Source organism: Amblyraja radiata, chromosome 24 (assembly GCF_010909765.2).
Source record: "Amblyraja radiata isolate CabotCenter1 chromosome 24, sAmbRad1.1.pri, whole genome shotgun sequence".
Classification (NCBI taxonomy): domain Eukaryota; kingdom Metazoa; phylum Chordata; class Chondrichthyes; order Rajiformes; family Rajidae; genus Amblyraja; species Amblyraja radiata.
The window spans coordinates 8,555,673-8,618,923 of NC_045979.1; the positions used below are offsets into that span (position 1 = coordinate 8,555,673).

Genomic DNA, 63,251 nt, shown 5'->3' on the forward strand with positions numbered 1-63,251 from the left:
TCATATGATTAGATTAGATTAGATTAGATTATTTAATGACCACACAGTCAAGCTGGTGGAATTCAGGTTCAGTACAGGATGTTACAAGGTAGGCTGATTCCCGACAAACATAACATAAAACACAACATCTTACAATATACAGTTCATGCATGGGGAGGATATGTGCTGTTATCATAGTGTGTTCAGAATTCGGATTGCGTGTGGGTAAAAACTGTTTTTAAATCGAGATGTCTTGGCGGACAGTGAGCTGTAGCGCCTTCCTGATGGCAGCAGGTGGAAGATGTGGTGTGCTGGGTGGGAGGGATCAGAGATGATTTTCTTCACCCTTGACACAGACCGTTTGTGATGGAGTGATTCTATTGATGGAAGGGGAGTGCTGATGATTTTGGATGCTTTGTTAACTATGCGTTGTAATTTATTACGGGAGTGAGTGTCTAAACTGCTGAACTAGACTGTAATTGATGAAGTGAGCATGCTTTGGATGATGGCTGTGTAGAATTTGATTAGGAGGTGTTTCCTTACTCTAAACTTCTTGAGCTGGTGGAGGAAGAAGAGTCTCTGGTTGGCTTTTTTGTAGATGTGATTTGAATTGATTTTCCATTTGAGGTTATTGCTTATGTGGGTGCCTAGAAATTTGTATGAGTCAGTGGTGGATATGGGTTCGCCTTAGATGAGTAGGGGGGTCTTGGGTTGTGCCTTACGTCTGAAATCAATGATGAGTTCGTGTGTTTTTGATGTGTTAAGTGAGAGGTTATTATCTGTGCACCAAGTGACTGTCCTGACATCCCAGGAATCAGTCTGGTGAACCTTCTCTGGACTCCATCTATGGCAAGAATGTCTTTCCTCAGATTAGGAGACCAAAGTTGTACACAATACTCAGGTGTGGTCTCACCAAGACCCTGTACAACTGCAGTAGAACCTCCCTGCTCCGAAACTCAAATCCTTTTGCTATGAATGTTAACATACCATTCGCTTTCTTCACTGCCTGCTGTACCTGCATGACTGGTGTACCATGACTGGTGTCTGGTGTACCATGACACCCAGGTCTCTTTGGATCTTCCCTTTTCCTAATCGGCCACCATTCAGATAATAGTCTACTTTCCTGTTTGTGGCACCAAAGTGGATAACCTCACATTTATCCACATTATACTGCATCTGCCATGCATTTGCCCACTCACCCAGTCTATCCAAGTAACCTTGCAGCCTCCTAGCATCCTCCTCACAGCTAACACTGCCCCCCATCTTCGTGTCATTCGCAAATTTGGAGATGTTGGATTCAATTCCCTCGTCCAAATCATTAATATATATTGTAAATAGCTGGGGTCCCGGCACTGAGCCTTGCGGTACCCCACTAGTCACTGTCTGCCATTCTGAAAAGGACCCGTTTACTCCTACTCTTTGCTTCCTGTCTGCCAGCCAGTTCTCTATCCACATCAATACTAAACCCCCAATACCGTGTGCTTTAAGTTTGTATACTAATCTCTTATGTGGGACCTAATCGAAATCCTTCTGAAAGTTCAGATATAACACATCCACTGGTTCTCCCTTATCCACTCTACTAGTTACATCCTCGAAAAATTCTATAAGATTCGTCAGACATGATTTACCTTTCATAAATCCATGCTGACTTTGTCCAATGATTTCACCACTTTCCAAATGTGCTGCTATCCCATCTTTAATAACTGACTCTAGCAGTTTCCTCACTACCGATGTTAGACTAACTGGTCTGTAATTCCCCATTTTCCCTCTCCCTCCCTTTTTAAAAAGTGGGGTTACATTAGCTACCCTCCAATCCTCAGGAACTACTCCAGAATCTAAAGAGTTTTGAAAAATTATCACTAATGCATCCACTATTTCTGGGGCTACTTCCTTAAGTACTCTGGGATGCAGCCTATCTGGCCCTGGGGATTTATCCGCCTTTAATCCATTCAATTTACCTAACACCACTTCCCGACTAACCTGGATTTCACTCAGTTCCTCCATCTCATTTGACCCCCGGTCCCCTTCTATTTCCGGCAGATTATTTATGTCTTCCTTAGTGAAGACAGAACCAAAGTAGTTATTCAATTGGTCTGCCATGTCCTTGTTTCCCATGATCAATTCACCTGTTTCTGACTGCAAGGGACCTACATTTGTTTTAACTAATCTTTTTCTCTTCACATATCTATAAAAAGCTTTTGCAGTCAGTTTTTATGTTCCCTGCCAGTCTTCTTTCATAATCTATTTTCCCTTTCCTAATTAAGCGCTTTGTCCTCCTCTGCTGGACTCTGAATTTCTCCCAGTCCTCTGGTAGGCTGCTTTTTCTGGCTAATTTGTATGCTTCATCTTTTGTTTTGATACTATCCCTGATTTCCCTTGTTATCTACGGATGCACTACCTTCCCTGATTCATTCTTTTGCCAAACTGGGATGAACAATTGTTGTAGTTCATCCATGCAGTCTTTAAATGCCTTCCATTGCATATCCACCGTCAACCCTTTAAGAATCAATTGCCAGTCTATCTTGGCCAATTCACGTCTCATACCCTCAAAGTTACCTTTCTTTAAATTCAGAATCATCTGTGTAATGCCATGATTCCAAGAACAATCAGCCAACAGCAGAAAACTAGAAATCTGAATCCATCCCATCCTTGTGAGGAAAACATTTTGTAGTTGTTAACCTAGAATTCTATGTTACTGATCTTCACTAAGAGTCCAAAGTCTTCTGAGACTTATCTCATCATCTACCATCGTAAAATCCTCTGGGGATAATGATTTGTTTTGTAGAAATTCCCCAAACCAGTACTTTAGACATCTATGCATCACTTGGTCAAAAGGAAAGTTAATTCTATAACCTCATTTTGCCAATACTACTGGAGGAACAAAACTTAAATGGTTCAAGGAAACAACACAAATTGGGGGAGGCTTTACTTTTTTTTTGGAAGCAAGACATAGAGATGTCAGCAAAATAGAATAGCAGACATTATTACCAACCAAAGTTGCCACTCAGTGAATAAACTAGTGAAAAGGACATTTTGGTATGCTGTCCTTCCTATTCAATCCGCAAGCGAAGCCGCAGAGAAAGCCACTCGGTGACTTTGGATTAAGAGGGCTGATCTGTGGGCGGTTGCTGCTGGGGCGCAGGTTGGGGCTTGATCAACCCCGGCTGGGTCGCCTGGGCGAGGGTGTCTGATGTTGTGAGACCCGAAACACCCGATGACCCCAGGTCACATCACTGAGGATGCATCCCAGCGCATCTAGAAGGTGTATCTTTCACACCTAGGCCAAGGCATTGAGTATAAGAGTTGGGACATAATATTGCAACTATACAAAACAGGAGATAGAATATACTTTGAGTATTGTGTCACCACGCTACAGTAAGGATGAGGTAGCAATAGAAACAGTGCAGAAGAGATTCACCACTGATTATCTACAATGAAGTGCAAAAGTAGGGATTGAATGCAGTTATTCTCACACTGGAGTGTACTGTACAAGGCCAGGGTGTGACCTTAAGTCAAGAGTGTTTAATTGTCCTATGTTATGAACAGAACAATAAAATTCTTACCTGCAACAGCACAACGGGGTTGTGAACACATTACTCAACAGATAACATAATAAATAAACAAAATAAAGTACAATTAAAAAAAAAATTTAAATGAAGTGCAAAACAAATAGCCTATAGTCCAAAGCGCAACCATGACAGTTTGTAGTTCCGCATTTAGAGTTCATAGTGTTCAATAGTTTAGTTTAGTTTAGAGATACGGAAGCAGGCCCTTCGGCCCACTGAGTCCCCGCCGACCAGCGATCCCAGCACACTACCACTATCCGACACACACTAGGGAAATTTACACATACACCAAGCCAATTAACCTTTAAACCTAAACGTCTTTGGAGTGTGGTAGAAAACCCATGCGGTCACGGGTAGAACATACAAACTCCGTAGACAGCATCCATAGACGGGATCGAACCCAGGTCTCTGGCACTGCAAACGCTATGGCACCAACTCTGCTGCTGCACCACCATGCCGTCCTTATATTGTTGGGGAGTAGCTGTTCCTGAACCTGGGTGGAGTTTTCAGACTCCTGTTCCTTTGACCCAATGGCAGGAGTTAAATGAGTATGGCCAGGCTGGTGTTAATGCTTGATGATGCTGGCTGCCGTTTTGAGGCAGCCAGCGCCTCCTATAGGTCACTCTGATGGTGGGGAGGTCAGTACCCGTGATGAACCGGGCAGGGTTCACCACTTTTTGTAATCGCCTTCATTCCTGGGCGTTGTAGTTGGGAAGGGAAGGAAAGAGATAGTCGGGAAGTGAAGGAAAGAGAAAGATCAATTGGGGCTCAGGGGAGGGCGAATAAAGGGGGTTTATGGGGAGAAAGGGGAGGGGGGGAGGGGTGTTTTGTAATTTATTAAAAGTTGGAGAATTCAACGTTAGTGCGTTGGGTTGTAAGCTATCCCTTTCTTTCCCCCTCCCTCCTCTGAGCCCTGGATGATCTAACACCTATCTTTCTCTTCCTCCCCCTCAGCATTCTTCCCTCCAGCTACACAATTCGCAACTCTCATCCTTTTGTCTCACACTTTGTGTGTGTTCATTTCTGGCCTTTGTCCAACCATCTGCCTATCAAGAACCCCCCTCACCTGTGTTCTCCTCTGATCAGCTATGAATTATCCTGCCATTCCACTTCTAGTTTTCTTTCCCCCCACCCCTTCAATCAGTCTAAAGAAGGGGCCCAACCCAAAACATCACCTATCCATCTCAGGGTTGCTGCCTGACCCGCTGAGTTACTCCAGCATCTTCCATTTCTGTGCTGCATGTTTCGAGGATTTTACATTTGTTCACTTTTGTGGTTTTGCCAGGTTTTTCCTATTGCTAGGAAGAACATTCCTCTTTAATAAGGCAAGTAACAAACAGAACATTTCACCAAATATCATTTTATTAAAACTAACAATGGAGATACAATACATTGAATGTTTTAGCACATGGTACACAAAAATCTCATAGCATGCACAATCAATATGCACCGCAACATTGCTTTGGAATAACATTCACAAATGTTTTCCCCCACTAAGTCCACACATAGTTTAGCATTAAAACTAAAAAAAAAAATCGCAGACGGTTCAGATTCAAATCTTTGTTATAACTGCAACGATTCAAGATGAGTCCCAAGATGATCCTACAGGAAAATCTACACGCTTTACGTACAGAATATTCGACTCTATATACAGGTACCTATGTGAGACAATGTCTTCAAGGGGAGATACAGCAGATACACGTGGAATGCAAACTGGTAGTTAATCATTGTTTTCACTTTAATTCCAATATTTATTTAGAAAAAAAGAAGCAAGGTGTTGATCATGTTACCTCTAGAGGGCATCAACTGACATGTCGAACAAAAGACTCTAAACCAATGTTTAGAACAACTTAATGTTTATTAACACTTGAGTTTACTTAAGCATGTGTGCAATCCATTGACTTCTAATAGCTGCTCATTTGCTTTACTATTCCAACTTAACATTTCTTAACTAAACCCATGACGTGGATTTGTATATTACCCATCTGAATGAATTGGCTAGATTCACTCTGTTGGTAGGGGGGAGTCTTCTCTAAGTTTCAAACTCATGTCCCTCCTACTTGCGATGGTTCTTCCGGTTGTCGTTCCCGAAGTCTCGGACGACTCTTCTTTAATACTAATTTTTCCTTCAATCACCTAAAGGAAGCCTTTGTTCTAACCCAAGGCTGTCACAAGTCCGAAGTCAATCATTTCAAGTTGTCACTCATCCAAGTATTGCACAAACAAAACACATCTTCGTTCCGTTCTTATTTATGTTGCCTGTTCATACTTTCATTCTCATCATAAAGTTCCTTTGCAAAATGGCGTTCCCAGTTACCTTATCTTCTCAAGGCCACACTACATGACCACATATCAAACACGAGACCATTTTCACAGTGCTTCTTTGTTCTCCTGGTCCCAGAGTTTCTCTCTATCTCTCTCCCTGGCTAGTAACAAAGCTTGTCAGGATACTTGACATCCAGTCACTGGCTATAGTAGATATTTTTTTATTATTCTGAATAAAGCTTATTTTTGGGGAGAAAAATGTACTCCAGGGATACTGCTTGACTCACTGAGTTACTCCAGCACTTTGTTTCCTTTTAAGGCAAATGGCTTGTTTGTGAAAGGTTTTGTATTAGAAGAAAGAACAAATAATTTAATTGCCACACAACCAAGGTCAGTGGTATTTGGGTTGCCAGCAGCAGTACAATAATAAAGAACACAACCACATTAAAATTTTACACAAACATCCACCACAGCATTCATCACTGTGGTGGAAGGCACAGAGCTTGGCCAGTCCTCCTCCATTTTCCCCCGTGGTCGGGACCTCCACCCTCCACAGCCGTTGCTGCGGGCGTCCAGATGGTAAGGGACAAAGTCAAAGTCAAGGTGAGTCCAGGATCGGCTCTTCCCAACCAGAGACCGCGGCTTCAGGCTGGTGTAGGCCGCAGGCCGGCGGTCAAAGTTTTAAAGTACCTGCCGTGCCACAGCCGGAAGCACCGCAGTCTGCAGGGCCGGCGGTCGAAGCTCCCCTCCTGGGGCGATGTTAAGTCCATACCACGCCCGCGGTAGAAGATGGCCGCGGGCCGGCGGTGGAAGCTTCTTCCACCCGGGTCCCCAACGTGAGATCCCGGGCTGTAGACGCCGAACCAGCTGGAGTTCTGCAGACCGCGGCTTCAGGCTGCCGGCTGCCGGCTGCCGCGGGCCAGCGTAACGGAGCGCTCCCCTCCAGCGAGGTCTCACCTGCTCCGCGCCGAGAGTCCACGCTGTGCCCGCCGCTGAAGCTCCGGGCGCGTCTCCGGGAAAGTCGGCGCCGATCCATGCTGTTAGGCCACGGGGGAGGCGGCCTGAAAAAGTCGCCTCTCTATGGAAGAGGCGGCCGAAACGGTTTCCCCCTTACCCCCCCACACCACCCCCCACACATAACACACAAAGAAACATTAAAAACACACTTTTAAACATACTAAAAAAATAAAAAAAGTTGAAAAAAGACGGACACGCTGCCGACAGGCGCTGCCAGTGCAGCGCCCCCTACCGAATTGGTGCAAGCAAAGGTAATACCAGACTGATTTGTGCATCTGTATGTGTGCCTATTTTAAAAGGAATGGAAAGATATAAAACTGTCAACTCACTGAAGTGTGTAGCAAGAAGTGATTTTGTTTGAGAAGTTGTTTTTTAAATTACTCAAGTATTTAGAAACATAGAAATTAGGTGCAGGAGTAGGCCATTCGGCCCTTCGAGCCTGCACCGCCATTCAATATGATCATGGCTGATCATCCAACTCAGTATCCCGTACCTGCCTTCTCTCCATACCCTCTGATCCCCTTAGCCACAAGGGCCACATCTAACTCCCTCTTAAATATAGCCAATGAACTGGCCTCGACTACCCTCTGTGGCAGGGAGTTCCAGAGATTCACCACTCTCTGTGTGAAAAAAGTTCTTCTCATCTCGGTTTTAAAGGATTTCCCCCTTATCCTTAAGCTGTGACCCCTTGTCCTGGACTTCCCCAACATCGGGAGCAATCTTCCTGCATCTAGCCTGTCCAACCCCTTAAGAATTTTGTAAGTTTCTATAAGATCCCCTCTCAATCTCCTAAATTCTAGAGAGTATAAACCAAGTCTATCCAGTCTTTCTTCATAAGACAGTCCTGACATCCCAGGAATCAGTCTGGTGAACCTTCTCTGCACTCCCTCTATGGCAATAATGTCCTTCCTCAGATTTGGAGACCAAAACTGTACGCAATACTCCAGGTGTGGTCTCACCAAGACCCTGTACAACTGCAGTAGAACCTCCCTGCTCCTATACTCAAATCCTTTTGCTATGAAAGCTAACATACCATTCGCTTTCTTCACTGCCTGCTGCACCTGCATGCCCACTTTCAATGACTGGTGTACCATGACACCCAGGTCTCGCTGCATGTCCCCTTTTCCTAGTCGGCCACCATTTAGATAATAGTCTGCTTTCATGTTTCTTAGCTATGGCCTTCTAAACTGAAGTGCCCTTTGTTCTAATTCAAAGAAAAGTGACAGATCAACTGACAGATTTGTGAACATCTATCTAATGACTGCAGCATTCTATTTTCACTTTTAAATTTGGTATTTTTAAATGAAAAAGAAACAGGAAATGATGATAAAAGAAAACTCAAGGGGTCATGGTGGGGAATCAGCGAGTTGAACATGAACTGTTTCTCCTTCCACATATACTACCTGACCTCCTGGATCTTTCTAGCATCTTTGGTTTTTATCGCAAATTTCCAGTTTTTAAAAATGTCACTCAAGGTGTTTATAGTAGCCATTTGGCCCATCAAGTCTACTCCACAATTTAATCATGGCTGATCTATCTCTCCCTCCTAACCCCTTTCTCCTGCCTTCTCCACATAACCTCTGACACCTGTACTAATCAAGAATCTATCTATCTCTCCCTTAAAAAGATCCAGACTTGGCCTCCACAGCCTTCTGTGGCAAAGAATTCCAGATTCACCATTGTGAGAAAAGGGTTAATAGGGATGGTTGATTTATACTAGAACTCTGAAAAATATAACTTAGAAAGAAATGAGCTGTCAGCAGAAGTCAGACTGCTGGTAGAATAAAGTAACAATATACAGGACAGAGGGTAATTCTAGATAAAGAAAGTAACTCCAGCAGAAGCCTTTGACGTCAGGAGATGTTCCGAGACGTTCCTGGACATTCTCGTGGGAATGTGGGCTTTATGTTATGATTGGACGAAGCTCGATGGGGAGACATGAGGTAGTGACCATAGTGAAGAAAGGTATGAAAGATAGATACAATCTCCATTTTTTTGTGTCTCTAGAGGATGATAGAGGAGAGACACTCTTTTCTGCGCAGAAATGTAATAAAGGAAAACTTGTTTCTTGACCTTGTCTCTGAAGAGTTTGTGATTGATTTTGTATCTCACAACCATCCTCTGACTAAAGAAATGTCTCACGTCCTTCCTAAAAGAATGTCCTTTAATTTCGAGGCTACGACCTCTAGTCCTAGACTTTCCCACTAGTGCAAACATACTCTCCACATCCACTCTATCCAAGCCTTTCACTATTCTGTATGTTTCAATGAGGTCCCACCCTTCTTAAATGCGGCCTTACAAGCGCCTTTTCGAGCCTCAGTATTACATCCCTGTTTTTGTATACGTCCTCTTGAAACATACATAGAAACATAGAAAATAGGTGCAGGAGTAGGCCATTCGGCCCTTCAAGCCAGCACCTCCATCAGCATCAGTATGATTATGGCCGATCATCCAAAATCAGTACCCCGTTCCTGCTTTTTGCCCATATCTCTCGATTCTGTTAGCTGTAAGAGCTAGTTCTAACTCTCTCTTGAAAACGTCCGGTGAATTGGCCTCCACTGCCTTCTGTGACAGAATTCCAGATTCACTACTTTCTGGGTGTAAAAGTTTTTGCTCATCTCAGTCCTAAATGTGACTTAAGCCCGTCCCACTTTCCCAAGTTACTCACGAATTCTCCCGAATTGTCCCCTTGATTCAAACTCAGAGATGCCAGCCGTAGGTACTCAGGGCTATTTTTTTTACTCGTGGACATTTTTCAACATGCTGAAAACACATCCTGACTTACCTGATGCCCCGAGTACCTGCGGCTGGCATTACAAACCGTTACGGAATATCTAGGACTCCTACGGCCTCACCACAGACATTCTCTGAGTTTGAATCAAGGGGAAAACTCGGGAGAATTCGTTAGTGAGTTTTAGTGTTTTGTTTTTGGAGCTCTAGTCTTTTTTATGTGGGGGGTGGGAGGGGGAAACTACTTTTCAGGGTCCCTACCTGGTTGGAGAGGCAGCTTTTCTCCGGGCTGCACTTTCGATCTGTCCTCGCGGCCTACCAGCGGGCCTGGAGCGGCGTTTCCTGAGGGGATCGCCCAGTACCTCGACTTCGGCGGCGACGGCACAGCGTTGGAGCGCTATTGCGGAGCGGGCGATGCCTTGCCCGGGTCGCTGCGCTGGAGCTCCAGTGAGCTGAAGACCGCCGATGAAACATCGCGGAGCTGCGGGACTATGGAGCGGACAGCTGTGGGCGGCGGCGCCGAACTTTTCATCGGGAGCCTGGGATCTCTCGCCGAGATCGCCAGTGGTGGAGGTCCATCCGGCGCGGCCTTGTTGGCTTCGGAAGCCGCAGTCTCCGGTAAGGGAAGCGGCCGTTCCTGGGTTCCCATGCCGCTGAGAGGATTCTCCCGACGCCGGAGCACCATCACCCGGCGAGAACGGCCTGGAACATCGGGCCTCCGTAAAGGCAACTGTGGAGGCCTCAATAGGCCCGACTATGGGTGGACATGGAATGGGGACTGGACATTGTGCCTTCCCTCATAATGGGAACCATTGTGGGGGGATGTTTCTATGTTTAAATCTCTTTATCTCCTCAGTAAGCTTGCTGGCTCAAAGTGGGGGGCAGCAGCCCCCACACTGCGCATTTCAGCACTAGCCCTTGCATTTTCTTCAGCCGAATATTGTGCTCCTGTTTGGTCCAGGTCATCTCACACACACCATGTGGACACCCAATTGAACTCAACAATGAGGATCATCACAGGAACAATCCGCTCAACACCACTCCCCTGGCTCCCTGTCCTATCCAACATAGCCCCTCCACGCATCCGGCGAGTAGTCCTCACTCAAAGGATGCTCCAAAAGACCAAAAACTCCCCTCACCTGCCAATTCACATGGACATCTTCAACCCACCCACTGCTCGACTTCCATCTAGACGACCAATTTGGAAGAACCCACCACCAGCTGATTTCACCATCCAATCAGCTTGGAAAAAGGAATGGGAGTCCAAGGACGTCCCAAATAAACATCTGGTGTCAGACCCCACCCTACCGGTCCCTGGCACCAATCTCCCAAGGAAGCAGTGGACGACGCTGAATAGATTCAGGACTGGACATGGCCCCTGCTTGGCCAGCCTTCACAAATGGGGCAGCAGCCCAACCCCACGGTGTGCTTGTGGAGAGCAGCAAACAATGCAACACATCATTGAAGCATGCCCTCAACAAAGACTCAAAGGAGGACTTGTCATCCTTCATACAGCAGATCAAGAGGCAACTGCTTGGCTAAAGGACTTTGCATTCGCTAAATAAATAAAATTACTGTTATGTCTGTATTCTTTCTTTATGTATTCTTTTCTTATTGGCAAGAAGCATTTCACTACACCTATGTGACCAATAAAATAACCTTTGAACCTTTAACTCGAGAAAGTGGGACAGGGGCTTTAAACTGTGACCTCTGGTTCTGGACTCACCCAACATCGGGAACATTTTTCCTGCATCTAGACTGTCCAATCCCTTAAGAATATTATATGTTTCTGTAAGATCACCTCTCATCCTTCTAAACCCCTGTGAATACAACCCCAGTCGACCCATTCTTTCATCATATGTCAGTCCCGCAACCCCGGGAATTAACCGTTTGCTTTTTCGCCGAGTTACTCCGGCATTTTGTGTCTATATTCAGTGTAAATCAGCATCTGCCGTCCCTTATGTTTAGTTTGATTAAAGAGCACGGGCGGCTGAGGGGCGGCCCACGGCTGACGGACTGCAGGAAGGGCTGGCTTAACTTAACCAAGGTTTACGCGCCTGAACCAACGGCCGACGGGCTGCCTGGCACCGCAGAGCAGAGCAGAGCAGAGCAATGGCGTCAGGTAAGAAGCACCGACTCTGACCAAGGCTCTCCACCCATTCCTTCTCTCCACAGATGCTGCCTGTCCCGCTGAGTTACTCCAGCATGTTTTGCGTCTTATCTTCGGTCGGGAATAATCGACGCGTTTAAAAAACAAACAAAAAAAACCTAAGTGAACGAAATTAAAAAAAATACAACAAAGTTAGCTCACACACGATATCTGTGGGCAGGATGGATGGATGGAGCCCGTTCCCTGGCTCCACGAAGTAGTGACACCGTCGCCGCGGATCAAGAAGATGAAGACACAAAATGGTGGAGTAACTCAGTGGGACAGCAGCATCTCTGGACAGAAGGTATGGGTGATGTTTCGGGTCGCATCCCTTCTTCAGACTGAGTGTCAGGGGAGAGGGAAACGAGAGATATGTCTGAAGAAGGGTCTCGACCTGAAACATCACCCGTTCCTTCTCTCCGGAGATGCTGCCAGTCCCGCTGCGTTACTCCACCATTTTGTGTCTATCCTCGGTGAAAACCAGAATCTGCAGTTCCTTCCTACACTTGTCATAGAGTAGATGTGGCAGAAGATGGACCAAGCCGACCGGGGCGGGTTGTCCGCCATCCATCCCACCCTTGTGAACAGCGCGATGGCGTTGTTTATCAGCCGACATTAAACCCAACCGCGTCCTCACAATCAATGTTTCTGCTCAGCAGTCGGCTCGTCAGCTCCGGAAAACCGCTCTGCTCTTGCAGGAAGAAATAAGGTTGATAGTTTTGATTGCAGGTTGAGAGTTTGTGCGTACTATTTAAATAAAGGCACTTTTTTTTTTAAAGAAAGGAAAATGAAGCGTGCCTTGTTCATTTGGTGGGCACGCTTCATTTTCCTTTCTTTAAAAAAAAAGTGCCTTTATTTAAATAGTACGCACAAACTCTCAACCTGCAATCAAAACTATCAACCTTATTTCTTCCTGCAAGAGCAGACACGATTCTATACACAACTTGGGGGGGGGGGGCAATTCTAACCGAAACCAAAGATCCTATAACAAGTCAGGATTGAACCCATGTCTCTTGAGTTGTTGGGCAGCAATTCTTCTGCTGCGCCACAGTTCCGCCCTTGATCTAACTCAATAAATCAGTATTGATGTTCCATGAACCAGTTCTGTAATCTGACCTACCAATGTATAATTACTGGGTTAGGGAAAGTCCACTGGAATGCAGGGCCGGTGCTAGGAATTGCGGGGCCCAATTAGAAAACTGATGGCGGGGCCCCTACTCTAGAAAAGTAAAAATTTATGTATGTTTATATTTCGTGTAGTTTCGGGAATTTTAAGGCAAGCTGGTTGGTGATTGGATGCAACCCCCTTAGAGACAGCGTTTGATTGGCCGCCAAATAAATTTGTCAAATCTGTAACAAAAATCGCTGGTCGGTGCGAACTCAGTGGACTATCTGGTTGTATCTCCAAACTAATTCAATTCAATTCAATCCAATTTATTGTCATTTGGACCCCTTGAGGTCCAAACGAAATGCCGTTTCTGCAGCCATACATTACAAACAAATAGACCCAAGACACAACATATTTTACATAAACATCCATCACATTGCTGTGATGGAAGGCCAAAAAAACTTCTCTCTCCACTGCACTCCCCCCCCCCCCCCCCCCATGTCAGAGTCAAAGTCAAAGCCCCCGGCGGGCGATGGCGAATTGTCCCGTGGCCATTTAAGCCACGTCGGGTGATGCAAGGTCGCACACCGGGTCTTGGTGTTAGAGCCCCGGCGTGCGCTCGCAGAGCCCCGCCGCCATTCCAAGCCGCGCGGGGCGGTGCTGTAAGGCCCCGCTCCAGGTGCTCTTCAACCCCGCAACTCGGGCGGGAGAAGTCGCCGTTGCGGGAGCCCTGAAAAGCGGTCTCCCTCCAGGTACCCGCGGGCTCCCGGTGCTGTCCGCCAAACCCGCAGTTGCAGCCACCGAATCTCCGGGGGTCGGGTCGCAGCAGCGTCCACCACAGCTCCACCCGCTCTGGACTCGGCCAGCTCCGCGACGGTGAGGTGAGTAGTCAGCACCAGAGCCCCCGGTTTTCCTGTTGGAGGCCGCTCCTCGTTGCAGCCCCAACGACAACGGAGACCCGACAAAGAAAAGGTCGGGTCTCCCGTGCAGGGAGAGATTTAAAAGTTACCCCCAACCCCCCCACACCACCCCCACCCCCCCACACACATACCCCAACAAAAATAACAAAAACTACATAAAAACATAGACATAAAATAATAAAAACGCAGACGGACTGCAGAGGCCGCTGCAGACGAGAGTCGCGCCGCCTACCTAATCTGGTTGTATCTCCAAACTAATCTGGTTGTATCTCCAAACTAATCTGGTTGTATCTCCAAACAAATCTGGTGGTATCTCCAAACTAAACAGTATAACATGCAGGTACATTCATTTAAAATTAAATTCAGTGATTATTTCACATGATTTCTCACTGTAAAGCTCAATATCTGACCAATTTCTGTTTAACACGTTTGGTCTGCCGTGAGCATTTTTCGTTGCATCTCCCCTTTTCCTAATCGGCCACAATTCAGATAATAGTCTACTTTCCTGTTTTTGCCACCAAAGTGGATAACCTCACATTTATCCACATTATACTGCATCTCCCATGCATTTGCCCACTCACCCAGCCTATCCAAGTCACCTTGCAGCCTCCTAGTTTAGAGGGGTTTAAACGGTTTAGAGGGCTTCAGATGGGTTCAGGTGTTTTTTCAATTGTTTAGAGGGAAATAGGGGGGCTAGAGGGGGTTTAGAGGTGTTCAGAGGGTCCCAGAGGGGTTTAGAGACGTTATAAGCCCCCCGTGAGAAATTGTAATTCTCTGAAATTGAAGATAGACATAAAGCTGGAGTAACTCAGCAGGACAGGCAGCGCAGCGACTCTGGAGAGAAGACCCTTCTTCAGACCGAACTGAACTCGCGTCGATGAGAATACTTGTGATTGTCTGAAGAAGGGTCTCGACCAGAAACACAACCCTCTCCCCAGAGCCGCTGCCCGTCCCGCTGAGCCAACTTCAACTTCAGAGCCAAACAAAAAACACAGAGTGCTGGAGGAACTCAGCGGGCCAGGCGGCTGCCTCACCCGCTGGGTTTCTCCAGCATTTTTGTCTACTGCAAAACGTCAATGATTCCGGGAATGCTGAGGGGACAGGGTGATAGAGAGGGAGTGGGAGAGCTAGAGAGAGACAATATGGGGAGCGGGAGAGAGAGCGCGAGAGAAAGACGGAGGGAGTGAGCAAAAGACAGAGAGACACAACCAAAGATCCGCTATAAGATCTTTGGACACAACGTGGGTCGGTAGGTGAATGACAAACCTGCACACCAGGAAGAAGCCCCTTCTCGCGGTCCGGGGCCCTCACTTATGATGGTGAGTTAAATGAAATTCTCAACGTGTCATCGATCTACATTCCTCAGTAAATGTAATTGTGTTTTAAACAAGTATTAATGACGCCGCGTGAATTTTATTCAAACACGGCGTCATTAATACTTGTTCAAAACACTATAACATTTACTGAGGAATGCGGATAGATGCAGATTCATGACATTGCATAACAAGGTGTTAAGTACTTACCGTTAAGAAGTGCTAACAGCACTAGTTAACAAATCGTTTGTGTATGATGGCCGTGCAGCGGTTGTTATACATGTTCGTTTAAAAAAAATCCGGATGGCGAATTTAAAAAAATCTTTATTTAACAAAGAGAATCCGTATTTCCGTACGAAATACTGAACATTAGTGCGGGGCCCCGCTTAGGCGCGGGGCCCAATTGGGAGCAATCGGTCAAATCGGCTTAACGCCGGCCCTGCTGGAATGACGTCACCTGTATGTGCACTACAGGTGGAAACTGGGGTGATGCCGTTGAGACTGCGCCGCAGACAACTAATGGCTAATTACTGGCTATGCCTTAAGGGTCATGGAGAGAACCACCCAACAAAACAGGTAGTACAGGAGTGCTGGGAGAGAGCGGTGGCTCAGTCTGGAAGCTTCGGCTGGGTTGGAGGAGGTGTGGCAAGGGACATGGAAGTAGAGGACAAAGAGTTCTGCCCTGCAGTATTGTGGCCATCTGTCCCAATATGGTTACTAAACATCCCAAAAGTTGATCTGGAAATATGGGAGGCAAAAAGGAGGGAAGAAAATTCGGACCTAAAAACAGAATACCATAACCATATATATAATAGATACAGGGAACACCTCTTAATTTTCACAGATGGATCAAAGGACCCAGTAGCTGAAACAACAGGGGCAGCTGTGGTAGTGCAAGGGATGAATGTTGAGATTTGCAAAAGAACAAATAACTATTTGGTAGTATATACAGTGGAACTGTACGCTATTTTGATGGCAGTTCGGTGGATAGAACAGGTGCAACCATGCAAAGTATTAATATGTAGCGACTCATTGTCTGCAATCCAGAGTATTGGGTCTGGTGCATCCCATAGGCGGCCTGACCTAGTGTATGAAATTCCACTACTATTAAGCCAAGGAACAAGGAAGGGCAGTGACGTGACTTTGTTGTGGGTCCCAGCACACATTGGTGTGCTAGGAAATGAAAAAGTGGATAAATTAGCAAAAGAGGCCGTTAAAAAAGAGAACATAGAGGTAAACCTACAATTATCCAAATCTGAAGGAAGACACATTGTGTGGAAGAAAATAAATCAGGAATGGCAACAATACTGGGAACAGGAGACAAAGGGGAGACACCTCTATTCGCTACAAAACAGAGTGGGCATTACAGCAAGAAGAGGGGAGAACAGGAGAGAACAGGTAGTATTAGCAAGATTGAGGATAGGACACACTCACCTGAACAGCACATTAAAAATGTTGGGAAAACACCCTACTGGGATGTGTGAGGAATGCCATCAGCCGGAAACAGTTCAGCATGCTCTAGTTGCATGTAGAAGATATGAAACAGAAAGAAGAGTTTTGATCAGTGAAATGAAGAAAATTGGAATGACAGATATATCAGAAAAGAACATTCTAGAGTATGGAGGGGAAGGAAAAGGAGTAAAGGTGTTGTTTAATTTCTTGAGGGCCTCTGGCCTTATAAAAAGGATATAATGTAAAGACATGAGGACTGTGGAGTGAAGCCAGAAGGTGGCAGCAATGCAACATTGTGGGTGCCGGCTGCCGTAAAACTCCAAAGAAGAAGAAGAAGAAGTCCACTGGAATTGTGTAGGAATAAACTGGGAGATTTAGCGTGGGATTTAATAAAATGTTGCATAATTGAAATTCTGTTTAAAATTAAACGTTAATTTTAATTGCCATACTTAAGGAAGATATTTGGATTTTCTTAATTTCCCCTGACAGCAATTCCGTTTGCCAAGTTTAACATTACTTTGTTTCACTGTCAAGAGTGTTTTATTGTCATATGTCCCAGATAGAACAATGAAATTCTTATTTGCAACACATGTAAACATAGTACACTATAAATAATGTAATAAACAAGAAAAAAAAAGTTTGGTGTGTGTTTGGTCTCTTTTTGCTCTTTCTATCATTTAATAGTATCAGCTGGTATTATTTTCCTTATCCTAGCCAAAATACTATAATGTGGTTTAGACTTCTCATTGTTCTTTCATTTTCTCTTTAGCCTCACATGACACAAACAAAACAACTAAGATTGCTATCCTACTGAATGTTGTCCACTAATTAAAATAATAAAAAGATAATCTAGCTCATTTATCTATTTGAGATCTCACTGGACTAAAATTGACTTAACAATTACCTGATCAAAATGCTTATTAAAAATATACTGTGTCAATAGATTGATTTGTGATCAGTTTTGTATAGAATTGTTTGCACAGGAGTGAGCATTGTAAATGTTTTGAAGGGGGCGCTCCTTTTTTCTTAAAACATTTTTCCTTTAACAGATAAGGATAATTGGAAGGCATCTTCAGTACATTGCATTTAACATGGTAAAATGTGCCAAATAATTTTGCAGGATTATATAGCATGTAAAATTTGACACGATTGCAGAATAAAAATTTCAATGACGTTATTAGAACCTTGATCATAGATGGAGCATTTTCTTAATATTCTGAACTGGGGAGGAAAGAGAATTTGTAGGAAGAGAAGTTCTGAATTGAGAGCAGTAAGGTCAGGCTGTCTTTGATGGAGAACAGCACTTTTCAGCCTTTCTAACACTAGCAGTATATTAGTATTAGCTAGAAATGGGGAAAGAAGCAATTTGGTAATTACAACTACATTCTTGTTATCTTCAGTAGGTTGGATGCACAAAACGATGAAATGTATGGAGAAACCACTAGGGGGCAATGTGAGTATAATGAATATTGTGTGCTGTCTATTTGGATCATAAGAGTAAGATACCTACAGAAGTTTGTTTTTCTTTACTGGAAACAAACAGTATTGATCTATGGGTGTGTCAGATCAATAAAGTTTGGATGATATGATGAGCAACAACATTTGTTTCACCATTCTATTCATCCCTTCAGCAGTTGCTCAGGCTTTAAACATTTCTTGAAATCTCCCTCTTAAGAGGAGCCCTAAAACCCATTGTTGATCAAGCTATTGGCACCTGTCTTCATGTGCTCATTTGTCAGAGAGACAGCATGGAAATTAGTCTTTTGCTCACTAAGTCTGCCAACTATCAAACCCCCAATCCCATCAATTTCTCCCAGATTTTACCACTCACTACATGTACGCCAGGACAATTTACCATGGCCAATTTATTCATCTATCAACTAACACGTATTTGAGGATGTGGGAAGAAATTGGAGTACCTGGAGAAAATCACCACAATCATAGAACATGCACAAAACGACACATTTGAACCTGGGTTGCTGGAACTGTGAGGCACAGTTCTATTAGTCTGTACCATGATATTGCCGGGTCAGTGCAAAATGTGTTAATGCTTCTATAAAGTATCTTAACACGTGTTAAACAACTTTTTAGATTTAGAGAGATTCTTCGTTTGATGATTGGAAATGCCTTTTCATTGTTTACATTCAATTGGGATTTGGCCTTTTTAACCAATGTGCAAATTGGGTCAAGATTTGAATTAGGTCTTGGTATTTCTTCCATAAACACTCCAATGTCCACGATGGGGCAGGAGTAAAATGCATAGAACCCTAGCTTATGGAAGGACTTTTCTGATAACAAAGGGGAAGAAGCTGTTCCTGCTGGTGGCACTCACTTTCAAGTACCTGTGCCAGACGGGGCAGAGGGAAGGAATGACAGTGTGGGACAAGTCTCTGATTATATTGGCTGCTTTTCCTTTCCTCCTTCCTCCCACATCACATCAATGTGGTTGGTCCACGACAGATCATTGATAATATTAACACCAAAGAATTTGAAGCTCTCAACCATTTCAACTTCTGGACAATTGATGCTGATTGGGGCATGTTCTCTACCATGCTTCCTGAAGTAAGCAGGTGAAAATAATGAGAACTGAGTGATTTCTAGACAAGGAGGAAGAAGATTGAGGATGGAAAGATTGCTATCAATACATAACTGTTTCTTTGCCACTGTAGGGCTTTAAAATCTCTTACATGACTGGTGATCTGTTTGAATGTCCAGCACAAGAATCGCTGGCGCACTGCATCAGTGCAGACTGCCGCATGGGGAAGGGGATAGCTGTTTTATTCAAGAAACGGTTTGGATCTGTTCCGGCGCTGCTAGACCAAAGTAAGAAACTAAAGCATAATTACTTTTCACCGCTGGAATGTGCATGTTGTTTTGGCATTAAAAAGTCAAACCAAATTCTTGGGTAGACAAAAATGCTGGAGAAACTCAGCGGGTGAGGCAGCATCTATAGTACGAAGGAATAGATGACGTTTCGGGTCGAGGCCCTTCTTCAGTCTGAAGAAGGGTCTCGACCCAAAACATCACCTATTCCTTCGCTCCTCATCCGCTGAGTTTCTCCAGCATTTTTGTCTGCCCTCGATTTTTCCAGCTTCTGCAGTTCTTAAACCAAATTCTTGTATCTGAAGGAAAATTTGGTAAAGTTATTTCAGTGTGGGCCATGGCTGCATGTTTGTGGGTGTTGTCATCCCAAGAAAAATAAGCAAAGACATTAAGTTAAAATAAGTTGTGTTAATATTACTCTTCCAGAAAAGAGACACAAGCTCCAGAGGAACATTTTGTTATTAAAATCTGTAAAATATACAATAGAAGGGACCCAGGAATGAAATATCAGAATAGCAGGGGGAGATAGTGTTTCGCAACCGGAAAATTCCTACACACCTGACAATCCAACAGTATGAATATTGATTTCTCTATAACTTTGTAACCCTTGCTTTCCCCCTCTCTCTGTCCCTCTCCCACCCTAGTTCTCCAACCAGATTCACTGTCCTCCTGATTAATTTTACTGTTTGCCTCGTTGTCAGCTTCTCCTCAGCCAATGTTGAACCTTTGTATATTTCCTTGATCATTCTTGTTCTGTCCTGTTCACACCTTACCTGCTCTTTGTACCCTTCCATATCTCTAGTTTCCCTCTCGCCTGCCTCTCAGTCTGACTCAAAATCAATTCCTTCTCTCCAGAGATGCTGCCTGTCCCACTGAGTTACTCCAGCATTTTATGTCTATCTTCGGTGTAAACCAGCATCTGCAGTTCCTTCCTCTCATTATCATGTGACCCCTGTTGATTCAGAAAAACGGATAATCCAGGAAGGCTTTGGAACCGAGGGTGCCGGAAAATCGGTGTTCAGACTGTACTCAAATCAATTATGGATCTATTCTGACTTGCCCATCTTTATTTCCAAAGTTGGATGAGTTGAATAAAATGACCAAGCCTAGACTTGAGTTTAGAACAATGAGGTAAATCGTGATATTCCTCAGCATCTGAGGAACCTCACACTAAGGGATCAGCCATTCAAATGAGGAAGTTCTTCACTCGGAGGATAGCTAATCGTTTGGCATTCACTATTCAAGAGGACCATGAAGGCTCAGTTACTGAGCGTCTTAAAGACTATTCAAGAATTGTAGATGTTTTAGTATAGTGCAGGAAAGCAGTGCTGAAGTAAAGGATCTTGAATGCAGAGCAAGCACAATGGGCCAAATAGCCTAATCCTGCTTCTGTTTCTTGTGTTCGTAAGCAGACCAAGAAAAAAAATACAATAATTGTTTTTGTTGCTTCACAGAAAAGAAAACTGGGGAAGTAGCAGTACTGAAAAGACCCCAACGATACATTTACTATCTGGTAACTTTTAGTTTGAGTACTATTGTTCATTATTTGAATGCTTTTTAAAATTCACAAGATAAAGGTTAAACTTTGGTTTTTCAAAATACAGTACACTACTAGAGAATTCATGTTGCATGGTATCCTTTTGGTTTAACACAATCCCATGGACAATGTAACCCCATCATAAACCGATGCATGGCTAAACTCAAATGATGAAGCTCAATGGTTGACAGCAATGTTTGATTCAACAGTTTTTTGTGTGATCTGATTTAGATTTTTATGTAAATCAAATCTTTATTTTAAAGCTAGAGTACTCTTGTATATCTTGTCTCCAATAAAAAAAACTGCTATTTTATAAGTAGACAAAAACACGCAGATTGCATTTGGAAAGATTGTTTCCCTTTCTCTTTATATATCCTTACACCATGAGCCATTTGGCCCATTTAGTCTATGCCGGCTCACAGAGCAGACTCATCTTCGTCCACTAATATTTTGTGCGATTGATTTCCCGTCAATTTCTGAATTCTGCCACTCATTTGTACATTGGGCATCATTTAGTGGCCAATTAACCTGTCATCCAGCATGTCTTTGTGATGTAGAAGAAAATGACACATCTGTGGAAAACCCAAGTGGTTACTGGGAGAAGCTGCAGCTCCACACACATGGCACCAGAGGTCAGGATTGTGTGACAGCAACTCCACACACTGTGTTGCAACCACATTCTTTTGGAAAAGTTTGCAATGTGGATTCATTTTAATGGAGGCTAAATTGCATTGAATACCAAAGATCCTAATTTGAGCTTTGTAAGTGACGCTTAAAGTCTTTTAGCTAAAAGACTGTAAACGCCTCTTACAGTGACCAAATTTAGCTAGCTAAATCATTCACTGGCTAAATGAGCTACATAATCTTCTGCTACAGTCTGCAATCTTTCTATGATTTTGACATTGCTGCAGTAATTCTTTTAGGGCCAGTGTCCTAGGCTTAACCTTCTCCCGCAGACTTTCATGACATTATTAGATCAAATTTAGGGATGTTAATTCTACAATGTTCAATTGCATTTCTAATTCTTCAGAAGTTGAAACTATTCTTGTCAGTGTGATCAAGGTGGCATTCAGATGCTGATGAAATGGAAATGTTGACTGCACTGTAGTCACACCCCCTTGACATTCAAAGGCTTTGTCATTGCCAAGTCTTCCTTCATCAATGTTGAAGATATTGCCCTTGACTAGAGATCCATCACAACAGCCGCATAAATGCTGTCTCTACGACAGGAGTTCAAAGGCTAGATATCCTGTGAATGACTCGCCTCTGCTACCCCAAAACCTCCTTGCCTGGATGAGGGGCCCTCCAGCAGCACTGAAGATCCACACAAAGATAGACACAAAAAGCTAGAGTAGAAACATAGCAAATAAGTGCAGGAGTAGGCCATTCGGCCCTTTGAGCCAGCACCACTATTTAATATGATCATGGCTGATCATCTAAAATCAGTTACCCGTTCCTGCTTTATTTCCCATATCCCTTGATTCCTTTAGCCCTAAGAGCTAAAGCTAACTCGCTCTTCAAAACATCCAATGAATTGGCCTCCACTGCCTTCTGTGGCAGAGAATTCCACAGATTCACAACTCTCTGGGTGAAGACATTTTTCCTCATCTCAGTTCTAAATGGCCTACCCCTTATTCTTAAACTGTGACCCCAGTTTCTGGACTCCCCCAACATCGGGAGCATTTTTCCTGCATCTAGCCTATCCAATCCTTTAAGAATTTTACATGTTTCTATAAGATTCCCTCTCATCCTTCTAAATTCTAGTGAATACAAGCCCAGTCGACCCATTCTTTCACCAGGTTAACCTGCACTCCCTCAATAGCAATAATGTCCTTCCTCAAATAAGGAGACCAAAATTGCACACAATACTCCAGGTGCGGTCTCACCAGGGCCCTGTACAACTGCAGTAGGACCTCCTTGCTCCTAAACTCAAATCCTCTCGCCATGACCAACATGCCATTAGCTTTCTTCACTGCAGAATCCAGTCTGAAGAAGGGTCTCGACCCAAAACATCACCCATTCCTTCTCTCCAGAGATGCTGCCTGTCCTGCTGAGTTACTCCAGCTTTTTGTGTCTATCTTTGGTTTAAACCTGCAAATGCAGTTTCTTCCTACTGAAGATTACTGTCTGTTGTCCGCAAACACTCATTCCCTCCATCACTGCTGCGCACTGGCTGCATTATGTTTAGCAGTTATCAATCAATCAATCAATCAATCAGTTTTATTCGTCACATTGCACATAAAGTGCAAGTGAAATGAATTTGCCAGCAGCGGTACAATGATAAAGAAAACACAAAAACACAATAAAAATTTAACACAAACATCCACCACAGCATTCATCACTGTGGTGGAAGGCACAACATTTGGCCAGTCCTCCTCCATTACTCCAGTTACTCACCAAGGCTACTCTGACAGCACTTCAAGATCTAATTTCAGTCTTCAGCCTTGAGCAATTTCAAGAATTTAAGAGAAGCATTATAAAAATATCTTCACTGCTACCGTGTGATTAAGTTATCAGTTTGGCTTTTGATCTTGGTCATATAGCACTGAAACACATTCTCTAGTCTAATTAGTCCATGCTGAACAAAATGCCCAATATAATCTGGTCCCATTTGCTAGCGTAAAGTCCATATCATGCTATATCCTTCCTATCCATGTACCTGTCCAGGTGTCTCTTAAATGCTGTTATAGTACCTGCCTTGACTACCTCCTCTGGTAGCTTGTTCCATATACCCACCTCCCTCAGTGAAAATAGTTGCTCCCTCTGGTTCCAATCTTTCCTCTCTTGGCTTCAACCTATGACTTCTGATTCTTGATTTCCCCTACTCTAAATAAAAGATTATGTCCATTGACCCTATCTATTCCTCTCATAACTTTATACACCTTTATAATATCACCCCCTCCGCCTCCTGCACAGCAAAGAATAAAGTCCTGCCCTGCCCATCCTCTTCCTATAGCTCAGGCCTCTCAAGTCCTGGCAACTTCCTTATAGATCATCTCTGCACTCTTGCCAGCTTCATGACATCCTTCCTATAGCAGGGTCAATACTGAACACAGTACTACAAATACAGTCTCAATGCCTTGCACACTGTAACATAATGTTCCAACTTCTATACTCAATAGGCTGACTGATGAAGACAAATGTATCAAAAGCCATCTTTATCAGTGATGCCACGTTCAGGGACTTTTTCTGCTCCCTACTCCCTAGGGCCCAACTATTCACTCTAAAGATCTTGCCTTGGTTTTGCAATGGGTCAATACCCCTTGTCAGACCTGAAGTTTGATGAAGGGTCCTGACTCAACACTGTCCAGCCATTCCTCTACAGATGATACCTAACCCACTGAGCTCCTCCAGAATGATTTCGGCCAAGATTCCAGCATCTGCAGTTTCTTGTGTCTCCGCTTTCTTTAATGTCACTTGCTATTAGCATTAATAATAATAATAATGGATGGGATTTATATAGCGCCTTTCTAATACTCAAGGCGCTTTACATCGCATTATTCATTCACTCCTCAGTCACACTCGGTGGTGGTAAGCTACTTCTGTAGCCACAGCTGCCCTGGGGCAGACTGACGGAAGCGTGGCTGCCAATCTGCGCCTACGGCCCCTCCGACCACCACCAATCACTCACACACATTCACACACAGGCAAAGGTGGGTGAAGTGTCTTGCCCAAGGACACAACGACAGTATGCATTACTATTAGAGTTAATGAAATTGTCTGATTGGTTAATAGTTAGTGGCTTTTCTTGCACAGATTACTAAAAATAGAGTCTTTCAAACGCCAACTTACGAAAGCTTACGGAACAGTCTGGAGGCCATGAAGAAACACTGCATCAGTAATGGAGTCACATGCATCTCAATGCCCAGGTATTAATAATTAATTTATTTAATTTGTTTATTTAAAATAATTTATTTAATTTAAAAAAAACTACAGATCCACCCTAGATTATGAGAAGGTTCCGTTTGCTGAGAACTGTCGAGGGCTTTTAACTCAACCATTTGAATATTGCTGCATACAGAATTCCCAACCAACGGAAGGTGCCTGCAGCCCCTTAGCAGCAGGCAAATCCATCCCATGGTTTCCCCAAGCTCCCGACCTGATAGCCTGTATGTATAATCTATATATATAAGTCAGGGGTTCATAACCTGGGAAGGATCTATAAGGTTATAATGGGATGGGGGTAGGTGGGAACAAGAATGTATGCTGGGTGTGGTTGCATGGTAATGTGAAATTGTTAGAACATTAATTTTGCAGATGGTGCCAGCATCTACTTTTTTTGATACTGATTAATTGGCTAAAGGCATTATCTGTGTCATCCTTTGGAGTTTAGATGTATAGTTAGAATGGTACACAAATTATATCTGAAGCCAAAGCATTCTGCATCACTGAAGTAAAAAACAAACTACTGGAGGAACTCGGCAGTTGTAGCAACATGGAGGAAATTGGCAATATTGTGGAGGAAAATGGATAGACAATGGTTTGGATCAATTTGAGGAAGGAAGCATGTCGGCAAGAACAAGTCTGGGTGAGAAATGGTTGAAGGGCAGGAGAGCCATATGCTGAAATCTTGAGCAAATGAATGCTGGAAGAACTCTGGATTGTGCTGCCTGACCCACTAACTTTCTACTGCAGTCTGCATTGTTTACTGAAGATTTCAGCATGCATTTACTGTCTCTGTCTCCTATTTTCACTGAAGGCCTGAATGGACTGATATATTTCTAACATAAGTGGCTTTTTTTTTTCTTTAAAGGATTGGTTGTGGATTAGACAAACTGAATTGGAATGCAGTTGCTGAGAGAATTCAAGATGTTTTTAAGGACACGAATATTGTCATCACTGTGTACTCTCTAGAGAATCCTGCTGTAGGGTTGCCGCAAACCTGTAAAAGGACAAAGGGTGCTTTTAATGAGGTCAAACCATGGCCGTCCGAAGGGGGGGTGCGGAGGGTGCGAACGCACCCCCCTTTTTTCCCCCCTAAAGTAATAAAAAATTCGATGCCACCACCCCCCACCGCCGTTCAGGGCCTGCAAACGCAGTCAATTCAATCATCTTTTAAAACTGCCATAAATACCAAGTAGACATTGGTGTTAACAGGTCCTGAAATGTTGGATTATGGAATGAAGGTAGGTACCTGAAGAGGTATATTTATTTTTCATTTGTAAAGGAGGAGTATCTGAGCCAGCTTTCTCAATGTACATTAACAAATAGACGGTTGTATTTCTATCTACATCTCAAGCAACAAGGGATTGATATGAGCTGGAATTGGGGCAAGTGCAAGATGCTCTGGCCTTGGATCCGGGAATCGGTATTCCACAGTCATGTCAGTGGGATGGATGAACAGCACAGATTGATAGTCAATTTATTCTGTAAACTCTAATTAATCATTTTGCTTGGGGGAGATGAGTTGCAAGCTCAAAGCTCCAGTTTTTATTATTAGTTAATTGGTGATTATATGATGTCCTTTCTCCTCTCCCCATCCTTCCCCCACCCCTCCCCCCACCCATCCCTAGCAATACATGCTATGTAAATGGTGTATGCATTCAGTGATGGAACCACAGGATCACCATTGAATGGTGGAAAGAGTGTGATTCTGTTGCAAACTGCATGTAATAAGACGCGTGTACATAATACTAAATAAAGAATTTGGAAAGTTTGAGTGAAGAGTTTGAAGTGAGGGGAATTATAGCATTGTCTCTTTTTAGAGTTTTCAATGCGAGAGCTGGAGGTCATAATCTCAACATAAGAAACATTTCTTCACAGAGTTGTAAATATTTGTTCTCTGCCCAGAGAATTTTATACTGTTCGTTGTGTTTTCAAGAGGTAAGTTGGAATGCAGCCAAGATGGTGCTGATGTGAAAGGTTGACCATAATTACATTGAATGCCAGACCTAGGGTGTACTCTATTCTAGTGCAGTCTGATCACTTCATTAAACCTGATTGGACTCTTTTACAGTGGCCTCCATAATGTTTGTGACAAAGACCCATCATTTATTTATTTGAGATTTGTAATAGAAAAAAATCACATGTGGTTAAAGTGCACATTGTCAGATTTTAATAAAGGCCATTTTTATACATTTTGGTTTCACCATGTAGAAATCACAGCTGTGTTTATACATAGTCCCCCCATTTCAGGTCACCATAATGTTTGGGACACGTGGCTTCACAGGTGTTTGTATTTGCTCAGGTGTGTTTAATTGCCTCCTTAATGCAGGTATAAGAAAGCTCTCAGCACCTAGTCTTTCCTCAAGTCTTTCCATCACCTTTGGAAACTTTTATTGCTGTTTATCAACATGAGGACCAAAGTTGTGCCAATTAAAGTCAAATACGCCATTATGAGACTGAGAAACAAGAATAAAACTGTTAGAGACATGAGCCAAACCTTAGGCTTACCAAAATCAACTGTTTGGAACATCATTAAGAAGAAAGAGAGCACTGGTGACCTTATTAATCGCAATGGGACTGGCAGGCCAAGGAAGACCTCCACAGCTGATGACAAGAATTCTAACAATAATAAAGAAAAATCCCCAAACACCTGTCCGACTGATCAGAAACATTCTTCAGGTGTGGATTTGTCAACGACCACTGTCCACAGAAGACTTCATGCAGAGAAATACAGAGGCTACATTGCAAGGTGCAAACCACTGGTTAGCTTCAAAAATAGGATGGTCAGGTTACAGTTTGCGAAGAAGTACTTAAAAGAGCAACCACAGTTCTGGAAAAAGGTCTTGTGGACAGATGAGACGAAGATTAACCTATATCAGAGTGATGGCAAGGGCAAAGTATGGAGGAGAAGGAATTGCCCAAGATCCAAAGCATACCGCCTCACCTGTGAAACACGGTGGTGGGGGTGTTATGGCCTGGGCATGTATGGCTGCTGAAGGTACTGGCTCGCTTGTCTACATTAATGATAGAACAGCTGATGGTAGTAGCATAATGATTTCTGTTCAAGTTCAAACAAATGCCTCAAAACTCATTGGCCGGCGGTTCATTCTACAGCAAGACAGTGATCCCAACAAAGGAGTTTTTCAAAGCTAAAAAATGGCCAATTCTTGAGTGGCCAAGTAAATCACCCGATCTGAACCCAATTGAGCATGCCTTTTATATGCTGAAGAGAAAACTGAAGTGGACTAGCCGCCAAAACAAACATCAGCTAAAGATGGCTGCAATACAGGCCTGGCAGAGCATCACCAGAGAAGACACCAAGCAACTGGTGATGTCCATGATTCGCAGACTTCAAGCAGTCATTGCATGCAAAGGATATGCAACAAAATACTAAACATGACTACTTTCATTTACATGACATTGCTGTGTCCCAAACATTATGGTGCCCTGAAATGGGGAGGACTATGTATAAACACTGCTGTAATGTCTACATGGTGAAACCAAAATGTATAAAAATGGCCTTTATTAAAATCTAACAATGTATACTTTAACCATATGTGATTTTTTTTTCCTATTATAAATATCAAATTGTGGAGTACAGAGGCAAATAAATAAATAATGTGTCTTTGTCCCAAACATTATGGAGGGCACTGTATGTGGTGCACAAAATCAAAATTCTGCATAAAGATATCTACCTAATTTATTTTCATCAATTTACTTAAACATATATAAGAGCTGCACCTTAAATATCAATCTTTTTGCAATTGGAAACATCTCGCAGGCTCGTTCTCAACCACATGATTTGAAGCTCTATCCATCTCACTTTAATACTTTGATAATAAAAATGGCTCAATTTTCTTTCTCCACTTTAATACAGCCCTCGCATCTCGTAAAACTTTTATACTTTCCTGAACTGGTCTAAAGAATCTGCCAGCACCAGTATTGCATAAGTTGAATATATTTTTATATAGCATGTAACTATCAGTAAGGAAGGACTCTGCCATTTTTACAACAGCCTGATGTTTTGCTTGCCAACTTCAGTGACTTATTTATCTGTGTCTAAGACCCCTGTTCCTACTTATCATTCAAAATTGTTTTGTATTGTTGAAATAGATGAGGCAATATACAAATGAATTACTAAACATTGCTGTGAAACTTAATCCCGCCCCTTCCCAAGCCCATCACTTCCGTCTGAAGATCTTAGTATATTCAATATACTGCATTTGAGTTTTGTCTTGCCTGCAGAGTTTGAAATTAATGTCTGTTTGCAAATTAAAAATGTATTAAATACAGCAGTAGTTCCAATAGTGGCCATTAGGAAACGTCACTATTTTCCCTGAGTCTGAAAACATTTCCTGACCACTAATGTCTGCTTTGACCGTTAGCCATACAGCTTCCATGTAACTACTATCTCTTTAATCTCAAGGTTTTTCAGTTCTATTTAAAATATTGACAGCATGCTGCTGGCTTGAAGGAGTTGCCAGCTAGTCTCCTGGTAAACTGATACTGCTACTAATAGACATGGAATGATTCAGCATTTGTTCGGCTGTCTGCCCATTACAACTTGCTAACCCCACGGGTAAGGTCACTCAGTACGCCATCAATGCTCACTAAATACATTGCCAAAATCTGACTACAGATCAAAGTTTGAATATGCAAGGTAAAACAGTAGAATTGCAATCAAATTTAAATTTAATGAGGGGAAACACGTTCTCTTCATATAGCACGTTAGGAGGAGACTGAAACTAGTCTAAGAAGCATTTGATGGCAGGAGCCATTGAATGACAAAATGATGGGCCTTGAAGCAAATGAAAATTGCATCAGCAAATTGGTCTAGAAAATGACAGCAAGCTAGAATTCTAGATGTTTTAGAATATTTTTCATTGTGTGAATTTTACATTTATAAGGACTGGTAGCTTCTTGTTTTATGAAGTGTGGTATGATTAAGCTGCAATTTTGTCTTGCCGCTGAATATAGAGAACTCTTGTTTGATTATCAATCTAATATGGTCTTGTTTGTCCAGACACATTTGATGTGGTGTTATAGTGCATCTGAAGAACTTGTGTGGAAATATTGTTGACACCTCAAATTATTTTTGTATCTGCCTATATATATTATTCCTTTCCAGACTTGAATGCTTATGGGCCTGTCCCTCTTAAGCATTTTTTTTTTGTGTGCAAGGGAAAGGGGGTGTAGGAGAATATTCATGCCATTGAATTGCAAGCTACCCAAGCAGAATACAAGGTTCCCCAGTTTGTCTTTTGTCTCACTAGGGCGATGGAGGAAGACACCTGCCTCTACATCCACACATCATTCTCTGCCAACCAGGGTTTTTGATATTAACATGCTTGATCACTCATCCTTTGCTCTTTGCAAGAGAACAAATCAACTGTATCTTTATTTTTTGTAGGTTAAGAAACATTCTTAATGTGCTCTGACAACAAAATTCTTGATTGAAATCTTATTTGACAGTCATGGATGTGTGCCCTGGTGAACCTCCTTAACAACAGCTGTTTCTGTTTCATCTGGTTGTTGGGATACACAACAGGCCACCCAAAATCAATCAAATATTTTTAATTTGTAATGTATTTATTCCAAGGCAACTGGACCAGCATAGTGAACCTCACAGGTCCATAACAGAGTAACAAAGAGCAAATATCACTACCCATAATCTTGGTTATCCTTGCAATATTATTGTCATTATTATGTTATAATCTGAAAAAATTCTAACATAATAATTACAGGTGTTATAATATAGTTCACTGTTGTCCTGCTTAATTTCACTGTATCACTTGCTATCACCTCCACAGCCAACGATGGAGCAATGTGGCTCCACCTTTCTTTGAACATTGTTGCTAGCTTTGATTTGTCCTTTTGCATACCTTTCATTCATTTGTTCCCTGTAACTTTTCGTATCTCTCGTTTCCCTCTCCATGACTCAGTCTGAAGAAGGATCTCGACTTGAAATATTACCTTTTCCTTTCCTCCAGAGATGTAGCCTGACCTACTGAGCTGTCCCAGCTTTTTGCGTCCACCTTAGATGTTGTACAGGCAGTATAAAGTTAATCATCTGAACAGGTTGGTTATCGATCAACTTGAAAGGTGTGAAATTCACTTTTTTGTAGATCATAGGATTTTCATTTCTATCCTATTGGGAATCCTGAAATCAGGGTTCTAAAATTTTAGTTATGATTGGTCTTTGGAGATGAGATGCCTGCAGAGACATTAGCACTTCAAATGAAAGAAATGAGCAGCACAAAAATAAAGCCAATGTTTTATTGTACGGCACAAAGTAGCAGGATGTATTTTGGATACTAAATATAGCGCAATAATATTCACTACATTGGCATTCTATGTCTGAAACAACTTTTTATTACCTTATTCCAAACCTACACTATGAAATGTTCCGCTCATTATTGGGTAGCTTAGAACTTTCTCTTCATTGGAACATAACACTTTAGCTACCATCTATGAACTGAAGTAGAAGACGATCAGAACATGTTCAATAAACTTGTGATGCACGATGAGAAGGAAAGCAAATCTCTCAGTTCAGTCCAAGTGAAATAAAATATGTGAGTTTGGTTTCTCTCCCCGATGTCCCACTGCGCCAAATGGAGTTGAAGTATTTGGCTTTGAAAGCACTGAATATTCTATAATAAAGAGAAGTAATACACAGTTATTTACATATAACAGTTAATAGACAATGTTGGTAGAGTTTAGCAAGCAGGGCTTTTGACTTATGTTCTGTGGACTAATTCTGATTGTGATTATTAGTGTGATTAATATCCGTCAGGACTCCAAGTCCCTTGCTGTTCGTTGAACTTGCATTGAGTTATGGTCACATGAGAGCACAAATAGAGTTGTTTAAATTTTGACAATGCAGAAATGTTCTTGGGATTGCACTAAAATTTGAAGTTGTGCTGAAGTCTCTGAAATAAGGTTTGAACATGTGACCTCCAGGCTCAGACAAGCAGCAGTGCCTTAGCACATTATCCATGATGGGTGAAATTAGTCTTTGTTTGTTTGCGAGCAGATTAATTTCTAGGTGCAGAATCACACACTTATTTGCTAAATGTTCCTGGCCAGATAGTTATACGTGGATTAAATTGGTGCCGATTGCAGACAGCTCTTTCCTCCCGCATAATTGAAACAGTTTCCATCCTCATTGCAGTGCTGCCTGCCTGGTGTGCAGTATTTCATTCCTTGGACTGTTCACCCTGCAAAAGCTGACACAGCTGATTTTTTCAAAGAAAATCAAGACTTGTTTAGTTTAGAGAAACAGGCCTTTCGGCCCACCGAGTCTGCACTGACCAGCGATCCCTCCACATTAATGCCATTAGCAAACACTAGGGACAATTTACACATACCAGGTCAATTAACCTACAAACCTGCACATCTTGGAGTGTGGGAGGAAACCGAAGATCTCAGAGAAACCTCGTGAGAAAACACTGCAAACTCCGTACAGACAGCACCCGTAGTCGAGATCGAACAAGGGCCTCTGCCGCTGCAAGCTGTAAGACAGAAACTCTACCGCTACAATGTAAACTAAAATAAAGAATCATTCAACAACTCCAGCAAATGAAGCCATTTGATCCATTATGTCAAGCATGATATAGACTAAATCCAATCAATCTCATTTCGCCTTCACTCACGGTGAGCCAAAAAATAGTTTTCCCTCAAGTGCCATCCAATTCCCTTTAGGGAAACCTTGATTGATTCGAATTCCATGCCCTTGTAGTTTGAAGTTCTGGTACGTAGCATAGGTTCATGGCTTTGCTTGAGCTAGTCCCAGTTCCCTATTATGAGGGGAACCTTATGTGGTTGGAGCACAAAATACAAATATTTTTTGAGTGCACCAACAACAGGTGAAATCTAATTTGTTGGCCTCTATTTTATGAAATTGTATCATGCAATATCATGATAAGGGTTATGAAGAATTATCATCTGAAGAAGGGTTTCGGCCCGAAACGTTGCCTATTCCCTTCGCTACTTAGATGCTGCCGCACCCGCTGAGTTTCTCCAGCACTTTTGTCTACATGCAATATCATTGTTGCATTTAATACTTTTTACTACCAGTTTTTATTATGTATTTTGCTTTTTTTAACAAAAATGATGAGCAAGAAAAACATTTATAGGGGGGGAGAATAAAGCAGACTATCTTTAAAAATCTAAGTTTTCGATGAAATGAAATTACTTCTCAAACTGTGATCTTAATAGTAACTAACCACAGGCTTTAGACTACAGTTAATCCTCGTTATTACAGACCTCTTTAAAACAGATTTTATTACAGTGGACAAAATCTGTTGGAACTGAGGCATCCATTCGTACAGGAACAAAGGACATTTGGCACATTAGAATAGCAGAAGCAGGATTGGTCCTAGTCAGCATGGATTTACGAAGGGGAAATCATGCTTGACTAATCTTCTGGAATTCTTTGAGGATGTAACTAGGAAAATGGACATGGGAGAGCCATTGGGTGTAGTGTACCTGAACTTTCAGAAAGCATTTGATAAGATCCCACATAGGAGATTAGTGGGAACAATTAGAGCACATGGTAATGGGGGTAGGGTACTGACATGGATAGAAAATTGGTTGGCAGACAGGAAACAAAGAGTAGGGATAAACGGGTCCCTTTCAGAATGGCAGACAGTGACTAGTGGGGTACCGCAAGGCTCGGTGCTGGGACCGCAGTTATTTATAATATACAATAATGATTTAGGTGAAGGGATTCAAAGTAGCATTAGCAACTTTGCAGATGACACAAAGCTGGGTGGCAGGATGAACTGTGAGGAGGATGCTATGAGGATCCAGGGTGAGTTGGACAGGTTGGGTGAGTGGGCAGAGCGTGGCAGATGCAGTTTAATGTGGATAAATGTGAGGTTATCCACTTTGGTGGCAAAAACAGGAAGGCAGATTATTATCTGAATGGTGTCAAGTTGGGAAAAGGGGACGTACAGCGAGATCTGGGGGTCCTTGTTCATCAGTCACTGAAAGTAAGCATGCAGGTACAGCAGGCAGTGAAGAAAGCAAATGGCATGTTGGCCTTCATAACAAGAGGAGTTGAGTATAGGAGCAAAGAGGTTCTCTGCAGTTGTACAGGGCCCTAGTAAGACCACGCCTGGAGTATTGTGTACAGTTTTGGTCCCCTAATTTGAGGAAGGACATTATTGCTATTGAGGGAGTGCAGCGTAGGTCTACAAGGTTAATTCCCGGGATGGCGGGACTATCATATGCTGAGAGAATGGAGTGGCTGGGCTTGTATACTCTGGAGTTTGGAAGGATGAGAGGAGATTTTATTGAAACATATAAGATTATTAAGGGTTTAGACACTCTGGAGGCAGGAAACATGTTCCCGATGTTGGGGGAGTCCAGAACCAGGAGCCACTGTTTAAGAATAAGGGGTAAGCCATTTAGAACAGAGATGCAGAAACATTTTCACACAAAGTTGTGAGTCTGTGGAATTCTCTACCTCAGAGGGCGGTGAAGGCCGGTTCTCTGGATACTTTCAAGAGACAGCTAGATAGGGCTCTTAAAGATAGCGGAGTCAGGAGATATGGGGAGAAGGCAGGAACGGCGTACTGATTGGGGATGATCAGCCATGATCACATTGAATGGCGGTGCTGGCTCGAAGGACTGAATGGCCTACCCCTGCACCTATTGTCTATTTTCTATAACCAGGGGCCACAGTTTAAGAATTGGGTAAACCAATTAGAACGGAGATGAGGGAAAACATTTTCACACAGAGTTGTGAATCTGTGTCATTCTCTGCCTCAGAAGGCATTGGAGGCCAATTCTCTGGAGGCTTTCAAGAGAGAGTTAGATAGATCTCTTAAAGATAGAGGAGTGAAGGGAAATGGGGAGAAGGCAGGAACTGGGGTGCTGATTGTGGATGATTAGCCATGATCACAGTGAATGGCGGTGCTAGCTCGAAGGGACGAATGGCCCACTCCTGCACCGATTGTCTATTGACTATTGTCCATTGACTGAGTTTGTTGTTTCACAGAGTGACCACGAGGTGGTTGGAGCAAATCTTACAGTATGCAGACTTTTATTTACAATGTTTAAAGTGTTATGTAATTTGTGTCCTTTTCTATTTGTTGATTGTTTAGTGTGTTTATTGGTTGTTTTTCCAATACTGTACATATTTACCCCCTTTGGTTATAGCGGACAATCACCAATAACTGCTACCGTTTCCTCGCCCCACCCCCACCATGGTTCATTATAACGAGAGGTATATGCATTGTTGTATCTCTTCACGTCACTTTGATTTCAAAGTCTGATCTGTGCATGTTTTCTGTATTTGCGAAAAACAACTGCTTAAAATATTTTGCTAAGATGGCTCTTGAGAGAAACATGATTTCAAACCACCAAACAATTATAACCTTGGTTCAATGAAACCGTAAATCTTCCAAAGTTGAAATGAAACAAAAATAGCTGCTGTTGCCAGAGACAATCTGATGGAATGAAAACTGAACTTGAAAGGAACAGCTGATGCTACGTATCGAGTTCCCTCATATATGATTGTGATACTGCAGTATGGACAGAAATCTCTCTCAACAGGGCTGCAAATTGTCCTCTATATATTAACCATTTTGTTTGCAAGCGAGTACTAAAAGCTTTCCCCTGCTAGTTGAATGTCCTGAATAGAACATTTCAATCCAATTACTGCATATCACAAAAGTGTGAGTACATTCTATGAACTTTTCATTCAGAAGGGGAGAAACAGAATTGGGTGCTTTTCCTCTCATGGCAGCTTTTCTATTTAACCTTGTCTGCAAACTAACTTCATATACCCACCATTGACTTATGTTCCTTAATACCACCCCATAAAAATCTGTCAAAGATTTGAATTTAGTAATTGATACATGTGTGAAAATACATGTACTGAGAAGTCCATATTTGTCAGTACTTTGAATCTCTCCCAAGGTAAATCTGAAAAACCAGGTTCTAACTCTTAGCAGTGTCCTTTGTCAGAGATCCCTAGAACCATCAAAAATAGTTTATCCTTATCAGTTTCCCTTAAGATCTTGCAGAGTATAATCATTCTGGAATATTTTAAATTCAATGGAATGTAATCTTTGTGTAAAATATCCTTTCAATTTAAAATTTGAAATCAAAGTATTACTATGGTAAATCTATTCTGCACTTCTTCAAGATCACACCATCCTCTAGCCCGTCTATATGGGATGGCAGGAATCTATTTAGTCTTTTCAATTGTTTCCATATCTCCATGACATAGTTATGATCAATTTACATGGAATCCAAGTTTCTTTGAAGTGTCACCTTCTCTACCTATCAACATAAGAAACAGGATGTATTTGAATAATGTCAAACATTAAATGGTTGAAATTCAGGTTGTTGCTTTTAGTAAACTAGAAAAGTAGACAATGTCAATTTAAATAAGTGAAACATAATTTAAAAAAATATCAGAATTTCCATATTGCAAAAATGAAAAAAGATCTAAAAGACTGATTATTTGAGGGAAACATGTTCATACATTCTAGGAACAGAATAAGGCCATTTGGCCCATCAGGTCTCACCCGCCATTCAATTGTGGCTGATCTATCTTTCCCTATCAGCCCCATTCTCCTGCCTTCGCCCCATAACCCCTGACATCCTTAAGGGCCTGTGTCAAACTTGGGCGACCTAATCCGCGAGTTCAGGCGAGTTTGCCCTCGACTCATACTCGCAGCATGGTCAACACGAGGTCGTAGGAGGTCTTCGTAACTCTCCTTCATGCTCGAGAGTGGTCTACGCGTACTCGAGGCCTCAGCTAGGTCGCGCCGTTTTTTTCAATATGTTAAAAAATGCCCGCGAGTAAAAAAAGGTCGCCATGGAAAAAATCAATACTTTTTTTACTTGTAGGTTTAGTCGTAGTAGGTCGTCATGTTAGTCGTAGGTAATCGAGGGTAGTCAAAGGTAGTCGTAGATAGTCTTCAACATAGTCGAAGGAGGTCTTCAACATGACATTTTTTCAAACTCTCCTAAACTCTTCTAAACTCGGACGCCCAAGTTGGACAGCCCCTTTACTAATCAAGAATCTGTCAATCTCCTCCTTAAAAATATCCATTGACTTGGCCTCCACAGCAGTGTGGAATTTTAAAAGTGCATTTGAAATGGAGGGAGAGTTTTACAACACCAAAGACTTGGGTTGTAATGAGTACAATGACTAGCTAGGCTGATGTAATAATATAAAATGGCTGCTCTATCCAGTTATCAGAAGGTATAATTTTTTTACATTCGACATTTGAACAGCATTATGCATGTAAATTCACCGTGCCATTTTGTTCCGTTTTCACATCACCTTTTGTTAGTGATGAAGCCACTGTGTCACTGTTGCACCTAAGGTGGGGATTATTTTCAGAATTTTCAGACCTTTCACAGCTACTATTTGATAAGGGTTTTTTTAATATATATTCTTGCAAAATATGGTTGCTTTGTAATATTCCGTAACTTTTTATGTTGGATATTTACCTCAGCCGAGGGACTGTTTTCTCCCAGTTCCCTCCCATAGAAGCATTCAGCTTCTCCCTCACAGAGCTGGAGAACATGGAGGCTGCTCTCAATATAGTTATGAGCATCTCTGATGTTATAAAATTATAATATCCCCTGCAAAAAATGCACACTGGGGAGTTTCAGCCTGTTAGAAAAAAAATCACACTTGAGTCAATGCAGTTTAAAGTTCTTCATTATGTTAGCAAATGATGCCTTTAATCCGTCACACTTGCGCCTGTGATAAAACTGCATGCATCGATATTACACCGTGGCATATGCAACTCAAAATACTTTAATTTTCTAGTAGGACAAATCAGTAATTGTACCACTGTGTTTTCACAATGTAAATATGCAACTCTCAGTGAAATAAATTAAAAATCCTAGGTCTGTACATATGCTCTTCAAAAATACTCCAGCTTGGCGTTGTAACATTTTCAGTTTCATTGCTCTCCATTTTAAATTCTATGACTCCATTGCTGCCTGCATGATGTTGTCATAGTTACACCCTCCCACCAGTGCTGTTGTAGCACCTCAGTCTTGCAATTCCCGTCACATGTCTTAATAGCAATTTAAAATCAAAGAATATTCTTTATTCTGAATGGCTAACTGTTTCTCGTTCCACGGATGCTGCCTGACCTGAATAATTCTTGTATTTTCTAACTTTATTTTACCAGTCTCAAGATTTGCAACTAAACAAAACTTAGATTTACCAGGATGTTGCCAGGACTAGAGGTTCTGAGCTATAGGGAGAGGTTGAGTCAGCTGGGGCTCTATTCCTTGGAGTGCAGGAGGTTGAGGGGTGATCTAATAAAGGTGTATAAGATCATGAGAGGAATAGATCGGGTAGGTCTCTTGCCCAGATTGGGGGAATCGAGGACTAGAGGTCTAAATCATAGGTTTAATAGGAATCTGAGGGGTAACCTTTTCACACAAAGGGTGGTGGGTGTAAGGAACAAACTGCTGGAGAAGGTAGTTGAGGCAGGGTCTATCCCAACATTTAAGAAACAGTTAGAATGTTACATGGATTGGAAGGTTTGGAGGGATATGGACCAAATGCGGGCAGTTGGTGTAGCTGGGACATGTTGCCTCTATGACTCTGACTTTAAACAATGAAAAAGGGCATAAAATGATTGCATCTGAAAATACAAATATAACCTTAAAATAGCGCTTAGTTTGTTCCACCCTGCTCCAATCATCCCTCACCTGCAAATCCTACTTTAATTGCAGGTTGTACACCAGTGAAAATAATTTGAGATTCTCAGCTGTAAGCTTTCCTATCTTTTCCTGTTGTTATTATTTAATAATGTTCATCCCCTTTATGGTACCGTTCTGAAAAGTGTCCTGTTCTGCCTGTCTGTTGATGCAAACCATGATCGGGAGCAGGGTTGGTGAAACTTGACATACACATCGTCACACTATTCCAACCATCTAACAAAAGCACTGCAGGCTCTCTGTTGTCAAACCTGTTTTTAACGCAAGCATTTTAACATTGGTTATTTGGTGAAAAAAAATTATTGATTCTTGCCATGAATCAAAGGAAGGTTTTTCTTCTGTTTCCTATGTTTGTTCACTGAGAGAATAATGTAGAGATACAGTCTGGCAGACCACAAAGCGAATACCACCTTCATTGGCATAGCAATCTTTGCACCAGCTTGCATTCATCAGTACCAGAGAGTATTACAGAATCCCTCAAGCTGTATACAGAGGTAGGGTGTTCAGAGTTGGAGTGCCTGTCTCCTCTCGTAGAAACTCTCTGGAAACACTTTAAAACGTGGGGATTGGTACCACAAGGCTCATTCCTGCTCACCCCTAATTTTATTGGCATAAATCAATAAAATGTTAACCAAATGTCCAATATTGACAACATTGCTCTTGCCGTTCCTTGTATAAATCAATCACAACAAACAAGAGTGCTCACGGCAAATATACGTGGGGGTGGGGAGGGGAGGGGGGGGGGGGGGGGGGGGAAACCAACAGACTGTGGCAACCCCTATTATTTGGGTACAAGCCAAAATGCCTCACCCTTCTAGGCATGTTGTAGAATGTCATTAAGAATCCCTTCATAAGCCGAGCTACTGGTTGGTAGGTCTTCCCAGGGTGCAAACGATTCCCCCTCATTTTCGACGTAGGTGTTCCAGCAGTAGTTGTACTCGGGAGCCTTCATGATCCTCAATCGGCAACCAGCGGCTTTCAGTAGCTTCAGGCCTTGTTGGATCTCGGGCTCTTCCCACATGAATAAGCGGGCTATGAAAATGGTGAGACAGATGTTGGGACTCTGCTTCAGGTACTCTACAATTTTGGAAGCACAGGCCGCACAGGGGCTGGAGGACACGTACCAAATGATGGAATACTTCAGCTTGCCATCACACTCCTTGAAGACGTCTGTGAAGAAGGCCTCTTCAGCATGCATAGTTGTGTGCTCGTCCTCCACATATCCTTCAGTTTTCCGACACTCCGCACCCTCTTCTTCCACTGAATAGCACAAAAATGTTTTATTCCTCCCAGATGAATATTCTACATTTTTAAACTGGAACTTGAAGAAAGAAGAAGGCATCTGCTGTCTGGAAATTAGAAGGTGCATATGTTATTGGCATGAACAAAATAAGATGTCTTAATCAAACAACCATTTTAAATGCTAAATGCTTGTCAATAAGAAAATGACTCCTCTTTCCTATAAGTTAATTAATCCAATATCTTCTAAGGGCCTGTCCCACGAGCATGCGACTGCATGCGGCAAGCGCGACCAAACCGGAAGCGGGGGTCGCGCGGACGTCGAGTGATCCCCGTACAGGGCCTGTCCCACGAGCATGCGGCGAGCGCGACCAAACCAGAAGCGGAGGCCGCGCGGAGGTCGAGTGATCCCGTACGAGTTGACGTGAAGTTCGAGCGAAGTCCGCAGGAAGTACGGCATTGAGGCCGTACGAGGCGGTGCGTACAGCCTCAATGCGGCTGCGGGCCAGCAGGCCGTTGCCGCGCGGAATTTTTGGACAGTGTTAGTTTTTCAGAGCCCCGGGCGATGTTGGGACCATCTCCGCACAACTCCATACGGCTCCGGCAATCGAAGTGGGACCGGCCCCGCGAGGCCGCAAGGCTCAAGCGACCACGTTAGGTCGCGCTTGCCACATGCAGTCGCATGCTCGTGGGACAGGCCCTTTACTGTTCTCTGAGCTATTTTATGTTACAAGCTTATCAAATGTGCAGTACTTAATCAAATGTCTTTCAAAAATTCAGATTTTTTTTCTTATCTACCCTGTCTGATAAATCTTCTAAAAATGTTATTAGATTTCTCAAACTTGATTCCCCACCCCCTCAAAACCATGTGGATTCTGTCTAGTCATACTTAGAGCTTGGGAATGATCTTTGAACATGACCATAATGACGTATTCAAGCATTTTATCACTAAGAGGTGTAAGGCTAACAGGCTCATCATTCTCTATTCCCCTTCATCCCTTAAATAAAGGTTACATTTTCTACCCATCAATCTGCTGATGTGGCACCAGAATCATCAATCTGGTTCCTCAGCAGTTAATTATTTTAAAAATCCTGCAATATAGTGCTAACAAGCCTAAGGCATTTTTACTTTGTAGTCATAGACAGCATCAATCAACACAGGAGCAAGCCCTTTGGAAGTCTTTGATCAAAAGTCCTCTTAATTTCTCCAATAATTTTTCTTTGCTGATATATTTTAACTTCAGAAATCTTCTGTGAGGAAAGGGAGTCTCTGACATGAGCAAAGATAAATGTTCCATGCAATAGTGTAGCCCTGGAAAACAACCAGTATCACCACACCCACATTGACTAGCATTTATCTCAATGCTAATTATGAGATGGGGCTGAGAAAGAGGTTGGCGTATCTACATGAGAAACAACAAATGAGCTTTAATATATTTATGAATGGTACACTTTGTGATGTACAGATAAATAATTATCTATAATTTTTTTTATAATACATCAAATATTCCTGTCACGTGTGGTCAGAGTACTCATAAGTGATACGAGTAGAATTAGGTCATTCGGCCCATCAAGTCTACTCCGCCATTCATTCATGGCTGATCTATCTCTCCCTCCTAACCCCATTCTCCAGCCTTCTCCCCATAACCTCTGACACATGTACTGTCTACTATGTACTATGCAAGAATGAAAGGACCAAATGGCAACTCTGAAAGCTTTATTATAATATAACAGCTCAGATGAGATCAGTGAGATGAGCCCAATGACTCTAGTGTCACCGACGGATCAAGAGTCAGTTGTACTTGTTTCAGATCTCTGCCCCTCCCTACATGTTTCCCCAGTGAAGCCTGTGACTGTTTTTCCAGTGTTCATTGCCACAGCTGAAAGAAATGGAATTTCAAATGTATTTTTAACTTTCCTTATCTCAACAGGAGGAGGCACTGATGTCGCCCTTCACCACCTGGCCTACACAGGGAAGAAGGGCAGATTTAAAGGGGAAAACTGCCCGGCCTTTTCCCCCGAACATAACACAGGTTCAGAAGATGATCAATTTGCTCAGTGGTGTCTGCGAAGGTATTGCCCGGCACCTGCAAAGACACATTAGTTGGGTTATGGTGGCCCAGCAAATGTTTTGTAAACCTCCTTTCATCCCCCCTTCTCCAACCCCTCACTGACATCCCAATTGCACTCTTTTGAATGAGCCTTGCACAATGGCACAAGATGGCAGTCTTTGCACACACTTCAGTGGACATGAAAATCTGAGGGTAGCTCTGGCCCAAGGCAGGAGATGGGCAGAGGATCAAGGTTTGGAACGGTAGTGGCCAATGTCCATCAGTAAGAAAGGTTTAGGTTGGTAGGTAAGCAGGAGGATCAGTGGTGGGCAATCGATGGGAAGATTTGGAATTGGAGGAGTTTTGGTCAGGAGAGTATTGGTGGAGAGGTTGCGGAAGGGTAGGGTACATTATGGAACTGTGGGCAGTGGGATGGTGGTGTGGGCCATGCGGGAATTAAATTGTTATGAAGGATCCTGAGGTCGTTTTTCAGCAGTGGCCTGGGATGTGCCTTGAGCATTCTCATGGGTCTGCAATATCACAGACCTGGAGAAGCATCACAGCAAGCTTATGAGCCTGGAGAAGTGGCATGCATCTGGAGCAACCTCACAAGCCTTGAGCAACCTCATGGGCCTGGGGAAGTGCCATGCATGTGGAAAAACACCACATGCCAGGAGCAATGTTACAGGCCTGGAGAAGTGGCAGGCATCTGGAGAAACATCAAATGCATGGAGCAGTGCCGCAAGCATGGAGAGTTATCACAGGTCTAGAACAGCATTAGGACTTCACAGGGCTGGTGGAGTCCTGTTATTCCAAGAATGGCCATGGATGGTGCAGGTCATGCATATTCCAAGGGAAATTAGGGCAACGATGTACATTTCATTAAATGCAACTGCTCTTATCCTTGTTCCTCCTTGCATTGGTGCATCAAGATGAATGAAAATGGCAGTGGTACAAATCACGTGGTACAGAGCCCTAGTGAGACCACACCTGGAGTATTGTGTGCAGTTTTGGTCCCCTAATTTGAGGAAGGAGATTCTTGCTATTGAGGGAGTGCAGCGTAGGTTTACAAGGTTAATTCTCGGAATGGCGGGACTGTCATATGCTGAGAGAATGGGGCAGCTGGGCTTGTACACTCTGGAGTTTAGAAGGATGAGAGGGTCTCTCATTGAAACATATAAGATTGTTAAGGGTTTGGACACACTAGAGGCAGGAAACATGTTCCCGATGTTGGGGGAGTCTAGAACCAGGGACCACAGTTTAAGAATAAGGAGTAAGCCATTTAGAACGGAGACGAGGAAACACTTTTTTTCACAGAGAGTGGCGAGTCTGTGGAATTCTCTGCCTCAAAGGGCAGTGGAGGCGGGTTCTCTGGATGCTATCAAGAGAGAGCTAGGTAGGGCTCTTGAAGATAGCGCAGTCAGGGGATATGGGGAGAAGGCAGGAACGGGGTACTGATTGGGGATCAGCCATGATCACATTGAATGGCGGTGCTGGCTCGAAGGGCCGAATGGCCTACTCCTGCACCTATTGTCTATTGTCACCAATTTACAATGATATCTTTTTGTTCATGTGTTGAATTGAAGAGGACACAGATAACCAGCACTTTCTCTCCAATTTCCGGTACACTGAATTTTGTAGCATTTACGTTGAGCAAAACTGAAAGACAACACTGAAGTACTAAGCTCAAAAATCTCACAGAGGAGTCTATTTTACCCAATGTGCCTGTGTTGGCCCTTTGGAAAAACAATAATATTTAGTTCAACATCCCCACTTCCCCCTTGCCTGTAAACTTCTCATTCTGAACAGCATTTTATCACACTTTTAAAATACTTTCCAGTATGTTTATACTAGGAATTATAGAATGGAACAGCACAACAACAGGCCCTTCAGCCCACAAAATCCATGCCAACCATCAACTTGCACTACCTACACTATTCCCATTGCATTATCTCTACATTCCCACGAACTCCCTCGGTTTCTGACACTCACATACATAGTAGGGACAATCAACCCACTAATCCCCATGTCTTTGGGATCTGGGCTGGGGAAAGCGGAGCCCCTGTGAGAAACCAACATTGTCACAAGGTGAACCTGCAAACTGCACAGAGACAACACCTAAGATTAGGATCAACCATGTTTCTCAGGGTCTCTGAAGCAGCTAAAAAGTAAAATCATGCTCTCAAGCAGTTCTTTTCCCAAGGTTTTAGAATCTATGATCTCAAGTAGCTGACCAATTCCCAGAGGGTATGGTTTTTCTTTATCTACCCTGTCAACCATCTCATAATCCTGAAAACCTCAATTTATAAAATTTAAAATGAGTAATGGACCCAAACTGACATTTGCCAAGAATGACCACAGACTACATCTCAGTCTAAAAAAGGTTTGGAGGGAAGGTACACAGAAATGCTGGAGAAACTCAGCGGTTGCAGCAGCATCTATGGAGCGAAGGAAATAGGCAACGTTTCGGGCCGAAACCCTTCTTCAGACCCAAAACGTTGCCTATTTCCTTCGCTCCATAGATGCTGCTGCACCCACTTAGTTTCTCCAGCATTTTTGTGTACCTTCGATTTTCCAGCATCTGCAGTTCCTTCTTAAACAAAAGGTTTGGAGGGATATGGACCAAACACAGGCAGGTGGGACTAGTGTAGCTGGGACATGTTAGCCGGTGGGCAAGTTGGGCTGAATGGCTTCTTTCCACACTATTACTTTATGACTCCATATACAGTACTTTTGTTGTTTCCATTTGCCTTTAATTCATTTATACGGAATTGGTGAAGGATACTTGGTCTGCCTTTTTTGGGGAATTCACTGTTCATGGTGGAAGTGGGCCCAGTGTTGGATGATAGTTAAATGATTAAATAACATTACTGCAGGAAAATCACACTCTAGATTTTTTTCAGGTGCAAACCGGAAAAGTCACTTTTAATTGATTTGAAGACGGTTTTAAATCGTTTTGTAAAATCTCCCTGGACAAAATGGTTCATTATTATTAAAGAAAATGCCCACAAACATTTATGGAATAGTGTTGCATGTTTATTTATTTATTTCATTAACTATAAAACTCATTTGACATAAATCAGTTCACTAACGTTATTAATTCAGTCTTCTGAACTAGTTGGAAAATCAAAATGTCCACAGTCCTCATTAAACATCCTAGTTTATGATAAACACATAGAAACAATTTGGGAAATAAATGTTCATGGTTTCATTAAATACTTGTTTTTAAATATCTTTCCAGTTTAATTTACAAACGTCCTCGCTCCAGACTCCTGAAGCTGAATCGATGCACCCTTGCATATCTATAGATGGTAGATTCATTGGTATCTCTCCCTGTAGATGAAGGAGGAGACAGTAAACCTGATGACTAGCAGGAAAAATGGAGAATGAGAAATTGCCAAAAGATCATGGCGTTCAGATATCCTTTGTGGAGGGAAAACCGTCTTAAATTTTCAGGCCAAAGCACCTTCCATCAATGGAAGGGGTTGAAATGCTTTCAATCACAGTGAAGGAGAGGGGTGGAGAGAGCAGAGGGAATATCTGTGCGAGGATGTGAACAAAGAGATACTGAATGCACAACTGGTGATGCTGCAGGCTGGCTCAGGGTGTTGAAGGTCTGCCTCGTTAGTTGATTAGTCTGCATTAAGTATAAATAGGAGATGAATAAAAAGAGGAGACAGGTAGGAAAACAATGCTGAAACTGAGATTCAAAAGGCCTTTAATTAGAATTTCCAGCATATGCAGTTTTGTTTTCATCGAAAACATAGAAAGTAGGCGCAGGAGGCCATTTGTCCCTTCAAGCCAGCACCGCCATTCATTGTGATCATGGCTGATCATCCGCAATCAATAACCCGTGCCTGCCTTCTCCCCATATCCCTTGATTCCGCTGGCCCCAAGAGCTCTATCTAACTCTCTTTTTAATTCATCCATCGAATTGGCCTCTACTGCCCTCTGTGGCAGAGAATTCCACAAATTCACAACTCTCTGGGTGAAAAAGTTTTTTCTCATCTCAGTTTTAAATGGCCTCCCCTTTATATTTAGACTGTGGCCCTGGCTCTGGACTCTCCCAACATTGGGAACATTTATCCTGCATCTTGCTTGTCCAGTCCTTTTATAATTTTATAAGATTCCGTCTCATCCTTCTAAATTCAAGTGAATACGAGCCCAGTCTTTCCAATCTTTCCTCATATAACAGTCCCGCATTCCCGGGGATTAACCTTGTGACCCTACGCTGCACTGCCTCAATAGCAAGAATGTCCTTCCACAAATTAAGAGCCCAAAACTGCACACAATACTCCAGATGTGGTCTCACCAGGGCCCTGTACAACTGCAGAAGGACCTCTTTACTCCGACACTAAAATTCTCTCGTTATGAAGGCCAACATGCCATTAGCTTTCTTCACTTCCTGCTTTACCTGCATGTTTACTTTCAGTGACCGGTACAAGGACACCCAGGTCTTGTTGCACTTGTCTTTTTCCTAATCTGACACCATTGAGATAATAATCTGCCACCTTGTTCTTGCTGCCAAAGTGGATAACCTCATATTTATCTACATTATACTGCGTCTGCCATGCATCTGCCCACTCACTCAACCTGTCCAAGTCACTCCTCTTCGGAGTTCACATTACCACCCAGCTTTGTGTCACCTGCAAATTTGCTAGTGTTACTTTTAATCCCATCATCTAAATCATTAATATATAACTCAACCAGTCTAGGAGTGTCCCGACCCAAAGCGTCATCTTTTCATTCGCTCCACAGATGCTGTCTGACACACTCCTTTCCTCCAGAATTTTGTTTTATGCTCAAACTTCCAGCATTTTGTGTTTCTTGTGTCCCTATTTAATATTCAAATATTAATTTAATATTCAATATTTATTTGAACATACTGACACATTGATTGATTGAAAGATGCAGCATGCCAGGAAACAAGCTAGAGGACATAGATTTAAGGTGAAGTGGAAAAATTTAATAGCAATCTGAGGGATAACTTTTTCAGGCAAAGCTAGGTAGTTGAGGCAGGGACTATCCCAACATTTAAGAAACAGGTTTATGGATAGGGCAGGTTTGGAGGGATATAGACCAAATGTGGGCAGGTGGGACTATTGTAGCTGGGACATGTTGGCCGGTGAGGGCAGATTGGGCTGAAAGGCCTGTTTCCACATTGTATCACTCTATGAATCTATGACTCTAAGCCCTTTGGCCTACTGAGTCCATGCCGACTATGGATCAAACGTTCACACTAGTTCTATATTATCTCATTTTGGCATCCACTCCCTACATACTAGGGACAATTTTATAGAGGACAATTAACCTACAATCTGCACATTTTGGGATGTGGGGAAACCAGATCACACTCAGGAAACCCGCGCAGTCACAGGGAGAACGTGCAACTTCACACAGACAGCAACCAAGGTCAGGATTGAACCTGGGTGTTTGATGCCATGAGGCAGCAGCTCCACCAGCTGTAGAACTGACACTCAATCCAATACATACTCAGTCTCTCTCTTTCTCTCTCTCTCCCTCCATCTCCCCCTCCCCCTCCCTCTCTTTCTTTCTCTCTCTCTCTCTCTCTCTCTCTCTCTCTCTCTTTCTGTCTCACACACATTCATATGAACTCTCCAACACACACAATGAACAATATTGCTCAGGATGTGCAAGTGAGTGAAAGCCTGAAACCTGTATTGCTGTAATCTAACATTATGGCGATTGTCCAAAAAGGCTGTGACCTAAATTTCCCTCAGTATATATATTTATACCTGCTCAAACATGTATTGCATTACAGAAAGATAGCTCTTTCATAGCAGTGATGACATCTTTCAGAATACTTAAGATAAAATTAATCACAGGAGATGTATACAATATTATATCTGTGTGTATATATTTAGGTCACTGGTGTCTGTGTACATTCAGCACATGTAACACTACATACTCTGATATACTCTGTGAGGCCATTTTTCCTAAATAAATGCTCCTGCTGTGAGTTTCTCCAAATGGCAGCATCTGTCAGAACATCACAGAACATGCCCATCACAGACTGATGAATTCTGAGGCAGCGTGTCCTTATAAGAGCTTTTGGCAGGCGAGCTGTGCGTGCTCACTAAACTGACCTATGCCATACTTAGACAATAAATAATAACAGAAGGTCCATCCTACAGACATACGAAGATACTTCAAGATTGGTGCTATTAGAGAACAAATAGATGGTGTTTGTTTTCATGCAGTTACTACCCATTATGAAATGAAGCCAAATTCGACTGATCGAAATTCACTCACTTATATTACCTAAATAAAGCTGGGCTTGTAATGGTTCAGATTTAATACATGTATCACATGCAATCTGAATTATTTTTTTCTGCTTGTCAGTGATTAACTTTCCCTGTAGCTTCATGATCTTAGATCATATTTTTTTTCCATCTATTATAAAATATAGGAATGGCTAAGCAACACAGCTGGTAACACAGCTCACTCACAACTCCATGAAACCCAGGTTCAATCCTGACCTCTGATGCTGCCTATATGGAGTTTACATACTGTATGCTCCCTGCAGTGTACCAGAAGATGGTCTAGTTTCCTCCCACCTTCCTAAAACGTGCGGGTTAGTCGATTGATTTGCCTCTATAGATTGTGTGTAGCGTGGGCGGAATTGATTGGAATGTGGGAAGAATAACATTGGATTACTGTAAATGGGTGTTGATGTCAGCACGGATGCAATGGACCATCGGCTCATTTATCCTCCTGGGTGAAGCTGTGTGTGATAATTGATTGAATTATAAGATGCAGCACGGAAACAGTCCACTGGGTCCACGTTGTCCATCAATCACCTGCTCATACTATTTCCGTGCTATCCCACTTTCCTTTCCACTCCCTTCACGCTAGGAGAAAGTTACAGAAACCTATTAACCTACAAATCCGTACATCTTTAGGATGCAGGAGGAAACTGGAGCACCTGAAGGAATCCCATGCAGTCAAAGGGAGAAGATGTAAACTCCACACAAGGTCAGGATCGAGCCCAGTCTCTACCAGCTGTGAGGCAGTAACTCTTCCAACTGCACCACTGTAACATCCTGGCTAAATATCAACTATTTCCATTATCCCTTTATCAATACTGTAGCATTGGTCATTCAACCTATAGCTGTTTTTGGTCTGATTTGTATCTAAGTTTTCCTCTTTCCCAACATGCCAACACAATGTAGACACCAGTACTGCAGTTGCTGAGGGAAGAAGCGAGTGGGGCAATCCAACCCATGAGGCTGATCGTGAGGGTATAGGTGCAGTTGATATTGAGATAGGAAAGAAGGATGATAGTCGAGTTGGCAATGTGATAGCGGTGGATTACCTTTGCAAGAATCTTAAACTGCGGAGCGCAGCTTAGGTTTTACGGGAGATAGAGACAAAATGCTGGAGTAACTCAGCGGGACAGGCAACATCTCTGGATAGAAGGTATGAGTGACGTTTCGGGTCGAGAACCTTCTTCAGACTGAGAGATCAAAGGGGGACGAAGATCAAGGAAAATGTAGTCTTTTCCCCTTCGTCTCCTTTGGTGTCTCATTTTCACACTTTACCTTCCATATCTCTCGTTTCCCTGTCCCCTAATTCTCAGCCTGAAGATGGGTCTTGACCCAAAGCATCACCCATTCCTTTTATCCAGAGATGCTGCCTGTCCCGCTGAGTTGCTCCAGCATTTTGTGTCTATCTTCGGTGTAAACCAGCATCTGCAGTTCCTTCCTACAGATTAGGTTTTACAGCTTTTAACGCTTTTCACAAACATGTAGTTAGTCGGCATTAGAATCTCAAGGTTAGGGTGCAGTGCACCAAGTGTAAAGAGTTTGACACTTACCCAAGGATTATTACAAAAGGCCCCAGGTCAGTTTCTTCAACATTTTCTTGGCCCTCTGCTGTTTCCTCATTGTTAATCTGCGAGGTCGCTTCTTCAGCCTCCTTCTCGGCCATTGCTGGACAAGGTCAGTGTGTTGTGCACAGACTGATGGCAGCTCGGTACTGAGTGAGAGAGAAATCCCCGCCGCATTAAAATACCTCAGGCACCAAATAAGGGAGCAAGGGAGGAGAGGACTACCAGCCCAAAATAAACTGCAGCTCAGTCATCACCAGTAGTCCCATCAATCACACATGGCCTTCCCTAACCCTCACCTTATCTTTTCTCCCCAACACATCTATTTTCATTTAACTCACGGAGAAAGAAATCCATTTGAAAAGGGAGCCACATGCAAAAGTTGTGTCTTACTTTCTCTCAATTCTAACGCTCGCCTACATACTAAGGGCAATTTACAGCTATCAAAAAAATGATAAAGCCTTCGGCAATGATGATTACTGAGTCTATCTTTGGTTTAATCAGGCATCTGCAGTTCGTTCCTACAGGCGTAGGTTAATTTGGCTTTGGTAAAATTTGTAAATTGTCCCTAGTGTGTGGGGTAGTGCTAGTGTACGGGGATCGCTGGGCTGCGCAGACTCAGTGGGCCGAGGGGCCTGTTTCCTCGCTGTATCCCAAAACTAAACTAAACTACATTTCTCATGTACCTGCAGGAACTACTTGCTCATCACAAATTGATTCCCTGGCTCCTTGCTTCCATGGTTCACAGTTTAATTTCCCCTCTCTCTGGCCAGAAGGATCCATTGTGGCATTATTGTGCCGTACATGGGAATAGTCAGGACTGTGGGTTGACGCTGAATATGACTGTGCTGGATCACTGCCACATTGAGCAATGTTCTTTATTTATTCATTCGCATGATGTGGACACCTGTAGCAACACCAACATTTATTATCCATCACTAACTGCCCCTGATCTGAACAATTAAATGTCAGCCATATGTGATGGGCCCCTACGAGCCATACCAGACAAGAATGGTAGATTTCCTTCCCAGGACATTCATGAAGCAAAGTGATCTTTCAGATAAAATGACACAATCATGGTTAATCAATGGTTTAATGCTTCTTCATTATCACATCTAGCAAGGTACAGTGAAATTATTATTTTTTTGCATACAGTTCAGTAAAATGGATGCCGTACATATATTGTTGAGTCGGGCGTTGCTTAAGAAAAATAATCCAGATTTACTTAATTACTTCACTTTATTTTCCCAGCTGCCATGAACTCATGACCCTGTACGAATGGTCCACAACTCTGGTTGCTAGTCGAGTAACATAACTGTAATGTAGCCTCTGAAATATTCTAGAAGTCTTTGTATCACTGTCTGGAGATGCCATCTCTAGTTTTGCTCTTCTCCCTCTCGGTTTTGCCCCTTAGTTACTGCACAACACAAACACTCTTGCTACTTGCTCATTGCATTTTTAATTCACCAACTGCTGTAAACTCCATGCAAAACCCAACTGATAAATGAAGACAGGTGTTGACAGGTAATTTATTCATCCCAGCTTTAAATCAGTACATCCAGTACTAGATCACGCCCTTGGCACCAATCCATGCTCTGTGACTCACTCGGGTGCTGTTAGTGTGAGCAGTGAGAAGAACAGATGCTACAAGAGCAAGGTTTGCAGATCAACATTGTCAATTCCGGCTGCCATTCCCAATAGACATGTTGCAGGTTCTGCGGAAATGATCTCCAGCAGGAGGGATCTCCATGGGGAAGACCGTAAAGACGTAGGCCATCATGCAAGCAACACTCTGCAGGTTACTGGGGAGTATTGCTACTGAGTAAATGCGAGCAACAATGATGAGGAGGGGACAGGGAGGAAGAATGCCCCCATGGGATCAGAAGGCCCTGGACAGGTAGGTCTAGAACAGTGGCAATCTTTAGTTTAGTTTAGTTTAGATATTGTCACGTACCGAGGTACAGTGAAAAGCCTTTGTTGCATGTTAATCAGTCAGTGGAAAGACAATGTATGATTACAATCGAGTCATCCAAATACACGATAAAGGGATTAACATTTAGTGCAAAATAAAGTCCAGTAAAGTCTGATCAAAGATAGTCCGCCATAGTCCAATGGAGAAACTCTATCCTCCATTGTTGAACAATGGGGCCCATTGAGATGCAGTAAGCTAAGTTAGGTGATCCTGATAGGAGATAAATCGCTGAAAGAACATGCCTTGCTGGTGATGCCGTGATTTTTGGACTATTCCGGTAGTTTATCCATTCAATAAACTTTTTGGAGTTGTGCAAACAAACCTTTTGCCCAGATCGTAATTCTCATTTTATTACTCTGCGTACGTATACTTTCAGTTAGCCTTTAACATTGGCCAGTGATATATTGATACATATGGCAGATCCAACTATTTTATTTTCTATTTTATCATTGAGATGATTATAAATCAAATAAAATAACAGCATTTAAAAGACACTTGGCCAGGTACATGGATAGGATCGGTATAGTGGGATATGGGGCAAATGCAGTACGAGTTCATTCAAGTGCTCTCCCGAGTTAAAAAAAAAAATTAAACTCGTGGAAGCACGTAGAATGTACGTAGCTGGTACGTCGGAGCTTGGGACGTTTCTCAGCGGCTCGTAACACTAACGGCAAGTACTCGGGAAACGCGGTAAGCTCGCGAAGACTCGTGAAGATTTTTCAACATGTTGAAAAATGTCCACGAGAGCCCCGAGTACCTACGAGCGGCCATTACCGTAAATCTCCGAGTTCGAATCAGGGCAAACTCGGGAGCTCTTGAATGAACTCATACAGTGGGACAGTGCCATACGACTAGCTGAGATGGGGTATCTTGGTTGCCATGGAAGAGTTGGGCTGAAGTGTCTGTTTCCATGGTGTATGAGTGTATGGTCTATGCTCCAATTCCAAATTTAGAAACCCTGTCTATAGCCGTTGGTGACAAGCTGGGACTGTAAACGCTCGTTGCTAGTGAAACTCTATCGAGAATCATCTCCGACCTACTTCATCACTGAAATACGAGTTCAATTTGGCAAGTCTAATTGAGGATTCCATCCAGAGCAATGTAATGACCATTGGACCGTATCTATCTAATAATACAAGAGCTCAGGTTTAACACTGGCTCTGTGCTGATCAAGCACCTAGTTTATCATAATGTCCTGTTGGTCTCCTGAATTAGGAAAGGAAACAAAACCATTGATCCAACTTTGGATCCAGTAAAGTTTTTTGTGAAGTGGTTGCTCATAAAAGCCTGGAAAAAAGGGAGGAGTTGCCCTGAATAAGGTGCAACAAGCCAGAAGTGAAAGAGTGTAACCTTCAGTAATAATGAGTCAGGCTATGCTCTTTCACCCTTGAGACCTAGAGCTGATCCATGAACATCTGTACGAACATACAAATTAGCTGTGGTTAAAATCAGCAGAGTTGGAATGTAAACTGAAGTCTGGATATGCAAAGGAATTTTATGTCAGGCAGTCCAGTAGAATCAAGAAGGGCAGCACGGTGGCACAGCAGTAGAGTTGGTGCCTCACAGCACCAGATACCCAGGTTCGATCCTGGCTATGGGTACTGTCTGTACGGAGTGTGTACGTTCTTCTCGTGACCATGTGGGTTTTCTCCGGGTGCTCCGGTTTCCTCCCACACTCCAAAGGCGTACAGATTTGTAGGTTAATTGGCTTCTGTAAATTATAAATTGTCCCTGGTGTGTACGACAAAAATTATTACGAGTGATCGTTGGTCAGCGCAGACTCGGTGGGCCGAAGGGCCTGTTTCCACACTGCATCTCAAGTCAAAGTCTTTGGTTTGCTTCCATTCTGGTTCTGCAGGTTTTGAGGTCAATGTAAGAGCCAGAGACTCTTCCCCAGATGGGGCAGGAGGTGGCTATGGGAAATAGTGACTGGGTAGTTTGTGGGGCTCGTGCTAACACAGGACATTCATGTGCTCCCAATGAATGGCCTCAAGATCTCAACGTCATCCCTAATGTTTCTTTTCCACTCTGGGCCAGGGATTCTCAGGTATTCTCAAGGAAGCTTTGTGTACAATCTTGAATCTTTTCCACTGTGTCCCTGCTAATTCCTTCCCATAACTGTTATCCATCCCATTCCCTGCTAATTCATTCCTAACTGTCACTGCATGTCATTTTGTCACTTGCGGGCAGAGCACCAAGGCAAATTCCTTGTATGTGAATAGTTGGCCAATAAACCTATTCATTCATTCATAACAGAGCATGTGTGTTTTGAGATGCCTGCTGTGTATATTCCAGGTCTCAGAAGCATGGGGCAGGGCAGGGATCACTGCTGCCCAGTAGAACACGTTCATTTCAGATGTAGTTTCGATCTTCAAATACATTTTTCTCAATTAACTAAATCAACTATAAATTGCATACAATCTGAAGAAGGGTTTCGGCCTAAAACGTAGCCTATTTCCTTCGCTCCATAGATGCTGCTGCACCCGCAGCATTTTTGTCTACCAACTATAAATTAATTATGCATGCACACACACACACACTGAGACATACACACACACTGCTCTTTGAAAGTGGTGGTAGATTTCAATGGTTCAATGCTACTTTATTATCACATGTAGCAAGGTACAGTGAAATTCTGCTTTTTTGCATAGTTAATAAATTATTACTATACCATAAGCACAATCCCAGATCAAAACCACGTGTATAGAAATAGCTGACTGACTGAGACCATATACAAGACTCGCCAGGTTTGGTGCAATTTTCAAAGTCCAAGCTACAGCTGACATTGTCTTGTTGCAGCCGTCATCTCCATCCAGATCACCCAGCGAGCCATCGGCCCTCTCCTCGCCAGGCCACCATTCAGCCTTCGAGCCCCAGGGGCGCCGCTTGCAGCCAACCTTGAGGGTGAGGAAGGTAAGAGCCCTGTTCCTTTCACCAGCCCTTTGTCATGGCCGACTCGCTCCAGCCTCCTCTACGATTCTCTGGTGCTCAGGGGCCGGGCTCGGCGGCTTCCCTCTTCAGTCAGGTTTCTCGGTTGTGCAGCGGACTAGCCAGGCCTCCCACACAGCCCTACCGTCCTTGGTCATCCTTTCATCATCAGGGTCTGCCTTCACTGAGAGACGGCTGCTGAGATGCTGGAAGCGGGAGGCTATAGTCTATTATCTATCATCTATAGACTGTTCTCCCCTCCCCCATTAGGTAACAGGTAGAGAAGTGTGGAAACGCACACCTCCAGATTCAGGGACAGTTTCTTCCCAGCTGTTATCAGGCAACTGAATCATCCTACCACAACCAGTGAGCAGTGCTGAGCTACTATCTATCTCTTTGGTGACCCTCAGACTTTCCTTGATCGGACTTTGCTGGCTTTACATTGCACTGAAAGTTATTCCCCAATCATGTATCTGTACACTGCAGTTGGCTCGATTGTAATTGTGTATTGTCTTTCTGCTGACTGGATAGCACGCAACAACTTCACTGTACCTCGATGCACGTGACAATAAACTAAACTACAGTGTCCGATAACTGGGGACTCACCATTTAGGGCAGTATTGCTGGTGTAATGTTTAGCACATCCCTGCTAGCCTAACATTTCCATGAACAACCTGGAGAAGCCATCTCAAGTTCAATTCCTGCCAGCTGGGCATTGCAATTGGTTCCAACAATCAAGTACGAAACTCTTTGAACAAGTAAATGGACTTCCTATAGGTATACGCATGTAACCCACCAATGGACAAATGAGCAACTGAAGTAACTTATTAATCTACAGATTGGCCACATTGTGCTACAAGACAGTTCTGGCCTTTGGCAACCAGTCCCCCCAAACTGCAGAGTGCCTTATTTATAAATGTAAGTATCATTTATGTTTTTGTGTGCTCTCTGAGACTCTGTGCCTGCGATGCTGCTACAAGCAAGATTTTCATTGTTAGACACAAAATGGTGGAGTAATTCAGCGGGGCAGGCAGCATCTCTGGAGAAAATGGATAGATGGTCTGAAGAAGAGTCCCAACCTGAAATGTCACCCATGCATTTTCTCCAGAGATGCTGCCTGACCTGCTGAGTTACTCCATTGTCTTATGTCTATCTTTGGTATAAACCAGCTTCTGCAATTCCTTTTTATTAAGGTTTTCATTGAACCTGCATCTCACTGTACTTGTGCGAATGACAATCAAATCAACTTGCCTTGACTCCTAATGACACCTTATTCTCTTATTTCTGCTGAAACAATTGACAGATGCAAATAAAATGTGTTTATTTATTGTATGGAATTGGACTAAATCTAACAATTTCCCACATCCACTGCATGACTATTCATCTTGGTTACGTTTACAAACGACTTTTAACTTTCAGCACTGCCAGTTCTCTGCACTTTTGGGATACCTGCATCAATACTGTGGCATTTGCTTATGGCTGCAGACAAGATGTTCCCTGCTTTCATTCCACACACCCTTCTTCTGACCTTCTGCAAAGTCTGAGTGTGGTGAATCACCCTGTTGCCGGGTATCAGATCCTACAAGTTGTCCATACTCAACACTGTTTGGCACAGGGATCAGTAGAATCGAATGGATTATCTTTTTACATCGAAATGGAGAACAGCAGGGATGCATTATGTTAACTATTTACAATCAATCTCCCCTCCTATAAATACCCATCTCCACTGTCACTTCCACATTTCCTTTCAGCTGGTTGCTAGACACCGGCATATATTATGCTTTTATTGCCCTACAGTTGTTCTGTGTCTAAGAATTTTCACGCGACAGCTGAGAATGAAGCAGCAGGATTCTCACTGGGTGTAAGCTACAGGGAAAGCCACATTTACCACAGGAGCACCATATCAGGGTGGCGCAGCAGTAGAGTTGCTGCCTTACAGCGTCAGAGACCGGGGTTCCATCCTGACTATGAGTTCTGTGTGTATGGAGTTTGTACGTTCTCCCCGTGACCCGCATGGGTTTTCTCCGAGTGCTCCAGTTTCCTCCCACACTCCAAAGGCAAATAAGTTTGTAGGCTAATTGACTTGGTAACATTATAAACTGTCCCTCATGTGAGTAGGATAGTATTAATGTGCGTGGATCGCAATTTGGCACGGACTAGTTGGGCCGAAGGGCCTGTTTCCGCGTTGTTCAAACAAAACTAAACTAAATGGATCTGGCTGGAAATCTGACGACAAGTGCAAAAATAAACTGGAAACATTGACCAGATTCTCTGTGGAGAACAGAAATCAATCAATGCTGGGGACCTTTAGGCCTGGACTAGGAGAAAGTAAAGGAAGAGGGAACTGGGAGTATGGGGCACCAAACTGGGGTTGATCCCAAGATCTGAACAGTTTAGGAATGTGTAGGAAGGAACTGCAGATGCTGGTTTAAACTGAAGAAAGACACAAAAAGCTGGAGTAACTCAGCGGGACAGGCATGGCATCTCTGATGAAAAGGAATGGGTGACGTTTCGGGTCGAGACCCTTCTTCGGACTGAACTGTTTGCTGTTTTTTCTGAGTGGTTTGCAGTGCCTGTCACTTACTTGGGGACGACAGATGGCACAATGGGCTAAGTGTTCGGCTGGCGACCGGAAGGTAGCCGGTTCGAATCCCGCTTGGAGTGCATACTGTCGTTGTGTCCTTGGGCAAGACACTTCACCCACCTTTGCCTGTGTGTGAATGTGTGTGAATGTGTGTGTGTGATTGGTGGTGGTCGGAGGGGCCGTAGGCGCAGAATGGCAGCCACGCTTCCGTCAGTCTGCCCCAGGGCAGCTGTGGCTACAGAAGTAGCTTACCACCACCGAGTGTGACTGAGGAGTGAATGAATAATGCGATGTAAAGCGCCTTGAGTATTAGAAAGGCGCTGTATAAATCCCATCCATTATTATTATTATTATTATTATTACCACCATGGATCTCACCTTCCTTTTCTGCATCTTGGCTTCAATATATCTGAATCAATATCAGTCCGTCCAAACTTGCAACAAGTAATACGCAACTCTTGCAATCAAACACTGCACCAGTCATCACTACAAATCCCTGCATCTCAAGAAACATTTCCACACTTCCTACTTCAGATGGTATATTCTTCCTTTAGACTCCCTCTGCCGGACTGCTTTCCAATTTCAGGGCATGAATGGTCTTTCAAAGACAGACCATCCATACTTTTTCTTCACCTTTTCTCGCCGGTATCTCGGTCAAGTGGGGACCACCCTATGCAGTTACCTTCTTGTGGGGCTTGCGCACATGTGCAATATGCCCTGTTCAGTGATAACTAAAACAGAGGGACATTCTGAGTAGACGTTCAGGCCGCAAGGCTTCTGCTGTGACCATAGCAAGGTCTGCCACTGTTGTACCCACGTGACTTGCAGACGTCCCATCTCTGGAGACCAAAATCACTTGTAGCATCTCTAGGAAGCATCTGCAAAGGAGATTGTGCTGCCATTGCCAACACAAGACTTGCTCCCAGCCTGCACCTCATGCTTGTGTCCAGAGCAAAACGCTTTCACATTCTTCAAAAGAGTTTCCATGCCATGGCTATTCTGCTCACCCCCTCCAATATGCCAAGCAGCTTGTCTTGAAGTATTTTGCTTGCCGGCCTGCAAACCAAACAATCCCAGTCCACGAGGGTCAGAAAGCTACTGCTTCCAGCCACTGTCTTTAAACTGTCATTAAGCATTTGTTTTGGGCGCCTGGCTGCAAATAGAGTGATGTAGCAGAGAAAGAGGCATTTCAGCCCATCTTGCCAATGCCGACCTGCATCAAATAAGTGACTGCGAACATCTCTGAAAGTGCCAGGTCAAATAATCCTACAATACATAAGCACCTCCATCACTGGTTCTGGCCTTAATAAACTCAATAGCATCTAATTTGTCTCGATCTTACTACTACAGTAATAGTAGTATCAGTGTTTTCGTTTTAGATGTGACAGCTCTGCTTTGTTCACTGTCCTCTGTGAATGATATCGTTTGCTCTCAGGAATATCCCACCTGCCCCAAGTGCAGAGGGAATGGAGTAACTCCATGAATCTTTTCCAGCTCACCAACATTCCTGACGTATCCCCACCTGCTTTATCTTGATCTCTTTTCCCCTTGAACTTGGTTACTATCTTCGTGTCATTCGATCATTTAGTATCGCACGCCAATTTGACCTCCCACATCCATGCCAAACCTCTTTGCCAATCTACGCTAATCCTATTTGTCTGCATTAGGACCATCTCCTTCCATACTTTATCTATTTAAGTGTCTGTCTAAATGCCTCTTAAACATATTGACTGTATCTGATTCCACCACCTGCTCTGGCAGTGAGTTCCGCATATCAAACACTGTGTAAAAAAAACCTTTACCCCTAAGACCACCTTTAAATCCCCTGCCACTCACTTTAAACCTATGCCCTCTTGTTTTAGATGGCCCAGCCATAAGAAAAATATTTTAACTATCCACCCTATTTATACCTCTCAGAATCTGATATACATCAATCAGGTCATCACCTTATGGTTCATCACCTTATTAATTCCTCAAAGCAACATCCCAAACTCACCACTAGAGTAAGATTTACTGTCTTACTATCAGTAAAGCAAGTAACAAGGATAGAGATTCCTACTGATCATCTACTGAAAGAGCAACGACTGATGCAACAATATTTCCCCAATATAACTTGGCAAAGAAAATGTCCTTTCCACAGCACTACAACATTGACAGTACTGGGAACCTTTCATTGCTACAGGGGTGGGTTTCAACTAGATTGGCGGAGGGAAGGGGGCGATTTCAATGCAGGTGAGAGGCTGGAAGGTGATGAAAGAATGGCCAGTGGACAGAATAGACAGGAGCATGGCATGGAGCAAGATAGGACTGTCAGATTTGATTGCATTTATTTAAATGCAAGAAGCCTGGTGGGTAAAGCAGATGAACTCAGGGCATGGATAGGTACGTGCGACTCAGACGGTGTGGATGTTATGGACACTTGGCTAAGAAAGGGACAGGACTGGCAGCTTCATGTTTCAGGGTACAGGTGCTACAGGAGAGATAGACCTGAGAGGTGAAGAGAGGAAGTGTAGGAAGGAACTGCAGATGCTGGTTTACACCGAAGAAAGACACAAAATGCTGGAGTAACTCGGCGGGACAGGCAGCATTGGATAGAGGGAATGGGTGACGTTTTGTGTCGAGACTTTTTTTCAGACTGAGATTCAGGGGAGAGGGAAACAAGAGATATCGAAGTGTAGGATGTGAAAACGAGATATCAGAGGGAATGAAGAGGAAATGATTCTACATTTTCCTTGAACCTTGTCCCTTTTGATCTGTCGTTTTCGCACCTTACCCTCCATAGCTCGTTTCCCTCTCCCCTGACTCTCGGTCTGAAGAAGGGTCTCAATCCAAAACGTCACCCATTCCTTCTCTCCAGAGATGCTGCTTGTCCTGCTGAGCTACCCCAGCATTTTGTGTCTATTTGGGGAGGGGAACGTTGCTTTAAGGAGAATGCCATGGCGGTTGTCCAAAATGACATTACTGAAGGTTGTATGGGTGCAGCTGAACTATGAAAGGGGGATGCTCACCTTGTTGGAGTGTACTACAGACCCCCCCAAATAGTAAACAGGAATTATAAGAACTAATATGCCAGGAGATTGCAGGCAGCTGCACGACTAATAAGGTTGTCATTGTAGGGGATTTTAACTTTCCCAATATAGACTGGGTTTGTCATAGTGCCAAGTGCTTAGACGGAGTGGAATTTGTCAAATGTGTTCAGGGAGGTTTCCTCAGGGTATATGTAGAGGGTCCTACAAAGGGGAGGGCAAGCTTGATCTGCTCTCCTGACATTGGGACCAGTAACCACTGTTTATCAGCTTTAAAATAGTTATGGATAAAGGCATGGTGGGCCCACAAGTTAAAATTCTGAATTGGGGCATGGCCTACTTTGATGGTATTAGACAGGAGCTTGCTCAGGTTGATTAGAGTAGGTTCAAATCAAAGCCGCAATGAAGCAAAATGTTGCCCATTCACTCCGTGCAACAGCAAATCAGTCACAGAATTGGATACACTGCATGGAAACACCACCCTCGTGTGATGTATCTCATACACTGCAAGTGGTACCTCAGTTTGTGACAAACACAAGAAACAGCAGGTGCTGGATTCTTGAGAAAAACTCAAAAGTGCTGGAGTAATTCAGTGGGTCAGGCAGCATCTGCGGAGGGAATGCATAGATGACGCTTCAGGTTGGGACCCTTCTTTAGTCAGTTCACAACAAATTCCAGATTCAATCTACCACAGACCTTGTGCTCAGTCAATTGTATTGCTGTTATCCCAGTCACGACAGGAACACAATACAATACCATTTATTGTCATTTGAAGTTCAATTTGGTTTCTGCAGTTTTACAACAAGAAAAAAACCCAAGACACACAATTAACACAAACATCCATCACAGTGAATCTCCTCCTCACTGTGATGGAAGGCAAAGTCACTGTCTCTCCCCTGTTTTCCATTCTTCTCCCGATGTTAAAGCCCCTGGCGGGCAATGGCAAGTCCTACGGCCGTTAAGGCCGCACCGGGCGACGTAAGGCCCTCTCCGGGTCTTGATTTGAGCCCCCGGCAGGCGATGGCAAGTCTCGCGGCCGTTAAAACCTCGCCAAGTGATGTAAGGCCCCGCTCCGGGTCGTTTTCAACCCCGCAACTCGGGCGGGAGAAGTTGCCGTTGCGGGAGCTCCAAAAAGCGGTCTCTCACCAGGGACCCTCGAGCTCCCGATGTCACTGTCCACCGAGCCTGCAGCTGGAGCCTCCGAAGCTCCGAAGTCGGGTCGCAGCCGCGCGCCACCACAGCTCTCCACGCTCCGAAGCCGGCCAGCTCTACGATGGTGAGTCCCATTCCATTCCCAGCTCTCCCACAACTTACTGTCCCCGCCTCTTCATTTGCTTTCGCCTTCATGCCCCCCCACCCGACATCAGTCTGAAGAAGGGTCTCGACCCGAAACGTCGCCTATTCCTTCGCTCCATAGATTATGCCTCACCCGATGATTTTCTCCATCTTTGTCTACCAACAGGATCCCACCACTGGCCACATCTTCCCATCTCCTCCCCTGTCCACAGAGACCGCTCCCTCCATGACTCTCTGGTCAATTCGTCCCTTCCCACCCAAACCACCCCCTTTCCTGGCACTTTCCCTTGCAACTGCAGGAAATGCTACACTTGTTGCTTTACCTCCCCCTTGACTCCATTCAAGGACCCAAGCAGTCTTTCCAGGTGCGGCAGAGGTTCGCCTGCACCTCCTCCAACCTCATCTATTGCATCCGCTGCCCTAATAATAATAATAATAATAATAATATTAATAATAATAATAATAAATACTTTATTGATCCCTTCAGGGAAATTCAGGTCCAGAAGCCCCCAACCAACAAACCCACACATTCAAAATGAACGCCGACAGAAAATACATAAAATACAACGTGGACAATATCTGAGAGCAATAAATACTTAAAAAGACCAATAATTAACAATTTTTTTAAAATGCAAAAAGCATCCCCCGTATTATAAAATCTAATGGCTGCAGGGGTGAAGGATCTCCTGAACCGCTCCGTTCTACAGGGCAGGGAGAGGAGCCGGTTGTTGTTCTGAGTGCTCTTTTGACTCTCCAGAATTACATGGAGTGGATGCCCAGAGTTGTCGAGGATGGCCTGCACCTTGCGCCTCATACGCCTCTCAAGCACATCCATCAGAGTCCACTCTCCCCTCCAGTACTGAGCAAGCCCGTTTTACCACCTTGTCCAGCTTCCTGTTGTTTTTCGCACTGATGCTGTTGCCCCAGCAGACAACAGCGTAAAAAATGACACTTGCAACCACAGTATTGTAAAACATGTACAGCATATCATTGCGCACATCGAAGGATTTGAGCCCCCCCCCACATCAGTCTGAAGAAGGGTCTCGACCCGAAACTTCACCTATTTCCTTCGCTCCATAGATGCTGCCTCACTCGCTGAGTTTCTCCAGGATTTTTGCCTACCCATTCACACAAGATCTGTTATCCCACTTTCCTCACCCACTCCCTACAGAGTAAGGGCAATTTTACACAGACAAGTTAACCTACAAAGCCAATGCGTCTTTGGGATGTGGGAGGAAACCCACACGCTTGCAGGAAGAATGTGCAAATTCAACACAGACAGTGCCTGAGGACAGGATCGAACACAGATCTCTGGCATGTGAGGCAGCAAATCCACCAGCTGTGCCACTATATTTTATTTTCCAACACACAAAAAATTATACGTTGATAACTTTGGTTACTGATAAAAAAAAGAAACTATCCATTTTCAGTCTTAAATCTCTAAGTGATGCTATGTCCCCCTTTACAGCGACTGTATGTTTTAATTCAGTTCAAGACTATGGGGCAGTACATTGGCCATAAAGTTGCTGCCTAAAATTGCCAGAGACCCGGAATTGATCCTGAATATGGGTGCTGCCTGTATGGAGTTTGCTCCTTTTCCCTTTGATCGCATGGGCTTTCTCCGGGTGCTCTTTTTTCCTTCCACATTCCAAAGGTGTGCAGGAACCTTTTTCAGACCCATAGAAAATAGAAAATAGGTGCAGAATTTATATTCATATATAAATATACACTGTTTTGTTTTCTCGTTTATAACATTGTTTACAGAGTACTATGTTTACATATTCTGTTATGTTGCTGCAAGTAAGGATTTCATTGTTCTAACTGGGACGTGAGAGAATAAAACACTCTTGACTTG

At 43.3% G+C, this 63,251-nt stretch overlaps 2 protein-coding genes and 1 long non-coding RNA gene across 6 annotated transcripts; 2 read left to right on the forward strand and 1 right to left on the reverse strand.

Annotated features, from left to right (window-relative positions):
* The first annotated feature begins 11,494 nt into the window (after positions 1 to 11,494).
* On the forward strand, positions 11,495 to 41,800 carry LOC116986739 (ADP-ribose glycohydrolase OARD1-like). Of its 4 annotated transcripts, XM_033042359.1 has the most exons (7): positions 11,501 to 11,679; positions 17,903 to 17,952; positions 19,169 to 19,322; positions 20,777 to 20,835; positions 24,616 to 24,728; positions 25,613 to 25,774; positions 25,890 to 26,523. In XM_033042359.1, exons 1-7 carry the CDS (start codon positions 11,670 to 11,672, stop codon positions 25,927 to 25,929), a joined length of 588 nt encoding a protein of 195 aa, XP_032898250.1. In that variant the 5' UTR covers positions 11,501 to 11,669; the 3' UTR covers positions 25,930 to 26,523. The 4 variants fall into 4 exon arrangements, with proteins under 4 accessions (XP_032898251.1, XP_032898249.1, XP_032898252.1 ...); XM_033042360.1 differs by lacking the exons at positions 25,613 to 25,774; positions 25,890 to 26,523 and adding an exon at positions 30,687 to 30,762 and having other exon boundaries at positions 11,495 to 11,679; XM_033042358.1 differs by having other exon boundaries at positions 11,498 to 11,679; positions 25,613 to 26,523.
* apobec2 (apolipoprotein B mRNA editing enzyme catalytic subunit 2) lies at positions 31,007 to 49,816 on the reverse strand. Its single transcript, XM_033042362.1, has 3 exons — positions 49,579 to 49,816; positions 39,262 to 39,800; positions 31,007 to 31,394 (listed from the first exon to the last, which is right to left on the reverse strand). The coding sequence occupies exons 1-2, from the start codon at positions 49,689 to 49,691 to the stop codon at positions 39,266 to 39,268; spliced, it is 648 nt and encodes a 215-aa protein (XP_032898253.1). The 5' UTR covers positions 49,692 to 49,816; the 3' UTR covers positions 31,007 to 31,394; positions 39,262 to 39,265.
* LOC116986742 lies at positions 43,831 to 46,874 on the forward strand. Its single transcript, XR_004415563.1, has 3 exons — positions 43,831 to 44,124; positions 44,347 to 44,377; positions 46,850 to 46,874. It is a non-coding gene; the product is annotated as an uncharacterized LOC116986742 (long non-coding RNA).
* Positions 49,817 to 63,251: the final 13,435 nt, after the last annotated feature.

Coding starts and splice junctions, on each gene's coding strand:
- LOC116986739 (XM_033042358.1), top strand. Junction 20,836..24,615: donor AACGATACATTTACTATCTG/GTAACTTTTAGT, acceptor TTTCTTGCACAG/ATTACTAAAAATAGAGTCTT. Junction 24,729..25,612: donor ACATGCATCTCAATGCCCAG/GTATTAATAATT, acceptor TTTTCTTTAAAG/GATTGGTTGTGGATTAGACA.
- apobec2 (XM_033042362.1), bottom strand. CDS start 49,691: ATGGCCGAGAAGGAGGCTGAAGAAGCGACCTCGCAGATTAACAATGAG. Junction 39,801..49,578: donor CCTTTTGTAATAATCCTTGG/GTAAGTGTCAAA, acceptor TCTAATTTCCAG/ACAGCAGATGCCTTCTTCTT.